The sequence below is a fragment of the Lactuca saligna genome, chromosome 1, assembly GCF_052625555.1.
Source record: "Lactuca saligna cultivar CGN05327 chromosome 1, ASM5262555v1, whole genome shotgun sequence".
Lineage (NCBI taxonomy): Eukaryota > Viridiplantae > Streptophyta > Magnoliopsida > Asterales > Asteraceae > Lactuca > Lactuca saligna.
Genome location: NC_136417.1, coordinates 81,533,992 through 81,606,080, shown reverse-complemented (window position 1 = coordinate 81,606,080; position 72,089 = coordinate 81,533,992). Strand labels below are relative to the sequence as shown.

At 38.5% G+C, this 72,089-nt stretch overlaps 1 protein-coding gene and 1 long non-coding RNA gene across 2 annotated transcripts; both read right to left on the bottom strand.

Annotated features, from left to right (window-relative positions):
* Nucleotides 1–45,819: 45,819 nt before the first annotated feature.
* LOC144999788 (uncharacterized) lies at nucleotides 45,820–47,701 on the bottom strand. Its single transcript, XR_013661005.1, has 3 exons — nucleotides 47,547–47,701; nucleotides 46,346–46,637; nucleotides 45,820–46,071 (listed from the first exon to the last, which is right to left on the bottom strand). It is a non-coding gene; the product is annotated as an uncharacterized LOC144999788 (long non-coding RNA).
* A 933-nt stretch (nucleotides 47,702–48,634) lies between these two features.
* Nucleotides 48,635–56,590, bottom strand: LOC145040500 (protein DETOXIFICATION 24-like). Its single transcript, XM_078988416.1, has 9 exons — nucleotides 56,377–56,590; nucleotides 53,048–53,307; nucleotides 51,499–52,040; nucleotides 50,630–50,716; nucleotides 50,482–50,538; nucleotides 49,930–50,168; nucleotides 49,186–49,304; nucleotides 49,008–49,094; nucleotides 48,635–48,892 (listed from the first exon to the last, which is right to left on the bottom strand). Exons 2-9 carry the CDS (start codon nucleotides 53,294–53,296, stop codon nucleotides 48,818–48,820), a joined length of 1,455 nt encoding a protein of 484 aa, XP_078844542.1. The 5' UTR covers nucleotides 53,297–53,307; nucleotides 56,377–56,590; the 3' UTR covers nucleotides 48,635–48,817.
* Nucleotides 56,591–72,089: the final 15,499 nt, after the last annotated feature.

Here is a 72,089-nt window from a genome sequence, read left to right as displayed (position 1 = left end):
TTGACAGTCAGCTAACTTTTGTGTCATTCTTTATTCAAATACTTTCATCATGCTATCATGGGAGTCTATTTGAAACCCTCTCTAGTTGAGTTATTGAACTAGGGTATTCTAGCTCAGGGATAATTCCCAATTCTTCTTCAAGGGTTGGATCATGTTATTTACCAACCAATGGTACCCTGTTTCAGACGTTAAGCGTCATAAGACCATACTACGAAACTTACTTCTATTCTACTCTAGGACTGCATCATAGGGATGTAGGTCAAACCTTCACAAACATACTTCCAATCCGTACTAGGACTACATCATAGGGATGTAGGTGAAACTTTCGAGAACATACTCTTACTATTTACTTGATCAATCGAAGTACATCTAGGGTCAACCAGAATCGCTCACAAAATCCTTATTGTTCGTGTTATAGAATCATGTCGTCATCCGGAAATAGTCAGCCGGACAACGAAACCCCTGCTTTTCCTATGGTCGTCGCTACTTTTCAAACCACAGTTACAACTGCCGTGATGACTGTCGTGACAGCTGTCCTTGCGCACTGTAACGCTATCAACATAAGCAATGCTGACGATGGGGTTGAAAATCCCGATTGTAGTTTCAATCCAGGAAGCCAACAAACGATAACAGTTGCAGGCTCGCGAAGCCACAACTCAGAGTTCTATAAATGGAAACGTCAAGCCCAAAAGGGACACAAGCAATATGAGGGAACACTCCCAAAGTGTAGCAAGTGTAGCTATCATCATAATGGAGCCTGTCGAGTATTGCAATGTATCAATTGCAATAGACTAGGACACATTGCCCGTTTCTGTGGAACCACCATCACTAGAGCCAACCAGGGTTGCTATTATTGTGGTGAGACTGGGCACTATAAAAGAAATTGCCCGAAAAGGGAGAACAAGGAAAGAACCCGCGTCCCCATAACTCCTACTACACACTTCACTTCCACTACCGATGCTGGCACTAGCCAGATATTTCATTTATGTGGAGAGATGGGACATCTCAAGAAGGACTGTCCAATAACAAAGAACTCGGGCACAGACAGGAAGATTATCAAGATCACAGCTGCAGGAGAAACTACGTCGGACTCTCGTTAGAGTATCTAAGGCGTTCGTTGTAACAGACTTATAAATTGTTTAAAACTAGTGCAACTAGAGTCGTATCTTTTGCGAGATCCCATCAGTAAAGGGATGCTCGTGCTGTGTATACTTGTCTTTTGTAGTATACCTTATTCGCAACAATAGTCTTGTAGTAAGTCTAAAGTACTGTAACTCTGTTGATGATTGCACGATTTGCCTTTTGTCTGTAACGCCTTATGTTCAAATCTAATGTCTTTAGTTCCCATATGATTCTGACATTATCATACAAATAGATTCAATTCAATTCACAATACCATCTCCTTACGTACATCTCTTTCTCCGAGATCGCCTTTCCAGCGAAGCCGTCATACCAGGTCACTGAAGTACTCATGCATGGAGTACCTCATGTTTCTTAGCCCTTCCGAAGAAATCTCCACAAACCTCCCCGAATTACCACTCATACAATACGTCAAGTTCAATCCAAGGATCCATACAGTTGATCTATCGCTGAACAATGTATACATAGGGGTGATATCTAATCAAGGTTCTACAGGTTTAGAATTGATGATTCCACTTTAACTTCTTTTCCTCATTGAGATAAGAACGTAAAGAAGAATCATTTATTCTACTATCTTTTCAATATTAATTATATACGACTCGTATACATGAGATTGTGATCGTTGAACCATGTATGAATTATAATATGAACTTCAGGACGGAGAGTGCCCAAGACTACGAGTAACCGCATCGTCATGTGAACAAACTTAGAAACCCAGTACGACTCCTGTAACCAGATCGCCCTACAGTCTAATCACCCACTGAAATAGAAGAACGATCCGGACAACTTAGCGAACTACCCAACAGTAGAATTGGAGGACCAGACTTCTCACCCTGGAGGGCTCCGGTCTTATTCTTACAGAGGTAGACAGAGTGTATCTTATGTACCTCGACTATCGGGGACTCCGTCAAGATTTCCATTAGAAATTGTTATCTCTGCCTCGCATAGAGGAATTGGTTGAGCAAACACAAGGAACGAATTACCTTTCAGAAATGGACCTGAGATCCAATTATCACCAGTTTCGAGTGTTAGCAAAAGATGTCCCGAAGACTACCTTCCGAACTCGATGCGGATACTTCGAGTCCGTAGTGATACCCCTCGGATAGGACTGTAACGCCCGTAGATCCGGGCTAGTCAATTTAGAGGCAATAGGGTTCAAAAATGACTTTTCGACAAAAGATTATTTAGAATAAATAATCTTAACCAAGTTTTAGAATATGACACAAGCTTTCCGTACATATAAAGAACGCCGAAATCCGAGCTATAACGAAGAAGTTATGGCCCGCCGAAGTTTTACGCCAAAACCGGCATGGCACCGGGAGACGTAAATAGTGAATTTACGATAGAAGACTTTTTAGCCTTAGCAATCTAAACAAAAGTCATAGAATATGTTAAACTAAGAATATCAATAAAAAGAACGCCCAAATCTGACTTCGTATGAAGAAGTTATGATTTTTCTAAGATTCAGCTTAGCAGTGCACGGCCCGAAACTCGAATTTTAGTTCGAGCGGTTTTTTGGCTTACGTGACCTAAATGAGAGTTGAAGGTCTCATTAATAGGAACTCAACGGTAAAAAGACAGATGAAAACGGAGTCCAGATGAAGGAGTTATGAACTCTTCGCGGTCATTTAACAGTCTAAACGCCTCCTACTGTTAAATTTGAGATCGGTCGAGAATTAGCTGACAGAGTCTAAACGAAAGTTGTAGATCTTGATTTTACCCATGCGTGGATATAAAGAACGTCAAAAACGGAGCTCGTATGCGAAAGTTATGATTTTTCTAAGTTTGAAGGCTGATACGCGATAGGGGGTGACGTGGCACCACCAGAAGGCCACCACATGGACCAACTCGGCGAGTAGGTCCCCCCTACTCGGCGAGTAGGCCAGTCAGCACCCCTATAAATAGAGGTGCCGGGTTCCATTCATTCTCACACCTTCCAACTTCTCTTTCTCTCTCTAAACTCTCTCTCTAAGCCTCCCTAACCCCCTAAAGCCTAGGGTAACTCCCTAGCACGAGGCGGAAGCCCCGGAGCGCCCGACGGCTCCGAGAAAAGGGTCTTTTGGCTCGGAAACGCTGTTCCAGCGAAGCCCGGTTTTCGAGAAAACCCGCTGTGTAACAGCTCAAATTTTCAAATAAAATTTTCATTTAAAATAAAACATCATTATTCGACAAAAGAATTTATTTCAAGTTTATGGCAAAAATATAAATAACAAATCCCCAAGATCTTCAACAATGACAGTGTGTACGTGTCACGCCGGCGCCTTCCCACGGTCATCACTAGTACCTGAAAAACATAAACACAACTGGTAAGCATAATGCTTAGTGAGTTCCCCAGTATACGACTTACCCACATACGCCTTCCGGCCCAGACCTTTCGGTCCACATAACATTGCCTTCCGGCCCGTAACATAATCGCCTTCCGGCCCATAACATATCGCCTTCCGGCCCGTATTATATTGCCTTCCGGCCCATAGTATTTTGCCTTCCGGCCCATAATAGTATAAAACATAACACATATAACATATCACACATAACACATAAGTCATACATCATACCGTTCTTTCTATCACATAAAGTCTCGCCTTCCGACCCGTATAAGCATACTTCACATATCAGCATACATCACATATAAAGCATCTACCTCTCTAGACATAGCATAAATATAACACATACGACCTTCCGGTCACGCAGTCAAACCCTTCCGGGTGAAGTATAGTGAGAAGACTCACCTCGTAGTATGCAAGCTATAAACCCTTCGAGCTACTTGCACTCGATCCGCTAATCTGCAGGCTCCCTATAATACCACATACCTTTATTAATGATCTTATCAAACAAGACAACTGACCCTACTAAATTACATACAGGTCAACGGTCAACTTGACCGGACTCGTCGAGTGCAAAGGCAACTCGGCGAGTCTAGACACCCCGACTCCACTCGCCGAGTCTAAAGAACGACTCGACGAGTCCCAGTAAGTCTTCAAGCTACTCGCCGAGTCTGAAGAACAACTCGGCGAGTCCTAGTGAATCTTCAAGCTACTCGTCGAGTCTGATCATTGGACTCGGCGAGTCCTCGCCATGCAGTCAATCAACTGCCTCCTGTAATTCGCATGATTCCGTAATATATAAATATGGGGCTTCCTGGACCTTTACACATTCTATTACTGGGATTTAAACACTTATAACAACACTATAATTTATCAAATCCTTAAATGGGTTTCCTAAACCCTAGATTCGTGTACAACACCAACACTACAAAAATGATCCGAGGATTACCTGGAAAACGTGTTCCCTGTGTCCCCAACCTTCAGAGCTCGACCCCTTGATCCTCCTTTGATCACCACCTTGCCTCTCCTTGCCTAACAACCTCTTCAAGCTTCCACTAGCCTTCACCCTTGTTCCAGATGCCCACAGACTTTTTGGTTATCTTCAATCGGCCAAAAGACGAGACATGACGGCCCTAAAGGCATTATATACGATCCAGAATCAAAACGGCTAGGGTTTCAGCTGAACAGCGTCGACTCGCCGAGTCCCTAATGGACTCGTCGAGTCCAGTCGCGAATCTGTGACTAAGACCGTGGTCCTACTCGGCGAGTCAGGCATCAACTCGCCGAGTCCCCCCCCCTAAATATTCCCCAAAATAATTTAAAGTAATACCTGAAATTCCGGGCTGTTACAACTCTCCCCCACTAGAACTAGACTTCGCCCTCGAAGTCTCATTCTGCGAATAACTCCGGATGTTGCTCCCGCATTTCACTCTCCGGCTCCCAAGTCATCTCCGATCCCTTCCGATGTTGCCACTGAACCAACACCAGAGGTATCTCCTTGTTCCGTAGAACCTTGATCTTCCGATCCCTGATAGCTACTGGTCTCTCGGCGTAATTCAGGCTCGCATCCACCTGAATATCTTCTAACGGAACCACTGTCGCTTCATCGGCTATACACTTCCTCAACTGTGATACGTGAAAGGTATTGTGAATCTGACTCAGCTCCGCTGGCAACTCCAACCGACACGCTACCCGACCTACCCTTGCAATTACACGAAATGGTCCTATGAACCGAGGCCCCAATTTGCCCCTCTTTCTGAACCGAATCACTCCTTTCCAAGGAGAAACCTTTAGGAGAACGAAGTCGCCAACCTGGAATTCGAGCTCGGACCGGCGTCTGTCCGCGTAACTCTTCTGTCGGCTCTGGGCGGTCAATAACCTCTGCCTCACCTGTTGAATCTGTTCGGTCGTTTGAAGTACGATCTCTGTACTGCCCATCACTCTCTGTCCCACTTCTCCCCAGCAAATGGGAGTCCGACACCTCCTACCATACAACAACTCAAAAGGTGGCATACCAATGCTCGAATGATGGCTGTTGTTGTAGGAAAACTCAGCCAACGGCAGATGCGCATCCCAGCTACCCCCGAAGTCTAACACACACGCTCTAAGCATGTCTTCCAATGTCTGAATCGTCCGCTCGCTCTGACCGTCGGTCTGGGGATGGTATGCGGTACTAAAATGCAATTTAGTACCCAACTCCTCATGGAATTTCTTCCAGAACCTGGAAGTGAAATGTACATCGCGGTCCGAAACAATCGAAGTCGGCACTCCATGCCGAGATACTATCTCTCTCACGTATAACTCTGCCAACTTCTCTGCTGATGAACTTTCGCTAATGGCAAGGAAGTGTGAACTCTTTGTTAGCCTATCCACAATCACCCAAATCGCATCGACTCCCCTGGCAGTTTTCGGCAATTTGGTGATGAAATCCATCGTGATCTGTTCCCACTTCCACTCAGGAATCTCCAAGGGTTGCAACTTACCGTGCGGTCTCTGGTGCTCGGCCTTAACCCTGCGGCAGGTCAAACACCTCTCAACGAACCAGGCGACGTCTCTCTTCATGCAAGGCCACCAGTACTCCTTTCTCAAATCCAAATACATTTTCGTAGCACCGGGATGGATCGAGAATTTCGATCTGTGTGCCTCCTCCATCAAAGTAACACGCGTACCGCCCACGAATGGTACCCAGATCCGACCCTGAAACATCAGAAGTCTCTGTCCATCCATAACGAACTCTGAAATCAACCCGACGACCCGCTCCTGTTTCTGCATCCCAGATTTCACAACCTCGGCCTGTGCCCCACGAATAGCATCTAATACCGGAGTCATCACCGTCAATCTCAAACATACGTCCCGCAATGGAGTGCTCTCCGCCCTACGACTCAATGCATCGGCTACCACATTAGCCTTGCCTGGGTGGTATAGGATCTCACAGTCATAATCCTTAACCACGTCTAACCATCTCCTCTGACGCATATTTAGGTTGGGTTGATCCATCAAATACTTCAAACTCTTATGGTCCGTGTATATGGTACAACGAACTGCGTACAGGTAGTGACGCCAAATTTTGAGGCGAACACTACTGCCCCCAACTCTAAGTCATGCGTGGGATACCTCGCCTCGTGAGGCTTCAGCTGCCTCGATGCATAGGCTATCACATGGCCCCTCTGCATCAACACTGCACCCAGTCCCGAAATCGATGCGTCGCAATATACGACAAAGTCCTCCATCCCTTCTGGGAGAGCTAATACTGGGGCTTCGCACAGTCTCTGACGAAGTGTCTCGAAGGAAATCTGCTGCTCGGGTCCCCATGAAAATGTAACACCCTTACGGGTCAATCTGGTGAGCGGCACCGCGATCTTGGAGAAGTCCCTAATGAACCTACGATAGTACCCCACCAACCCAAGGAAACTCCTAATCTCAGAAGGTGACTTCGGTGCCTCCCAACTCATCACTGCTTTCACCTTGGCCGGATCAACCAATATCCCTGCCTGATTTACAACGTGCCCCAGAAATTGGACCTCCCGTAACCAGAAGTCACATTTGGAGAATTTTGCATATAGCTTCTCCGACCTCAGTACCTCAAGAACCTCCCTCAAATGCCCCTCATGCTGCTCTCTAGACCGCGAATACACCAGAATATCGTCGATAAATACAATTACAGACCGATCCAGCATCGGCCTGCATACCCTGTTCATGAGGTCCATGAACACTGCTGGAGCATTGGTGAGCCAAAAAGGCATCACCACGAACTCGTAATGCCCATACCGCGTCCTAAATGCTGTCTTCTGGACGTCCTCATCCCGCACTCTTACCTGATGGTACCCTGATCTCAAATCAATCTTGGAAAACCAAGATGCCCCTTACAACTGATCGAATAGATCATCGATCCTCGGTAACGGATATCGGTTCTTGACCGTCACCTTGTTCAGTTCCCGGTAATCGATACACATCCGGTGTGAACCATCCTTCTTCTTGACGAACAGAATCGGTGCTCCCCACGGCGAGCTACTCGGCCGAATAAATCCCTTTCCCAACAACTCCTGAAGTTGCGAGGAAAACTCTTGCATCTTTGGAGGTGCAAGACGATAAGGCACCTTCGCAATAGGCGCAGCCCCTGGAACTAGATCGATACCAAACTCTACCTGCCTCGCAGGAGGTACTCCCGGCAAATCCTCGGGAAAAACATCTGGAAACTCGCGCACCACTGGAACCTCCTCCACTGTCTTCGGCCTCTCGGAAGTCTCCCGCGTATCCATCACATACGCCACAAAACCGTTACATCCCCGCTGTATGCATTGCCTCGCCCTAGCGGCCGAACAAAAAGCTGATCCCGAACGGGTACCCTCGCCGTATACCGTAAGAACTCCCCCACTAGGGTCTCGTATAGTCACCAGCTGACGCTCGCAGTCGATGACAGCGCTGAATCGGCTCAACCAGTCCATGCCTACGATGACACAGACGTCCCCCATCGCAATAGGAACTAGGTCAATCGGGAACGCGACCCCGAAGATCTCTAACACACATCCCCGAAGAACCTCCGTAGCACAAACCACCCTCTCGGCCGCAATAGAAACACTCAAAGGTCGACTTAACGGCTCACGACTAGTGCCGATATGCTGACTAAAGGTTAACGATACAAACGATCTACTCGCACCCGAATCAAATAACACTAGAGCAAGCATAGAGTTCACAAGAAAAGTACCTACACATACATTAACATAAGCATAACATTTCGACCTTTAAGTAAATACGTGAATGATAACATACCTGCCACAACATCGGGTGCAGCGCGGACCTCCTCCGCAGTCAGCTGAAAGGCTCTTCCGCGAGCCCTCGGGGCCTCGACCTTCGCCGGTCGGGTCTCAGTAGTCCTGGTAGTAGGTGTAGCTCCCTGACGAAGCTGCGGACACTCGGCCTTCCGATGGCCTGTCTGGTTGCAGTGAAAGCAAACCATAAACCCCTTAGGGCAATCCCTGGCAATATGTCCCTCCTTGCCACACTTGTAGCAACCACCAGCTCGACACACCCCCTCGTGACTCTTGCCGCACTTCGCGCAAGTGCGACCCTTCGGACCTCCCATCCTCGAATCAGCGAACTTAGTCCGCTTGGCTGCCGGCTGAGACTGAGCCGGCCGCCGATCCACCTGCCGAGACTCAGCCTCCTCCCTCGCCTGAGTCTCCAACTCGATCTTGCGCTTCCTGGCGTTCGCCTGAAGCTCAGTGAAAGTACGATAGGTGGAGTTTGACACAAACTCCCGGATCTCCCTCTTCAAAACGCCCAAATACCGGCTCATCCGCGACTGCTCCGTAGATACCAGCTCGGGGCAGAACATTGCCCTCTCATGAAACTTCCGCGTGATCACCGCCACGGAATCAGTACCCTGCTTAAGGGTCAAGAACTCTTGAATCAATCGCTCCCTCTCCACCGGGGGAACGTACTCGTCCCTGAACATCTCCGTAAACCTCTCCCATGTTACCGCTGAAATCTCTGCCTGAGTGAAGTTCGCCGTCACGAACTTCCACCAATCCTTCGCTCCCAGACGGAGCTGGTTCAAGGCGAACCGTACCCTCAAGTGCTCCGGGCATGAGCAAGTATAGAAGCACCCCTCAATGTCGGCGATCCACCTCATAGCCGCAATCGGATCCTGCGTCCCATCAAATTCAGGGGGTTTCGTGTTGCTGAATTCCCTGAATAGCAATGAATCACCCCCTTACGGCCTAGCAGCAGCCACAGCTGCGGTAGCGGCAGCGACTGCAGCTTCAGTAAGTGCAGCGTACCGCTCCTCAAACTCCTCCATCAGAGTGGTCTTAATAGACCCAAACATCTCCGGGATCTCAGCCCGAACCGCCGCAGCTACCTCTTCCTGAATAATCTGACGAATCTCCTCGTCACTCGCACCGCTCGAACTCGCCCCATTGCGTGTGATGACCATGATGTCTCTGAAATATAACATAAAATCATCAGAGACTCCACCAAGTACAATTGTACTCGATACGTGCCCTACTCAGTCTCCGATTTCCAGGGATTCTTACTTGGGTCTTCCACTGATCCGGTGCCTTCGGTAGTACGCGCCCAATACTACCGACCACACCGTATCAGTATTCGTCCCAAATCTTCCTCCCCAAATCCCGAATAATGAGTACTCTACCTCTAGTATGCACTATCTACTTGCACGCTACCAAATATCTCATATAAACAATCTCCCTAGACTAAGGCATCACAAAACAGGCAATTCTAGTCCTATCATGTATACCTAGTCTTCTAGCATGCATAACAATTCATAAATCAGTGCATAACATAACATTGTAAGGTATTCTGGGGATCTTTACCGTTCGGGCGCTGGCTGATCGTACACACTGCTCCATTCTTGCTTTACCGCCTTACCATTTATGAAATGTTGTATCCTTATTATTTAAAAAAAAAAGTTTTTCCTCAAATCCTCGGTCTGAGTTCAGTTGCACCCGAAAGTACACCCGAATCCCTCAAACCAAGGCTCTGATACCAATTGTAACAGCTCAAATTTTCAAATAAATTTTTCATTTAAAATAAAACATCATTATTCGACAAAAGAATTTATTTCAAGTTTATGGCAAAAATATAAATAACGAATCCCCAAGATCTTCAACAATGACAGTGTGTACGTGTCACGCCGGCGCCTTCCCACGGTCATCACTAGTACCTGAAAAACATAAACACAACTGGTAAGCATAATGCTTAGTGAGTTCCCCAGTATACGACTTACCCACATACGCCTTCCGGCCCGAACCTTTCGGTCCACATAACATTGCCTTCCGGCCCGTAACATAATCGCCTTCCGGCCCATAACATATCGCCTTCCGGCCCGTATTATATTGCCTTCCGGCCCATAGTATTTTGCCTTCCGGCCCATAATAGTATAAAACATAACACATATAACATATCACACATAACACATAAGTCATACATCATACCGTTCTTTCTATCACATAAAGTCTCGCCTTCCGGCCCGTATAAGCATACTTCACATATCAGCATACATCACATATAAAGCATCTACCTCTCTAGACATAGCATAAATATAACACATACGACCTTCCGGTCACGCAGTCAAACCCTTCCGGGTGAAGTATAGTGAGAAGACTCACCTCGTAGTATGCAAGCTATAAACCCTTCGAGCTACTTGCACTCGATCCGCTAATCTGCAGGCTCCCTATAATACCACATACCTTTATTAATGATCTTATCAAACAAGACAACTGACCCTACTAAATTACATACAGGTCAACGGTCAACTTGACCGGACTCGTCGAGTGCAAAGGCAACTCGGCGAGTCTAGACACCCCGACTCCACTCGCCGAGTCTAAAGAACGACTCGACGAGTCCCAGTAAGTCTTCAAGCTACTCGCCGAGTCTGAAGAACAACTCGGCGAGTCCTAGTGAATCTTCAAGCTACTCGTCGAGTCTGATCATTGGACTCGGCGAGTCCTCGCCATGCAGTCAATCAACTGCCTCCTGTAATTCGCATGATTCCGTAATATATAAATATGGGGCTTCCTTGACCTTTACACATTCTATTACTGGGATTTAAACACTTATAACAACACTATAATTTATCAAATCCTTAAATGGGTTTCCTAAACCCTAGATTCGTGTACAACACCAACACTACAGAAATGATCCGAGGATTACCTGGAAAACGTGTTCCCTGTGTCCCCAACCTTCAGAGCTCGACCCCTTGATCCTCCTTTGATCACCACCTTGCCTCTCCTTGCCTAACAACCTCTTCAAGCTTCCACTAGCCTTCACCCTTGTTCCAGATGCCCACAGACTTTTTGGTTATCTTCAATCGGCCAAAAGACGAGACATGACGGCCCTAAAGGCATTATATACGATCCAGAATCAAAACGGCTAGGGTTTCAGCTGAACAGCGTCGACTCGCCGAGTCCCTAATGGACTCATCGAGTCCAGTCGCGAATCTGTGACTAAGACCGTGGTCCTACTCGGCGAGTCAGGCATCAACTCGCCGAGTCCCCCCCCTAAATATTCCCCAAAATAATTTAAAGTAATACCTGAAATTCCGGGCTGTTACACGCTGTAAGTGAGCTATGCCTACGCTATCTTTAGTATAGCTTATGTTTTAATATAGTAACATTATTAGGAACTTATAATTAGTATTTGGGCTATTATTATGAGTTATATTGAGTGTTATTTAACGCTTGTATAATAATAATAGTCAGACTATTAGTTTGTCGCGGTTATCGTTAGACTAAACCCTAGTGGTATTGATACTAGGTTTTATCGAAGGAATTTGCTTTGAGAGTATCGAAGCGCTGTCCGAGTGTTGAGTCACCACCTTTCAAGTGAGTGCATGGTCCCTTTCATCTTACACATAGATATGAAGTATTTTATATAAACTATGTGTTATGTGTGCATATTATCTGAATACTTGTTGTCTATGATGGATGAACGTTTTATACATGTTTTAAAGAACTTAAACTGTATACGTATTTTATATATACGAATATGTTGGGTATGAGATGGGTGGATGAATGATGAGAGATAGAAGAGTATGTGAGTATACATTGGCAGCTATAGACTTAGTGCCTATGGGACAAACACTGGTAGCTATGGACTTAGTACCTGTCAGACGTTGGTAGCTATGGATTTAGTACCTGTTAGGAGTTGGTAGCTATGGACTTAGTACCTATTAGTTAGACACCGGTAGCTATGGATTTAGTACCTGTAGGAATTGGTAGCTATGGACTTAGTACCTGTTGAGCACTGGTAGCTATGGATTTAGTACCCGATGAGTAAGATATAGCAGCTATGGAATTAGTGCTTTACGAACGAACATTGGCAGCTATGGATTTAGTGTCAGTCCTATAACCCTGGAAGTAAGGGACTTCGGAATAAACGAATGAAGGATAGATGACTCTTAGGTTAAAACCTTAAAGAGTAAAGAAGATAATGGGGATGGGTAATTGGGTTGATTGTTTGATTAAACATAATAATTATATTATTGTAGGTTGAAAACCCTATGTACTCACCAGGTTTCCCAACCTGACCCACTCAATTTATTTACATCACAGGTGGCGATATGAAGTGACATTACACTGAGAGATTTAAAGAGATGTAGATCACTAGTGTAAATAATTGTAAGTTTTGTTTATGCTTATGTTTCTGTATTAACGATGACATCCCAAACGTTTTAAGATGAATAAAAATATGTTTCTTCGAAAACGTTTTAATAACGTATTTATCGTGTTTTTCTGGGAACAAATTCCGCAACCTTTTTATAAAATGAAGTACTCTGATTTTTATAAAGCATAAACAAAATCGGTCTTTTCTGGCCGTGATTTTGGGGATGTCACAGTTGGTATCAGAGCATTAGTTTAAGCGAACTAGGAATATGGATTTATTTCTAGACTTAAACTTAGAATGCTAAGCGATGATTGTGAGGTGTGAGCACTAGATTATTTTAGGAATTGTGCCTAAAATGCTTTTATGTGCTAAATACTTGTGCCTGATATGGTGTTAGTTGTTCGGATCTATGGTCTGTTGCCGACCAGATCTGGAAACCTTATGTGTTTAGGATTCTAAACGTACGACTACGATATTAGAACTAGCATATAAACGTTTCGGAGTGATAAGGATGATTTAACCATCAATCCTAAGTAAAGATCTAGATTCACCTTATTCGGTGTATAGATCAAGATGGCAAGAACCCGTAGTGGAAACGTAAACGCAAATGGGAACAGGAACCAACCCCCAGTGGTTCAGCAAATACCTGTTGTTGAAGAAGTTGCGCCTGAGCCAGTCACCATGGCTGGAGTTCAAGCCATGATTCGGGCTATGTTAGCTGAACAAAGGGAAGAAATGAGACAGATGTTGAATAGGGACGAACCTACCGTACATGTTGAACCGACGGAGCCAACTCCCGAGCAATCTGAGGAAGGGAACTACAGCCGCCAAGTGAGTCGAGTAGGGACTCAAGGTGAGCAAAGGGATGGCCAAGAAGGGAGAAACAACAAGGATGGGCGGATGTACAAGAATTTCTTGGGTGCGAAACCACCAAGCCTCTTAGGAAGCCCGAAGCCGGTTGAGATTATGGATTGGATCTCTGAGATGGAGATGGTGTTTGAGAGCTGCAGCTGTAACGAGAAACAGAAGACTGTCTTCGCAGTAAGACAGCTTACAACTGGAGTCTTGAGCTGGTGGAAGCTATTGGCAGATACGATGCCACGAGGAGAAGCCTTAAGGATGTCGTGGGAAAAGTTTTTGGAACAGTTGAAAATGCAATACTGCTCGGAGATAGATCTGATAGACCTAAACAATGAGTTTCAAAACCTGAAGAAAGGGAAGATGAGTGTTGATGAGTATGCCACCGCGTTCACCGAAAGGATGAAGCTATTCCCCTACTTGGTGCCTACTGAACTCTCCAAGATTGATAGGTTTGCTAACGGACTACCCACTGACTTTGGCCCAATGGTCAAAATGGCAACTACTTTGAAAGCAGCTGTTAGGGCAGCTAAGAACGTAGAGGCCCAGATAATAGAAAAGGGTCTAGAAAAAGATAAGGCAGGAGAGAAGCGGAAGTTTGAAGGATCTTCGAGGACGAACAAGGAAAGCAAATTCTCAAAGATTGGAGGAGCAGATGGAGGTGAAGCAAGATGGTGTGATAGATGCAAGAAGAAGCATGGTGGAAAGTGCAACGAAGAAGTGACTTGTTACAAGTGTGGGAGGACTGGTCACTATTCCAAAGACTGCACGCATAATGACAAAGTATGCTACGGATGTGGAGGCAAGGGGCACATGTCCAGAGACTGCCCAAGGAAAAATAAAGCAGCAAGACCAAAAACGCCACCAAGGCCGAGGGCATTTCACATGATCCTTGACGAGGCAGAGAACCATGCAAGGAATCAAGAATGAGGACTTCTTACCCGAAGATCGGATTATGCAGTAGCCATAGTTTCATATGATGTAGCCTAGTAGAGGAATAGTCTAGGGTAAACTTGAACACCTATGTAATAGTTTCGAGAAATAATAAAATCTTCGTTTTGTTATCTGATGTGTGAAATTGTTGTGTGATTTGCTGCATGGTGACTTGGGAAACTGTGAGACAATACTTGGAACGAGTATGAGTAGGTGTGAAAGGTAGTAGAGGCCTATACTACCGGAAGCACAGGACTCACACTTGGATCAGGGAAAGTCACAAGGTTACCAAGAAGCCAGTAATTGATTTCGTTTTATTCAAGTATGTCGTTACCATTGTTTCGGTAATGACTAAGAAGATTGTTGTTATCCCGACCCTAGTGGTCATATCACATTGAGTCCAACTACGATGAGTAGGTTACGTGATTTAGAGAACCAAGTTTGATATAGCGTCCGACTTAAACCGAACGATTAAAATCAAAGCGATCAATAGAAGTATCGCGCTCGTTGGTAGCTAGAAATGCTACATGTTAAAGTATGATTATATCACATTAGAACATGAAGGAAGGCTTAGTCTATTTTAGAATTTAAGAGACCTGAGTCTAAATGTGCATCACATGATGATAGGTCATAATTTGGAGTCTAACCTTAGGTACAGAGCAGGTGCACGATTGAGTACTGCTTGCAGTCAACGAGTCTAGGAGATAGACTTGAAGGAATGTAGAAGTTATAATCATTACCTAGGATGAAGAGATAACGTATGGAGTCATTATACGACCCTGTTTCATTGATGATTCCGGGACGTAATCATCCTAAGGGGGAGATAATTGTAACGCCCGCAGATCCGGGCTAGTCAATTTAGAGGCAATAGGGTTCAAAAATGACTTTTCGACAAAATATTATTTAGAATAAATAATCTTAACCAAGTTGTAGAATATGACACAAGCTTTCCGTACATATAAAGAACGCCGAAATCCGAGCTATAACGAAGAAGTTATGGCCCGCCGAAGTTTTACGCCAAAACCGGCACAGCACCGGGAGACGTAAATAGTGAATTTACGATAGAAGACTTTTTAGCCTTAGCAATCTAAACAAAAGTAGTAGAATATGTTAAACTAAGAACATCAATAAAAAGAACGCCCAAATCTGACTTCGTATGAAGAAGTTATGATTTTTCTAAGATTCGGCTTAGCAGTGCACGGCCCGAAACTCGAATTTTAGTTCGAGCGGTTTTTGGCTTACGACCTAAATGAGAGTTGAAGGTCTCATTAATAGGAACTCAACGGTAAAAAGACAGACGAAAACGGAGTCCGGATGAAGGAGTTATGAACTCTTCGCGGTCATTTAACAGTCTAAACGCCTCCTACTGTTAAATTTGAGATTGGTCGAGAATTAGCTGACGGAGTCTAAACGAAAGTTGTAGATCTTGATTTTACCTACGCGTGGATATAAAGAACGTCAAAAATGGAGCTCGTATGCGAAAGTTATGATTTTTCTAAGTTTGAAGGCTGATACGCGATAGGGGTGACGTGGCACCACCAGAATTGGACACGTGGCACCACCAGAAGGCCACCACATGGACCAACTCGGCGAGTAGGTCCCCCCTACTCGGCGAGTAGGCCAGTCAGCACCCCTATACATAGAGGTGCCGGGTTCCATTCATTTTCACACCTTCCAACTTCTCTTTCTCTCTCTAAACTCTCTCTAAGCCTCCCTAACCCCCTAAAGCCTAGGGTAACTCCCTAGCACGAGGCGGAAGCCCTGGAGCGCCCGACGGCTTCGAGAAAAGGGTCTTTCAGCTCAGAAACGCTGCTCCAGCGAAGCCCGATTTTCGAGAAAACCCGCTGTAAGTGAGCTATGCCTACGCTATCTTTAGTATAGCTTATGTTTTAATATAGTAACATTATTAGGAACTTATAATTAGTATTTGGGCTATTATTATGAGTTATATTGAGTGTTATTTAATGCTTGTATAATAATAATAATAGTCAGACTATTAGTTTGTCGCGGTTATCGTTAGACTAAACCCTAGTGGTATTGATACTAGGTTTTATCGAAGGAATTTGCTTCGAGAGTATCTAAGCGCTGTCCGAGTGTTGAGTCACCACCTTTCAAGTGAGTGCATGGTCCCTTTCATCTTACACATAGATATGAAGTATTTTATATAAACTACGTGTTATGTGTGCATATTATCTGAATACTTGTTGTCTATGATGGATGAACGTTTTATACATGTTTTAAAGAACTTAAACTGTATACGTATTTTATATATACGAATATGTTGGGTATGAGATGGGTAGATGAATGATGAGAGATAGAAGATGATGTGAGTATACATTGGCAGCTATAGACTTAGTGCCTATGGGACAAACACTGGTAGCTATGGACTTAGTACCTGTTAGACGTTGGTAGCTATGGATTTAGTACCTGTTAGGAGTTGGTAGCTATGGACTTAGTACCTATTAGTTAGACACCGGTAGCTATGGATTTAGTACCTGTAGGAATTGGTAGCTATGGACTTAGTACCTGTTGAGCACTGGTAGCTATGGATTTAGTACCCGATGAGTAAGATATAGCAGCTATGGAATTAGTGCTTTACGAACGAACATTGGCAGCTATGGATTTAGTGTCAGTCCTATAACCCTGGAAGTAAGGGACTTCGGAATAAACGAATGAAGGATAGATGACTCTTAGGTTAAAACCTTAAAGAGTAAAGAAGATAATGGGGATGGGTAATTGGGTTGATTGTTTGATTAAACATAATAATTATATTATTGTGGGTTGAAAACCCTATGTACTCACCAGGTTTCCCAACCTGACCCACTCAGTTTATTTACATCACAGGTGGCGATATGAAGTGACATTACACTGAGAGATTTAAAGAGATGTAGATCACTAGTGTAAATAATTGTAAGTTCTGTTTATGCTTATGTTTCTGTATTAACGATGACATCCCAAACGTTTTAAGATGAATAAAAATACGTTTCTTCGAAAACGTTTTAATAACGTATTTATCGTGTTTTTCTGGGAACAAATTCCGCAACCTTTTTATAAAATGAAGTACTCTGATTTTTATAAAGCATAAACAAAATCGGTCTTTTCTGGCCGTGATTTTGGGGATGTCACAAGGACCAATACGCCCGTAGTATTCATGAGCTTAATGAATAGGGTACGCCATTCTTACTAGGATCAGTTTGTCATTCTCTTTGTAAATGACTTACTTATCTACTCTCGTAGTAAGAAGGAAACCATGGAAACATTACCCTTAGAGAAACTCTTCGCGAAGTTCTCTAAACACGAGTTTTGGAATTTAAGAGTCCAATTCCTAAGACACACTATTAGTGATGTGGAAATTCTTGAGTACTCTGTCAATTTATCAAAAACGTTGAGAATTTGTCGGCACTGAAGACACCGACGGAAATTCGCCAAATTCGAGGTCTCACAGACCTACCGTCATAGTCCATTCAGAACTCCTCTCGAATTACAGAAACCCTTATGACTTTGACCCAGCAGGGGGTGGCCCTTGACTGGGAAGATAAGCAAGGAAAAGAAACCTTGGAATTCCAAGTGAGAGACCAAATTCTTTAGGAAGTATCACTTTGAGAATGGCTTGATACGCTTTGGAAAAGCGTGGAGAGCTAAATCCAAGATGGTTAGGACCTCCGAGATTCTTACCTAAATCGGCCATGTAACTCATAAACCCAACCTTCATTGCGAACACAGTGACGTACATTCTACCCTTCACGTCTCGAACTTGTAAAAAGTATCGATCCGACGAGACTCTTGTAATCCCACTCGGAGAAATCGAGTCCCACAAGAGCCTCAACGGCGTGGAAGAACCGTAGTGACCATGGACCGAGAGGTCATGCAAACGATTCATAGTCATTTCCATTAAATTAAAGGTTCGCTGAGATGCCAACCAGGGACCCGAATTCACTTGGGAGCACGAGAATCAATCGATTAGGAAGTATCCCCATTTCTTGGCTCGATTATTCATGCCTACTTCCTTACCTAAATTCTAATTTCGGGATGAAATTCCTTCTAACGGGGGGATGATGTGACAACTCGAAATTTCTATTGTGTACAACCCTTCAATACAATAGAAGTCAGAAAAGTTGCGGCTAAGTTTCAAACTTTTTGGAACAAGTTTGAGTATTTTAGGATTTACACTTCGGGTGATATCAAAAGAGGGGATGCCCTAGGGATATTGTGCAGCACTGTTATTAAAATACTCTAAGAAATTAGTGTTTACTGCCTGAATAAAATATTTTCTGCCAAAAACCCTAAATTTGGGAGTATATATATGAGTTAGTCATTATTTACACTTTTTCCAAATCTCAAGATCCAAACCCATTTCTCTCTCAAGTATCATCCAAAATTTTTTCGACATCTTCGATCTAGTAATTGTTTCTATCCTTGTTAAGTAATTATATGACTTAATCTAGTTTTTTAACACACTTCTAACCATGAAATCATTCCAAAAGGGTCAATCTTCAATTTACACCAAGAACACACACTTGTGTTCTTGGCCTTTTAGACCTTTTCGAGCTTCTAACTTGTAAGTGCTTCTACCCTAGAGTCTTACAAGCTTTGTTACACTTCTATACCTCAAGAAATCATCCAAGAACACCAAGATCAAAGGTGTTTACAGTCTAAGAACACCTTGGACTGTAAACCCTATTTAGGGTGCCAATGTGTGCCCTAGCTTATCCTAAGCCTTGGTAACTAGTTTAGACCCCTTCCTTGATATGTTTAGGACTTGAAAATGTCAAAGGACCTTAGATTATATGTGTTTACGACCGTAAACACATGAAATAGTGGTCCATGGGGCGTAAACTACATATAGGGGTGATTTGGTACCACAAACACTTCCATAGGCTTATACTTCAATGTATAAGTGCTTCTAAGGCTTCAAATAACAAAATGGTCAAAGAAGTATGAGTTTACGGTCATAAAATCAAGAGTTTATGACCGTAAACCCAATGATTTATGGTCTCCAAACCGTAAACCCACAAAGAGGGTTCCCTTGAACCCTAAGCTTAATAGCTTTGTCCTATAACACCTAGATGCACTCTTTCGGACCTATAACACTTATATAAGGTGTTTAACATGTCCTACGGTGTCTTAGCTTTGTTTATTAGTTTTTTAGAGACTAAATGGATACATATATGTGATATTATATGTTATCTAGTATCATAAAGTGTGTGCAAGTCTTCACTTGACACCTAGCATCCTATATAGTCCGTTCATCCCAACCACTTGCTACAAGTGAGTTCATACCCCTTAATCAATGGTTTAAATGTTTTTAAATGCTTTTATGGGGTGGGGGGATACAAGTTGAATCACACTAGTTATTATATCAATCACATGTGATTAATAAGTAGCATACAAAAGGATTTACTACTCTTTTAGCTGTTTTACCAAACAGATTACTTCAAATGGTTTTCCAAAACATGTTTAATCATTTAAAACTCTTTGTTAGCCTGTCTTACATACTGAATGTTTCTTTTCAAACCCTATTACAGTTGTGTTTCAAAACAAAGGTTCTCCTTATACTTTAAACTGTTCTCATCAAACAAACTGTTTTCAAATCGTTTTACAAACTGACATCAAGTCATCTTATCCTGGTTATCAAACTTTTCAAAGGTTTTACAAAACTTCTTTTATACTTTTATATTGTCAATTGCATGCCTAGATATGTATAGTTATATAAGTAATGTTTGAAGGATTTAGGAAGGCTGACCCGCTTTATTTCCTTTTCCCCGTTGGGATGTGGTCTGGTAGGGTATCAGGTATCCATCCGAAGGTCGTTTAAATATTAGTTATATATCATGTGTACATATATAGTCATAAAAGTTCTTCCAGACAATTCAATACCCTTGGGTAGCAAGGGTATACTTCCATGTTCATACGTACCAGTTACATTACTAGTAACCTACCATAAGGGTAGTTTAGGAAGATACTAATACGATTACTAGAATGCGGAATCATACCACGAGTCAGTTCTTTCATGAGTCAATACTTTCTAGATAGAGAGAGAACACTCATTACAACTAGTACACACAGTACATACTATACATGCTAGATAGAGAGAGAACACACATTACAGCTAGCACACACAGAACATTACAGTACATTACTATACTACTACATGAGTACGTTTACATTGATACGCTTACATGAGTACGTTTACATTGATATGCTTACATGAGACATTTAGATTGATACGCTTACATGAGTATGTTATATAAATACGCTTACATGAGTGCGTTTACATATACGATAATAGGACAGACTTCACTAGGCGCTATAGCATGGAACGTACCAATGAATCACAACGCCTTGTGATAGTTATAATAGGTATACATTATCGTAGTAATGTGGATGTTTGCGGCTTGCAAACATGCAGGGGTCGTGTGTAGGTCCCAAAATCTCTTTGACAGGGGAGCGTCTAGCCTAGGATCTAGCCATCACATTATGCCGTCTCCCTCAAATAAGGCAAAATAGTACGAAAGTAGTCACTTATTACAAATACTACATTACTTACAAAATTACAATAGATTTAAGGTAGTTAGTACGGTTGTAATTATTTGATACTACGCCATAGTACTATTTCATTTTCCCATTACGTTCACTTCGTGAACATTCATACGATGCACGGTAATGTAGAAACTATATTTTTGGTTAATGATAGTCAGATTTGGGAAAATACACACTCTTACATTAGACACACACAGATACTAGATGCCTTGGTGGAAGGCTACTTTCAGTAGGAAGCATAGGGATTTCTAGGATGTTCAAAGTGTTTTCATACCTACATTTCATATACGTACAAATACATTCTTACAAATTAAGACACTAAAATACTTATGTTCTCACCAACTTTAAAGCTGATACTCTCTTTCAAAATAACTTGTATCCTCAGGTCAACAGTAGACAGGTACAGATGCAAGGTTTAGAGAAGATGGAGTTCGTTCAAGACTCATCTTACATTATGATTTATACTTTAGTGTCTATTAGACATATCAGAACACTTGTATTGAAATTATATTATTAATGCAATGGATGATGTTGTTGCTTGTTTACTACTATTCATTGTTGTGATACTATACATGACGTCCTCTGCCCCAGAACGTTTCCGCCGTTCATGGTTTTGGGGTGCGACACTCAGCCAATGTGTGCTATGACGAGTTCGCCACGAACTCCTGTATATCCCTCCTCAATATGCTCAGGTATCGGCTCACACATGCCTACTCAGTAGAAACATGCTCAGGGAAAAATAGCTCCCTCTCATGGAACATCCTTGTGATCCGGCCAAAGTTTTTATCTTCTGCTTAAGAGACAGAAACTCCTGGGCTAACCGTTCCCTCTTGTAACACCCGTAAATCTGGGCTAGTCAATTTAGAGGCAATGAGTGTCGAAAACGACTTTTCGAAAAAATATTATTTAGAATAAATAATCTTAACCAAGTTGTGGAATATGTCTTAAGGGTTTCGTACATATAAAGAACACTGAAATTCGAGTTATAACAAAGAAGTTATGACCAGTCGAAGTTTTACGGCAAAACTGACACGACACAGGGAATCGTAAAAAGTGAATTTATAATAAAACACTTTCTAGCCTTAGAGATCTAAACAAAAATATACCATATGTTAAACCGAGAGTGTGCATAAAAAGAACGTCCAAATCTGACTTCGTACGAGGAAGTAATGATTTTTCTAAGATTTAGCATAGCAGTGCACAACCCGAAATTTGAATTTTGGATCGGTCGATTTTTAACTAAAAAAGTCTAAACAAGAATTGAATATCCCATTCATAGGATCTCAACGATAAAAAGACTATCAAAAATGGAGCTCGTATGTGAAACATATGGACGAAACTTTAGTCCCTACTCTTCGAGCGCGGCAAATTCGATATAGTTTTGTAAATCTAAGATAGAATGTGAACTAGCCAATGGGATCTAAATGAAAGTTGTAGTACTCGTAAATGCCAATGCGTGGATATAAAGAACTTCAATAATAGAGCTCATATGTTAAAGATATGGACGAAACTTAGTCCATACTCCTCAAGCGCGATAAATTCGATACAGTTTTGCAAATCGGAGATAGAATGAGAATTAGCCGACGAGGTCTAAATGAAAGTTATCGTACTCATAAATACCAACGTGTGGATATAAAGAATGTAGAAAATGGAGCTTGTATGCAGAAGATACATACAAAACTTAGGGCCTACTCTACGATAAAACCCTTATAAATAAATGGTGAATCCTTCATATTTTCTTCACACCATAAGCCTTTCTCTCTCTCTCTCTCTCTCTCTCTCTCTCTCTCTCTAACTTCTCACTAGACTCCCAAAATCCCTCTAAATCCCTAGTAACCTCAAGTTGCTAGAGGAAAGTCCCGGAGCGCCTAAAGGCTCCGAGAAAAAGAGCTTTTCGGCTAGAAGCTCTGCTCTAGCAGAGCCCGGTTTGTAATAAAACCAGTTGTAAGTGAAATAAGCCTACCATACTTTAAATATAACTTATATTTAAATATAATATCATTATTATGAACCTATAAATAAGGTTTATCACTGATTTAAAGTCGTTATACTGATTGATCTACTTATGGGAATGATGTCTAAGCTGTGATTTAGTGAGGTGTTTAAAGTGGGATTTCCAAACAGTATGCTTCGTAAACCAAATAGACCCTACCTCCGATATGATCCTACCTGGTTGTTCCTTACTTGATAGATCATGAAAGTAGACTTTTAGTTAATGATGAATCTAGACTAATAATTAGTCGTCATAAAGATTAGACTAAAACTTAGCGATAATAATGCTATGTTTCGTCGAAGGAAAATAGAATCATCAAAAGCGAATGTTGCTCGAGTTTGAAATAATCACTTTAACAAGGGAGTGCATAGTTACTTTCATCATACACAATGATATGAAGTATTTATATAAATTACATGTTAAGTGTGCACATTGTTTGAATACTTGTTGTCTATGATGGATGAACAATTTTATACATCTTTAGAATGATTTAAACAGTATATGTATTTTATATCTACAAAATATGTTAGCTAAAACATGGGTAGATGAAATATGAGTTGGATGATGAGATGAGAGGTGATATAGACAATGAGATAAGGGTGAGAGGTGAACAATGAGAGAAGCATGTTACCCAAGCATTGTCCCTGTCATCTAGCAGAGTATAGGTGACAACCACAGACTGTTCTAGACAGTCCAGTGGAACACTAGCAGGCTAGAAACATGTAGGTGTTATGAATGATGTGTTCACCCGGTGTACTCGAAAAACCCATTGACAAGTATTGCGAGTGGGCTCTCGAAAATAGTATTGTTAATAAACAAGGTAAACCCTGGCGACTATGCAGACTTAATGCCTAAACCCTGGGACTATGCAGACTTAGTGCCTAAACCCTGGCGACTATGCAGACTTAGTGCCTAAACCCTGGAGACTATGCAGACTTAGTGCCTAAACCCTGGCAACTATGGACTTAGTGCCTGTTGTATAAACCTTGGCAACTATGCAAAGTTAGTGCCTAAACTCTGGTACCTATGGACTTAGTGCATGTTGGATAAACCGCGGTGACGATGGACTTAGTGTTGATTCCTTAGAAAAATCCTTAGGAAAGAATGAACGAGGAATAGTTGATTCTTAGGGTAAATCCTTAAGAGTAAAGAAGATAATGGGGATGGTTAATTGGGTTAATTATTTGATGATTAAAGTTAATAATTATATTATTGTGGGTTCAAAACCCTATGTACTCACTAGGTTTCCCAACCTGACCGACTCAGTTTATTTATATCATAGGTGTTGATATGAAGTCACATTACACCGAGAGATTAAGGAAATATAACTCACTAGTGATAGTGAATGTAAGTTCTATTTATGCTTTTTTTTTTGTATTGACGATCACATCCCAAATGTTTTAAAATGAATAAAAATAATTTTCTTTGGAAATGCTTTGATAACGTATTTATCATGTTTTACTGGGAACAAATGTCACACCCCAAAATAGGAACGGCGGAAACGCTCGGGGGTAAATGACGTCTTGCTTAGTATCACAAGACATGCATCACAGTAATCAAAGTAATAAACAACCATTTTATTAGAAAGAAAGTGTATACAAAGTATGTGATTCACATAACATGGACTAGAAAGTAAATAACCAAAAAGACATGAAGCTATTATGCTCCATCTTCTGAATTCCAGCACGCATACCTGTTTACTGGTTTCCTGAGAATACAAGTTCTTTTGAAAGAAAGGATCAACATTTAAGCTGGTAAGTTCATAAGATTTTAGTGATGTAAGTAAGTTGTAAGAATGTTGTAAGTTCTATTTAGAAAAGTTCGCCTGTTCCTCCAGAAAATCCTATATTTCATGCTTTGAGGACAGATAAGTAAAATGACTCTACAATCCTTTCTATGGGTACTAAGTGGATACAAGTTATATAAATCCCAGTGTAAACAAACAATCGATTGTGTGTATCTACCCTAAGCCCACAACCAAACAAGGAACAGGGAATGAGGTGGAAGACACGCCTCCCATTGCTTTTTAGATCATCATTGTATATAACCCTGGTGTATTCACTCGGTACTCATGGAGTTGATTGCAATAGTTCCTTTATATTTGATGAAAACATTCTTTAAGAAAACCCTTATTTCTTTTAGTAAAAATGGTAACCACAATGGTTCCTTCTATAATCACTTACTCATTGTTCCAAACAAAAGGTGATAGTAAATTGGGTATACATGATCAATAACTTTAATGTGAATTTACACGGCCTAGAAATTTGTTTGATGAAGTCGCGTTTGGTCCCCAGAATCTCTTATAGGGAGAGCATATAGTATCGGTACTATCCATCACATTATGAACTTAATAAAACATACACGTTTTAAGGTAATCAGTACATCAGGATATCAATTCAAAAGACAACTGGGTACTAATATTTTCCCACTAATTTCATATTGTGACAGTTCCACTTGAAAGTTAATGCAAACTATTTTCGAGTTAAGATAGTTATAAACTAGGGAAAACTTACATCTTTTCAAACGACAAATAAAACATTTGAGTCTAGTACATTCAGTAGAAAAAAGGACCTATAATGCTAACTTTATGATTCCTTAGAGCATACATTAGGGATATATATTAATCGGGTCTGATACTAATAGACAGTAGAGTGCATGTTTTCTGCCTTACTTCTAGTTCCTTGTTTGGTTGTAGGCTTAGAGTAGATGCACCCAGTCTACTATCTATTCGATCTTATATATATATATATATATATATATATATATATATATATATATATATATATATATATATATATATATATATATATATAATCGTATACACCAACTAATCATAAGGGGTACCAGGTATGGGTCAGGACATAGGACATTAATTCAATGCACATTTTTCTAGTACAAAACATACTTTTCAAATAGAACATTTGGTATACAAAACCAGAAACTTACCAGTAAAGGGTTTAATCCATTTTATATAACTTGTATCCACTTAGTACCCATAGAAAGGATTGTAGAGTCATTTTACTTATCTTTCATTAAAGCAGGAAATATAGGATTTTCTGGAGGAACAGGCGGACTTTTCTAAATAGAACTTATAACTTACTACGACTTTCTTACAACTTATTTACATGACTAAAATCTTATGAACTCACCAGCTTAAATGTTGATCCTCTCTTTCAAAATAACTTGTATTCTCAGGAAACTAGTAGACAGGTATGCATGCTGGAATTCAAACAGGGAGGTATATACAATACATCAGAGAGACATACTATACACTATACATGATAAAAAAAAGAACATACTAAGATACTATAATAGAACGAACATACTAAATGCTATAGCAGGAGAACACTACAGGATTTAACTATACCAAAAATTACTAACTCATTGTTGTTGAGTTTGGTGATGTTTCAAGGCTAGGACTTAGTGATTGACATGCCTAACTAGATGATGGATGGAGTACTCACACTTTCGAGGGCCTTTGAGGAGCTTTCGGCCACCAAGAACAAGTGTGTGTTCTTGGTGTTCTTTCTGAAAGATGAAGATCTAGCCAAAAGATGTTTTCATGGATGGAATCAAAGGGTGATTGATGAGTAGGAAGGGTAATCAACAACTATAGGGAAGAATCACTTACTTTTAGAAGATTGGGAATGAAAATCTCGATGATACTTGAGAGAGAAGTCAAGTGTTCTTGAGGTGAAAGTGTAAAAATGAAGGAAAAGTGAAGGGAAAGAGACTTGTGGGGGAGTTTACGGCTAGCCTTGAATTTACGACCGTAAACTCATGTGCCATGGCCGTGAACTCCTTTTTGGTGGTGCTTAGGCTTGAATGTTGCACATCGACCCTAGAAGGTACTTCCTAAAACTCATTCCTTCAATGTACTAGGCTTAGAACACTCAAACAGACTCTAAACTGTGCTAAAAGACAGCAAGAGCGAGTCTCACTTAGGGTTGATTGGCCTGTCTTTACAAGGCAAAAATCACAACATTTTTATTAAAAGAGATACTCTGATTTTATAAAGCATAAACAAAATCGGTCTTTTCTGGCCATGAAAATTGGGATGTCACACCTCTAAACCTAGGGAATAATACTTATCTCGGAACAACTATGTAAACCTCTCCCATGTCACTACATCATGGTCTGTAGGAGTAAAACTGGTAGTCATGAACTTCCACCAGTCCTTTGCTCCTAGGCAAAGCTGGTTCACTGCAAACTGAACTCTAAGGTGCTCTGGACATGAACACATGTAGAAGCACCCCTCAGTTTCAGAGATTCATCTCATAGCAGTAATCGAATTGTATGTCACATAAAACTCTGGTGGCTTTGTCTTGCTGAACTCCCGTAGTAACAACGAGTCACCTCCCTATGGCCTTGCAACAGCCACGACTACTAGGGTTGCAAGTGTTGCCTGTCACCAAGATTAGAGTTTATACTATTCAATCTAATAACTCATCACATGCTCCTTCTTGGGTTCTTAATACACTATGTGGTTTTCACATCTATTCTGATTTGCAGGGTCTAAGAAGAAGTAGGGATGTGGAGCATGGGAAGATGAACTTGGTCATGGGGAATAGGAAAGTGTTGGCTGTCACCAAGATTGGAGTTTATTCTTTAGTGCTTGGTAGTGGATTAGGTTTAGAGTTGAATAATTGTTTCTACTCATCAAAAATAACACGAAACATTATTTCTTTTCATGGTATGTATAAAGAAGGTTTTATATTTTCGTTTAATAATGAAATTGGTTCTATTAATGCTTTCCTAAATGGTAAATTTTACTTTGAAGCATTGCCTTGTAATGGTATATATGAAACTGTGATGGTTGTAGACAACTTAGGAAATATTGTGTTGCATATTGATTCGTCCAATGGCTTGGACAAAGCTTGCTTGTGGCATTGTCATCTTGGACATGTCAACAAGAAACACATAGCCAACTCCAAAATGATGGAGTCTTGGAGTCATTTGACCTTAGGTCTTATGACATTTGCAAACCTTGTTTTCTTAGAAAGATGACCACGTCACCCTTCACTGGTACTTGTGAAAGGGGTAAGGTTTTACTGGATTTCCTACATACGGATGTACGTAGGCCATTTAGATCCACCACAAGGGATGCGAACCACTTCTATGTGACTTTTACCGATGATTATAGCAGATATATATATATATATATATATATATATATATATATATATATACATATATATATATATATATATACTTAATCAAGCACAAGTCAGAAATCTTTGAAAAGTTCAAATAGTTTAAGCAAGAAGTGGAGAATCAGCTGGGGAGGATGATAAAGATGCTTTAATCCGATTGAGGTGGTGAGTATCTTAGTATCGAGTTCCACAACTATCTTAAGGAATGTGGAATTGTTTCACAATTGAAGTCACCTAGGACACCGCAGTTGAATGGTATAGCTGAGAGGGACAATCAAACCTTGTTGGACATGGTTCGTTCCATAATGAGTCGAGCTTCATTACCTATATCATTCTAGGGGTATGCCTTAGAGAATGTCGCCCATATCCTTAATCTAGTCCCAACTAAGAAGGTTGCCAAAACACTTCACGAAATGTAGACAGGGAAGGTTTCCTCGTTAGCACATATCAAGATTTGGGGTTGTGAGTCTTTCGTAAGATGAAAGACTCATGACAAGCATGAACGTCATAGTGAGCAACGTATTTTCATCGGCTACCCGCAGAAGTCCTTTGGATATCTCTTCTATAGACTGAGTGACAATGTTGTCTTCGTTGCAAGGAGAGGGGTTTTGAGAGAGAGAGAGAGAGAGAGAGAGAGAACTCATATGCCAAAAGGACAGTGGGAGGTAAATTGATCTTGAAAAGCTTCAAGAATCAAGCGATGAAGAAACCTCTAACACTGGCACTCAACTCGAAGAGGAAACTCCTGTTGAACTGATTGATGAGTCCTTACTTCTTAGATGTTCCCATAGAGTTAGTGTTCCACTCATATTATATGGTTTCCATATAACTGTAGAGGGTGATATGTTTATTAGCGATAGTACACTAATAAATATGGATGAACCTAACAACTACAAGGAAGCCATGGTGGGCTTGGAGTCTGAAAATTGGAAAGAGGCTATGGACAACAAGATTTAGTCCATGTATGACAATCAAGTTTTGAAATTGGTTGACAATGTACCAGGTCATAAGATGGTTGGGTGCAAATGGATCTCAAGAAGAAGACCGACATGGATGGGAAAGTACATACATATAAGGCGTGATTGGTTTCGAAGGGCTTTACTCAAACTCATGGAGTTGAATATGATCAGACCTTCTCACCAATAGCGAAGATTAAATCTATAAGGGTTATGCTAGCCATAGCTGCGTTTCATGATTATGAAATATGGCAGATGGATGTCAAAACCGCTTTCCTAAATGGGAAGTTGGTTGAAGATGTTTACATGAGGTAGCTAGAGGGTTTTATCTATGTGAAGCATCCTAATAGAGTGTGTAAGCTTGACAAATCCATCTATGAGTTAAAACGAGCATCTCGTAGATGGAATCTTTGTTTCGATGAGAAAGTCAAAGAGTTTGGTTTTTCAAGAAGTGAGGATGAGTCATGTGTGTATGTCAAAGCTAGTGGGAGTATAGTTAGCTTTCTTTTATTGTGTGTAAATGACATACTACTCATAGGAAATGACATCCCACCCTTGCAGGAGGTTATGTCTGGATTGGGAAGTGCTTCGCATGAAGGACCTCGAAGATGTTGCTTATATTCTAGGGATAAGAATATTGAGAAATAGGAGTAAAAGACTAGCAGGAATTAGTCAAAGTACTTACTTGGATAAATTGTTGAATCATTTTAGCATTGAGAGTTCCAAGAAAAGGGAGTTACCAATCCAAAGCAATACCAAACTGAGTAAGACTTAGAGTCCGATTACCAATGTTGAGATAGCAGAAATGAGTTGAGTACCTTATGCTTCTACCGTCGGCTCAATCAAGTATGCTATGACGTGTACTCACCCTGATGTGGCTTTCGCCTTGAGCATGGTTAGTTGATATCAACGGAACCGTGGTAGAGCTCATTGGACTGCGGTAAAGAACATTCTTAAGTACCTGCAGAGGACTAGGGACTAGTTTCTTATCCTCGGTGGGAGTGATGACTTGAGAGTGTGAGGGTATAATGATGCCAGTTTTCAGATCGACCGAGATAATTTCCGCTCTCATTTGGGTTGGGTGTTAACTCTAAATGGAGAATCAGTAACTTGGAAAAGTTCCAAACAGGAGACTGTAGCTGATTCAACGTGAGAATCAGAGTACATAGCAGCGAGTGAAGCGTTGAAGGAGACAATATGGCTAAAGAACTTCATCGGAGACTTTGGAGTTGTGCCGACCATAAAGGATCCTATGGAAATTTTCTGTGATAATGAGTGTATGGTCGCCTTAACCAAGGAACCAATGGATCATTGCAGATCCAAGCGCATCGAAAGAAAATATCATTTCATCAGACATTGAGTAGAAGATGGACTCCTCATAGTAAAGAGGGTATCGTCTGAAGAGAACCCATCAGATCCCCTTACGAAGGGACTGAGTAGGGTTAAGCACTTGCAACATGCTAGGAGTATTGGGCTGAAGGACGATATTAGTTTTAGTGATTAGATAGCTGTTTGGAAACATGTAATAGCTAAAATGTAATTGACATTTAATGATTAAATAAATGAGTTTTATTTATGAGTAAAGTTACTATCCTGTGTCAATTGTTTACTATTGTTTTACTTTTGCATGTTTTGACTTCCTGAATAATAGGATTATTCAAACTATCCACAGTCGATCATACTTTGGATGTAGGTATTTAGCCAAGACTATTATGAATTGGCTTGTAGATTGTCTAAGCATTTAGACATAGCAAAATTTTGCTGCAACGTTTATGAGTGCTCTTGAAATAAGATTTGAGTATTGGATTAAACCCGCGCTCACATGAATCACTTCATGGAATTCATCACGAGTGATTGTGAGACGATAATATCGTTTAGTCTTTAAACCGAGATATATGAGTAGTTGTTTACAAGTTGGTTGTGCATTGATAATGCGTAAATGCATCAGTAACTTGATGTTATAAAATGTATTGTTGTGTACGATTTAATGAGTAAATAGTGCAAGCATATAAGTCAAATTTTATATGTTCATTTTATCCTAGGAGGATTAAATACGATATCTTGGGCCCCTCGATGATTTTGTGTTGACTTATGTGTCAGGCCCGATCAGGATTGAGTTGATGTGTTCAATTAAGTTCTATGTCAAACAAATCAGAAATCGGGAAACAAACTGCTGGACAATAAGTATGACTATGTTCCATGTATTTGTCCACATGATATCTTGAGAATGGAGGACTACATGATCCCTTATCTATAGGACGTGTTAGGGTTCGACAACGGCTTTTGAGAGCTATGATTGCTAATCGGATTTTGAAGTCGTACTTGCATTTATAGTTATTAGAGTTATCCAAGTGGGAGACTGTTGGATCAGGTGTCTAAGCCCATAACTATATTTGGTATGTACTTGACCCGATAGTAGCATGGTCCTTTTGTGTTGCCTTCACAATAACAACGTGACTGGATAAATTATGGAGAAAGAGGTTAATTGTGATTTATTAATATATTATAAGAATAAAATGTTAATTGAGAAATCGTATTATTTAATTAATATTGGTCAAGAATTAATTTGGAATTAATTTAGTGATCAAAAGAGATTAATTAAATTAAGGGGACTGATATTGCAATTATATGATAATTGAAAGTTGGGCTTGTGGACCCTCAAGAAGAGGTGGATGAATTTCTATGTGTAGCCCACATAGAAATCCTCCAAAGGGATCTTCTGGAAGGATCTACTGGACTGCTTAAGGCCTAAGCAATCAGATTAGGGTTTTGACTGAAACCCTAGGAGCTCAGCTATATAAAGACCACATGGGACTCCTAAAATTTGCACTTGAACCCTAAGAAGGATCCCAACCGATTATTGTGATCCCTAGCCTCTTTCTCATATTCCTCCCACTTGATCTTGGTGTTTTTGATCTATTAGAGGTATCACATTTGAGGTGCTAAGTTCTCAAAGATTGAAGATCAATCAAGCTACAAATAAAGGTAATCATCTAACTTTCAATTAGGTGTTAATTCCGAAAATAGCATGCTAGTTTAGGGTTATGGGTTTGGATAATTTTATTGCATGTACAACTAGAGAAAAGCTTGATCCAAAGCTTTAGGGTTGCATGTGCACCATAGGAGTGATGTAATGCGTAAAACCCATCATAGATGTATTGTTAGAGTAGAAGTATGCTAGTGGCTAGGAGAACTCCGTGATATGCATGTTGTAGATTAGGATACTTGGTGTCTTGGTATACTAAATTAGTAGGGTCTTTCTTCTTGATCATATCGGACTGTCAGGAGTTATATTTAGTTAGAGTAACTAAGGTAGACCAGTTATCAGGATAATATATGAATTACTAGCGAAGGACTTAATTGAGAAGTGGTAAATAGCAGGGTAACTAGTGAAGGATAGTTGCTAAGGGTATGGATACGTTAGTATTTGTTATATGTTCATGTTACATGATTATGTTATAGTGATAGTTTGGGTTCTATGTTGTTTAAGTTGGATATCATGAGAGCTCTTGGTCTAATACCTGATTGTGATGTTCTTGTCTGACTGTTCACTCTTAGGTGGCTCATCTGTTCGACTGTATATCTAATCCCGGACTAAATATGAATTCATGAATTATATGAAAGACCAAGATCTAACCCCTGAAAACTGATGTGAAAGACTGTGGTTAGATAGTAACACTGATATGAAAGTCTGTGGTTGGATCACAACAATGATATGGAAGACTTTGGTTGGATCACAACACCAATTTGAAAGACTGTGGTTGGATCACAACACTAATAAGATATATTCTGGTTGGATCACAACAATTATACGTAAAACTAGGGTTTGGCCCTAGAAATGGAGTCGGGGTTGGGCTCATATATTCCCTAGGGTTGGGCCCTTCATGTATGTATATAGGAGACTTAATTGTTAAACTATATGGTTGAGGCTTTCTTGGATGCATTATATGTATGGTGTAATATCTGGTATATAGGGAAACTCACTAAGCTTTATGTCTGCAATTGTGGATAAACTATTTTATTGGTTGTACGCAAGGTTGTAGAACTCGTTACTCGGTACCTGTTCGGCCGACTACCGAGTAGCGAGTAGTCGGATTTGGAAATTTGTGTAGAAATATTTTTAGGGAAATTATATATGTCAAAATCATAAGATAAAATCATAAGTTGATTGAAATATATAGCAAAATTGGATACATGTGAATACACAAAAAAAATGAAAAACACATAATGGTCTCACTTTATGAATAGTTACTGAAAATTTATGATATATATGTTGTAATAATCACAAGTGTGTGTGTGTGTGTGTTAAATAATAAATTATTAAGTATATTATACATATTAATCACCAAGATGACCGAATTTCACAACACTACTCAGTTCGTAAGGGGCCGATCAGGGAGTACTCGGGATTATGTAACTCGCCTCGGCAAGGGCGGAGTAGTGAGTACTCGGAGGAGTAATCGGCCAACTTGGTGAGTTTTACAACACTATTTGTACATGACAAGAGCTCAGTGAAATTATTCACATGCATCAAAGATATTAGTTTAAGTTATTTTATAAAAGAACTATGTTAACTATCGGTTTTCAACAAATGAATACCGTTTAATAATTTTAAGTTATAAGGTTTTAATTAATTTATTTATTTTAAATCGAAAAATCTCTTTGTAATTTTTGGGACGTTACAAGTTGGTATCAGAGTCTTGGGTTCAGGAATTCGGATGTGCCTTACGATGTTACAAGATGGCATCGTGACCAAGGTTTGATCACGACATGAGACTTGTTGTTGGGTTTATTGATTGATCTTGCGGAATCACTCGTTGTCCATGTAACACCGTAAATTTCCAAAACAATTTTTCGCATTTATAAAAACATAATTCATTTGTAAATCATAAAAACATCATTGTTTGAAACTCAATTTATAACATATAACAATCCCAAGATCTCATAGAATAAAAATCCCGCGTGTGTACTGATCAAGCCGGTACCTTCCCGCGATCCTCACTAGTACCTGAAACACATAACACAAAACACTGTAAGCACAAAGCTTAGTGAGTTCCCCAAAATACCACATATAACACATATTAGCCACTCGAGGCTATAACTTTGTGGGTTCGTGCCCCCAAACTCTGTGAACCCTCAGGTTCTAACTCTGCAAGCATGCACAGCATAAATCACATAGAAGAATGCAGTACAACAACAATATATATAAAACACTATATCACATAACTCTATTTACCTACTCAAGGTAAAGTATAGTGAGAAGACTCACCTCGCGTATCTCGGTAAATATCTGTCTCGGAATAAATGTGATCTAGCCTCCGCCTAATCACACAAAGTAATACACTCATAAATACATCTGAACTCAACCCTAAAGGTCAACAAGGTCAATGGTCAACTTTGACCGGACTCAATGAGTGCACTAGGGCGACTCGGCGAGTCTATACGTGTCCACTGACTCCCTTGGATCCTCTTTTGACACGCCGGGTGGTTCTCTGACTCGACGAGTTTCACCTGGCATAAATCGCGGGGCCACCACGACTCAACTCGCTGAGTCTCAAGAACAAATCGGCGACTTTTAGCTTGACTCAGTCCCCCCCCCCTTGACTCTCCCTGGCTCACTGAGTCGACCCCTTAACTCGACAAGACCACTCGCTAAGTGGTTACGGGCAAACTTCATGCTACTTGTCGAGTCTATTCTTCAAACTCGGCGAGTCCATGCCATACATAAACTCAAACTCGCTTCTGAGGTCAGATCTGTTCCATACAATCATAGATATGGCCTCCCCAAGCATGATAATCACGTAAAGTCCAAACCTTGGTGCTCAAACAACAACTATTTGCTCCTAAATGATGTTTTAGCCCCATATCTCATAACTCTAGGTCAAAACTCCCATGAATCCTCATAAAGCTTAAGGAATAAAGCTTCTCTGGACCTCTATGGATCCCATCTCAAGCTTCATCATAAATAGGGATGAAATGGACATCAAATCTAACCAACAAAGGGGTCAAGAAACCCTAAACCCCCATGTTTATCTTAACAACAGAAAAGGAAACCAAAATATACCTCCAAAATGATGCTCTGATCTCCAAAACCGAAGGATGTCCACCTCGCTTGCCTGCTCTTAGCTAGAATCTCCTTTGCCTTGCCAAACCAAGCTTCAAAAGTCAACAATGGCCTCTTATCTCTCCCAAAACGCTCAAAATCCGTTTAGGGTTTTTCTCTAAGGTTGGTGGCCGCAAATGACGGTCATAAGCCCCTTTAAATAGGTCTCAAACCCTGGAAATTAGGGGTTCATTAAACAGCGTGGACTCGCCGAGTCCAGACGCGAACTCGAGCACAAAACCACGATCCTACTCGGCGAGTTTAGACTCCAACTTGCCGAGTCCCTCACAATCACCCAAAAAAATAAAAGAACAAAAATAATACTTGGGAATCCGGGGTGTTATAATTCTCCCCCACTAGAATTAGAATTCGCCCTCGCAGTCTCACTCCGCAAATAACTCTGGATGCTGCTCACGCATCTCACGCTCCGACTCCCAAGTTAACTCTGACCCTTTCCGATGCTGCCACTGGACTTGCACCAGTGGCACCTCTTTATTCCTCAGGACCTTAATCTTTCGATCTCTGATCGCGACTGGTCTCTCAGCATAATGCAGGCTCGCATCCACCTGAATATCTTCTAGTGGCACTACTGCTGATTCGTCGGCTACGCACTTCTACAATTGCGACACGTGGAAAGTGTCGTGAATCTGACCCAAATCTGCTGGCAACTCCAAACGATAGGCTACCCTGCCTACCCTCGCGACCACCCTGAAGGGACCAATATATCGGGGGCCCAACTTGCCCCTCTTCCTGAATCGAATCACTCCTTTCCAAGGAGAGACCTTTAGGAGCACAAAGCCGCCGACCTGAAACTCAAGCTCGGACCGACGTCTGTCCGCATAACTCTTTTGACGACTCTGAGCGGTCAACAACCTCTATCTGACCTGCTGGATCTGCTCTATCGTCTGAAGCACGATCTCGGTACTACCCATCACACGCTCCCCTACTTCTCCCCAGCAGATAGGGGTCTGACACCTCCTCCCATACAACAGCTCAAAGGGTGGCATGCCAATGCTCGAATGATGGTTGTTGTTGTAAGAAAACTCTGCCAAGGGAAAATACGTGTCCCAACTCCCACCGAAATCCAACATACATGCCCGGAGCATATCCTCGAGCGTCTAAATCATCCGCTCGCTCTCACCGTCAGTCTGGGGGTGGTATGCGGTACTAGAATGCAGCCTAGTACCCAATTCCTCATGAAATTTCTTCCAGAATCTGGAAGTGAAACGCACATCTCGGTCTGAGACAATCGAGATCGGCACCCTATGCCGCGATACCACCTCCCTCACGTACACCTCGGCCAACTTCTCTGCGGAAGAGTTTTCGATGATAGCAAGGAAGTGGGCGCTCTTTGTCAACCTGTCCACAATCACCCAAATTGCATCGACTCCCCTAGCAGTCCTTGGCAATTTGGTGATAAAATCCATGGTAATCTGTTCCCACTTCCATTCGGGAACCTCCAATGGCTGCAACTTACCATGCGGTCTCTGATGCTCGGCCTTAACCCTACGACAGGTCAAGCACCTCTTAACGAACCACACGACATCTCTCTTCATACAGGGCCACCAATACTCTCTCCTCAGATCCAAATACATCTTAGTGGCTCCAGGATGGATCGAGAATCTCAATTTATGTGCCTCCTCCATCAATATGATATGCGTTCCTCCAACAAACGGTACCCAAATTCAACCCTGGAAGGTCATAATCCCTCTGCTATCGGTCACGAACTATAACTCATTCTCTCTTGCGGTTCTCCGGTCTCACTGCCTCAGCCTGAGCCCCTCTGACGGTGTCCAATACCGGAGTCATCACTGTCAATCTCATACAAATATCCCGAATCGGGGCGCTCTCTGCTCTACGACTCAGGGCATCGGCCACCACATTAGCCTTGCCCGGGTGGTACAGGATCTCGCAATCATAATCATTTACCACTTCCAACCATCTCCTCTGACGCATGTTCAGATTCTGCTGATCCATCAAATACTTCAAACTCTTGTGATCCGTGTATATCGTATACTGAACCCCATACAGGTAATGGCACCAAATCTTAAGGGCGAACACCACAACCCCTAACTCTAGATCGTGGGTGGGATATCTTGCCTTATGGGGCTTCAGCTGCCTCGATGCGTATGCGATCACATGCCCCCTCTACATCAACACTGTGCCCAACCCAGATATCGATGCATCACAATACACCACGAAGTCCTCCAACCCCTCTGGAAGAGTCAACACCGGGCTTCGCGTAATCTCTGGCGAAGAGTCTCAAATGAGGCCTGATGCTCTGGGCCCCAGCTGAACACCACACCCTTCCGGGTCAATCTGGTGAGAGGAACAACAATCTTGGAGAAATCCCTGATGAACCTCCGATAATAGCCGTCCAACCCTAGAAAACTCCTGATCTCAGAAGGAGATTTCGGCACTTCCCAACTCATTACCGCCTCGATCTTGGCCGGATCGACCAAAATCCCCTCTTGGTTAACGAGATGACCAAGGAACTGCACCTCCCGTAACCAAAAATCGCACTTGGAGAATTTGGCGTAAAGCCTCACCGATCTCAGCACGCTGAGGATCTCCCGCAAATGCTCCTTATGCTGCTCCCTGGACTTTGAATACACCAAAATTTCATCAATGAACACAATCACTGATCGATCCAAACTCGTAATGCCCATAACGAGTCCTGAATGCAGTCTTCTTGATATCCTCCTCGTGCACCCTCATATGATGATATCCAGATCTCAGATCAATCTTGGAAAACCAAGATGCTCCCAGCAGCTGATCGAACAAATCATCGATCCTCGGCAAAGGATAACGGTTCTTGACCGTTAACTTATTCAGATCTCGATAATCTATGCACATTCGGTGCGAATCATCCTTTTTCTTCACAAACAGAATCGATGCTCCCCACGGCGAGCTGCTCGGCCGTATAAACCCCTTCCCCAGCAGCTCCTGAAGCTGCGAGGATAACTCTTGCATCTCTGGAGGTGCAAGGCGATAGGGCGCCTTGGCGATAGGTGCTGCCCCCATAATCAAATCAATGCGAAACTCCACCTGCCTCTCGGGAGGTACACCCAGTAACTCCTCAGGGAAAACATCTGGGAATTCACACACTATCGGGACCTCCTCAACTGCACTTGGTCTCCCTGCACCAACCCTCGTATCCGTCACATATGCTACAAAACCACTACAGCCCTGCTGTAGACTTTGCCTCACTCTAGCAGCCGAACAAAATGTTGAATCGGGACGGGTACCCTCGCCGTACACAGTAAGAACTCCCCCACTTGGGTCTCGTATAGTCACCAGTTGTCGCTCGCAGTCGATAACTGCTCCAAATCTGCTCAACCAATCCATGCCTACGATGACACAGACGTCCCCCACCGCAATTGGGACCAAATCAATAGGAAACTCTACACCAAAAATCTCAAGTACACATCCTCGAATCACCTCCGTGGCATATATTGCTCTCTCGTCGGTGATGGAAACTCTCAGAGGTCGACTTAACGCCTCTCGACTAATGCTGATGTGCAGACTGAAAGCCAACGGTATAAAAGATCGACTCGCACCCGAGTCAAATAACACCAAAGCAGTTACAGAATTCACAAGAAAAGTACCTACGCATATCATAATATAAACATAAAATCTTAAACATTAAATAATTACATGAAAGAATACATACCAGCCACGACATCGGGCGCTGCGCGGACCTCCTCCGCAGTCAACTGGAAGGCTCTCCCTCGCGCCTTCGGTACCTCGACCTTCACTGGCCGGCTCTCAGTAGCTCTGATAGCAACAGGGGTAGATCCCTATGGTGCTCCCTGGGTAGTCCCTCGCAACAGCAGACACTCTTCCTTCTGGTGTTCGGTCTGGTTATAGTGAAAACACACTGCAAACCCCTTTGGGCAGTCCTTGGCCATATGCCCCTCCTTGCCGCACTTATAGCAAGATCCCACTCTACAGACTCCATCATGACCCTTTCCGCACTTCCCACAAGTGCGGCCCTTCTGGATCCCTGCTCTGGGATCAGCGGGCTTGGCCCACTTGGCTGCCGGCTGAGACTGTGCCGGTCGCCGATCCCTCCCCTGAGACTCTGCATCCTCCCTCGCCTGAGTCTCTAGCTCGAGCTCCCTCTTCCGAGCATTTTTCTGAAGCTTGGCAAATGTTCGGTATGAGGAGTTCGCCACGAACTCCCGAATGTCTCTCCTCAAAATACTCAAATAACAGCTCATTCGTGCCTGCTCAGTAGACACATGTTCAGGGCAGAACATTTCCCTCTCATGAAACATCCTGGTAATAGCCGTAACAGACTTCGTACCCTGCTTGAGGGTCAAAAACTCCTGTTCCAACCGATCTCGTTCCACCGAGGGAACGTACTCATCACAAAACATGGTGGTGAACCTCTCCCAGGTCACCGCAGCAAACTCTGCTGGAGAATAGTGTGCTGTTGTGAACTTCCACCAGTCCTTCGCCCCTAGGCGAAGCTGGTTCAGCGCAAACCGAACCCTCAAGTGCTCCGGACACGAGCAAGTATAGAAACATCCCTCAATGTCAGATACCCATCTCATCGCTGCAATCGGATCCTGTGTCCCATCAAATTCTGGTGGCTTCGTGTTGTTGAACTCCCTGAACAACAACGAGTCACCCCCTTGCGGCCTAGCAGCAATGATGGTTGCAGTGGCCGCTACGACAGCAGCCTCAGAAACAGCGGCATAACGCTCGTCAAAAGTCTCAATCATCGTGGTCTTAATAGACCCAAACATCTCTAGTATCTCTGCCCTGATAGCCGCAGCCACCTCCTCATGGATGATCCGGCGGATCTCCTCATCACTAGTCTCGCTGCTCCCTGGCATAAGTCGTGTCCTCACCATGATCTACCTCTGAAATACACATACGATATATTATAAATTCATTCAAGCATACTCGCACTCGATAACACATCCCTCCTTGATCTCTGGCATCCCGAAGATTCTTACTTGAATTGTACACCGCCCAGGCGTTTTTAGTGGTACGAGCCCAATACTACTATCTGCACCGTATCAGTATACACCCCAAGTCCTCCTCTTAGGATCCCATGTCCCAAGTACTCTATTATGCATAATCCACTCTCTATAGATCTCTCATAACTCCTCATTGCTACCTACTCACTCTCAAGCATCTCATAGCAGCTCACCTTCCCCTAGGCTAAGGCATCACAAATCAGGCCACCCTAGTCCTAATAGGAATACCTAGCCTACTCTAGCAAGGGAATACATCATATCAATCTCATTAACATATAACATAAGGGTATTTTGGGAAATCACCGTTCGGGCGCTGACTGATCGTACACATGTCTCTGCTCTGTGTTTCTCTAAAAATCTTTTACTTCTTTTAGAAAACTTGATGCTCTTTTGAAAATATTTTCCAAATCCTCAGTTTGAGTTCAAAGACTCCCGAAGGTGTACCCGAATCCCTCAAACCAAGGCTCTGATACCAACTTGTAACACCGTAAATTTCCAAAACAATTTTTCGCATTTATAAAAACATAATTCATTTCTAAATCATAAAAACATCATTGTTTGAAACTCAATTTATAACATATAACAATCCCAAGATCTCATAGCATAAAAATCCCGTGTGTGTACTGATCAAGCCGGCGTCTTCCCGCGATCCTCACTAGTACCTGAAACACATAACACAAAACACTATAAGCACAAAGCTTAGTGAGTTCCCCAAAATATCACATATAACACATATTAGCCACTCGAGGCTATAACTCTGTGGGTCCGTGCACCCAAACTCTGTGAACCCTCAGGTTCTAACTCTGCAAGCATGCACAACATAAATCACATAGAAGAATGCAGTACAACAACAATATATATAAAACACTGTATCACATAACTCTATTTACCTACTCAAGGTAAAGTATAGTGAGAAGACTCACCTCGCGTATCTCGGTAAATATTTATCTCAGAATAAATGTGATCTAGCCTCCGCCTAATCACACAAAGTAATACACTCATAAATACATCTGAACTCAACCCTAAAGGACAACAAGGTCAACGATCAACTTTGACCAGACTCGGCGAGTGCACTAGGGCGACTCGGCGAGTCTATACGTGTCCACTGACTCACTTGGATCCTCTTTTGACACGCCGAGTGCTTCTCTGACTCGATGAGTTTCACCTGGCATAAATGGTGGGGCCACCACGACTCAACTCGCCAAGTCTCAAGAACAACTCGGCGAGTTCCGGCTTGACTCAGTCCCCCCCCCCCTTTGACTCTCCCTGACTCACTGAGTCGACCCCTCAACTCGACAAGACCACTCGCTGAGTGGTTACGGGCAAACTTCATGCTACTCACCGAGTCTATTCTTCAGAATCGGCGAGTCCATGCCATGCATAAACTCAAACTCACATCTGAGGTTAGATCTGTTCCATACAATCATTAATCTGGCCTCCCCAAGCATGATAATCACGTAAAGTCCAAACCTTGGTGCTCAAACAACAACTATTTGCTCCTAAATGATGTTTTAGCCCCATATCTCATAACTCTAGGTCAAAACTCCCATGAATCCTCAAAAAGCTTAAGGAATAAAGCTTCTCTGGACCTCTATGGATCCCATCTCAAGCTTCATCATAAATAGGGACGAAATGGACATCAAATCTAACCAACAACGGGTCAAGAAACCATAAACCTCCATGTTCATCTTAACAACAAAAATGGACACCCAAAAAATACCTCCAAAATGATGCTCTGAGCTCCAAAACCGAAGGATGTCCACCTCCCTTGCCAAACCAAGCTTCAAAAGTCAACAATGGCCTCTTATCTCTCCCAAAACTCTCAAAAGCTCTTTAGGGTTTCTCTCTGGGGTTGGTGGCCGCAAATGACGGCCATAAGCCCCTTTAAATAGGTCTCAAACCCTGGAAATTAGGGTTTCATTAAACAGCGTGGACTCGCTGAGTCCAGACGCGAACCCAAGCACAAAACCGCGATCCTACTCGGCGAGTTTAGACTCCAACTCGCCGAGTCCCTCACAATCACCCAAAAAATAAAAGAATAAAATTAATACCTGGGAATCCGGGGTGTTACAGTCCAGGATTAATTTTATTCATTTTTGGGCTATAGGTCATGTTTTGTAAGGTCTAGACTTGAAAGGGGAAAATAGTATTTTACCCTAAGAGAGAGAGAAAGATGATTATTAAGGCCCTTGATATTGATTAGATGCTTTAATTGCTAATTAAGGTAATTTGTATGTATTTAATGTGAGGACCCTTTTGTATCAGCTACTCAAGTATTATGTTTTCATCAGTGGACTGATGCGAGTCTTCTCATAGTACTTGCAGGTCGAAGGCACAAATTCCGGCTTATTAGATTATGTTATAGTATGTTAGCTCTCTTTGTGAGTTATGCATGTATTGTATGTGTTTTTATATCGGGAGGGGCCCATTGGATGTATGGTATGTGGTATTTTGGGGAACTCACTAAGCTTTGTGCTTACGGTTTTCGGTTCATGCTTCGGGTACCTCTAGTTCGAAGGGGAAGAGTTTGGGATGATCGCATCGTGTACACCATGATTTCTCCGCTTTATTGACTTACATGTATTTTGGATGTCTACTGATACATATGATTCATTTATGGTTTTGATTAAATTGTTTGGTTGATGTTTTATGTAATATGAAAACAAAAAATTTTGGTTTTGAGTTTCGAGACGTTACAATAAGTAAAGATCTCAAACCCTAAGTCTTTAGAGGCAACTCAACACATGCAAACACCCATTAAAAATCATAGCTTTATGTACGTGCATGGACAATGCATTTCCCTTCCATTTTAGGTAAAAAACATGACAATTATGAACTCAAGGCTTGAGCATAGGATCAAAACTCCAAAGATCCTTAGATCTAGAACATATAACACTAAGAGGACCATAACGATCCATAAAGTTGCTAACTTTATGAAATCCAACCTTTCAAACTCTCACACCATGAAGATTAAGGGACAAAAAGTGTAGATCTAGAAGCAAGTAACATCAAAATCGGATCTTGAGGACTTACAAAAGTCTAGAAAACATGCAGAAGGGGAATGGAGAGAGTTCCTTGATGAAACAAAGCTCAAGGGCACCGTCTTCTTCTTCTTCTTTGAAACACCAGAAAAGCTCAAGCTCAAAAGGTGGAAACCCTAGCCATGACTTCTCTTAAATAGATGCACAAACCCCGGAATTAGGGTTTGTCATTAAATAGCGGCCACGCCCTGGCACTTACTTAGTCACCACGAGTTTACTGGCCGTGGCCACATCGTGAGATTCATTCACCACATCGTGGTTACCAGACATCCAAAACTTGAAACATTAATACTTTTAAGAAATAGACATACCCGAAACTTGGCATTACATGCGACCCGCTTGACCCTCATCATTTTGTCGTATCAGCTTATAATTTGATATTATATATATGTACACTCCATACACATGAAACATATAATGTAGAGTACACATCATACGCCTATTAGCTGACATATCAGTTCTAATTACCCAAAATGTCTAGTGGATCTAAAATCACCAACACTACCCATGATGTTTGACACGTTTAATGAATAATGTTGTATTTTCTTGTTCGTTTCCGTTTGAGAAAACGTTCTTAGTGGTATACAAACGTTCCTTTGTAAGCTTTTAGAATGGGTTTTATGCAAAAAGGTCCCATTATTTTGGGAAATTTTTTGATAAAGTCTAAAATCTTTTTTCCTTAATAGAAAAGTCTTGATTATTTAATATTTTGCCCAAATAAATGAAAAAAATTCCTTTTTTATTTAAAAAAAAACTGACAGATTATGTGAGTTTTCCAAAATAATGGAACTTTTCTGTTCAATTTTTTTGGGGGGATTTTATCAAAATTTTCCCAAAATAATGAGACATTTCTAAATAAAACCTATTTCAGAAGTGTACGAAACCAAAATCTCAAAATTTGGGAGTATGATAGAGCAACTACTATGATTCATATACCAATTGTTGAGAATAAAAACAAGAGCCATTTAATTTCAAACAAAAATATTATGTGTGAAATAACAAATAACATTATATGATCACCACAAATATTAAAGAATAAGATTATTTCTATGAAAACTTGCAAGCAAAATGATAATTAATAAGAACAACATAAGTTTGACTAAACAATTGACTTGTATATTTCCAATGGTTAAATATAGGGCTAACAAATATATATCATAGAAAACCAATCAACATGTTACCAACCGAACCAATAATGTTGATAACCAATATGTTTGGTAGCCAACATATTTTGTTGGTAGGACCATACCAATTGAGTAAACATGATAGGATAATGATACAAAGTTTTCAATACTATGGTACTACCATACCAACCAATTTAATATATATATATATATATATATATATATATATATATATATATATATATATATATATAGAGAGAGAGAGAGAGAGAGAGAGAGAGAGAAACATACACACTATCACAAATCTAAATTTTAAGTGTTTTTGGTGTTTAAGATTTGAGTAAATTATTGAAATCGTCCCTATGGTTTGGTCAAAATTGCACGTTTGGTCTCTAACTTTCTTTTTGCACTCGGATCGTCCCTGTGGTTTGCTTTTGTTGTGTTTTTCGTCCCTTACATACATAACCTTAGGGATCAAACGTGTAAATTGAACCAAACCATAGGGACAAAAAATGCAACAAAATCAAATCACAGAGGTGATCCAAATGCAAAAAAAGTTAGGGACCAAACGTGCAATTTTGACCAAACCATAAAGACGATTTCAGTAATTTTGTCTTAAGATTTTAAGACCTCTAATATTACCATCCACCTTATTAGGAAACCTTAAAGTTTAAACTTATGGTGGCATGTACCATTTTACGCCATGTACTTCTGAGTATGGCTTACCATATTGTAATCAGGTCACATTAACACATTGATTACAAAAGATATGTATAATAAACAAATACAAGTAAAGTACAACTTTGGTGCGGAGAACAACAAAGGATAGTCTTTTCTCATCTTTGGGTAAAGGCATTCTTCACCTCTCTTTAGTTTCGCTACACCAAAACACGTAGACTTTCATCATCAACAAAACACATTCGTTTGTTTTTATGCTTTCACTTATCTTCGGTGGTCATTTTTTTGTATTAACTCCCACCCCTCCTCCTCTAGGCCCAACAAAGTTGCCCCACCCCCATGGCAATTATGTTGTTGTTAACGGACACCACAAGGAAAAAGGCCATTACTGGCGACAAAAGTCGCCGGTAAAAGTCCCAAATGTCGCCGGTACTGATAATAGCGGCGACGCGTCGCCGGTAATGAGTCGCTGGTACTGCCTCGTCGCTATTGATCAGTTTGTCGCCGCTAAAGATAATAGTCGCCGCTATTAGTATGTCGCCGCTACTGACAATTGTCGCCGCTAATAATGTTGTCGCCGGGAATGACATTTGTCGCCGGTAATAGTGTCGCCGGCAAAAGTGTCGCCGGTAATGATAACTGTCGCCGGTAAAAGTGTCGCCGGTAATTTGTTTTCAATTTTTTTTTTAAATAACGATTTTCGTTGCCGGTGATAATATCGCAGGTAAAAGTGTTGCCGGTGATAATATCGCAGGTAAAAGTGTCGCCGGTAATAACAATATTCGATTAAATATCAAAACCAATAGTGTCGACGCTAATTACAAAACAAACATCCTATTAAATATCAAACATAATAGTGTCAAACAAACATCCTATTACAAACAAACATCCAAAATACAATTAAATATCAAAAGTCATACTATCCGAGTAGCAAAACAACAAAATTTTTACATTCTACTAAGTAGCAAAACGAGACAACATATGCAAATAAAACTCATTCTTACATACCCTCATCACCGTTCCCATCGTTTCCTTGATTGTTTTGGGATTGAAAAAACGAATAAAGCTCATCCCTACATGCCGGGTCGGCGAGCATTGCACGAAGATTTTCCAACTACATAATTAATAACAATATATATAAAATTATAAGTTAGATCGTCAAACATAAACAAAGTACATTGCTATATTTTCCAACTACATAATTAATAACAAAAACTATCAAAATACATTGTTATTTTTAAAGTAAGATAGAAAACCAAAGTACATTGCTATATTTTGCACTTGGGACAAAAACTAAATTACCAAACTTTTTAGCAAATAACCACCACAAAACCAAAACTACCAAATCAACATGCATTTTACGATGCTAAAGTAGATTGCTATTTTACCTGTGATGGTTGTGATGGTGGTTGTGATGGTTGCGAAGGCTGTGGAATCGTCGGGAGACCAGAAGGTTTGCGGCCAATGCCTCTAATGTGGCCACGTCGCTCTCCTAATACTTTCTCGAACGTAGCTCTTTCTTGAGTTGGCGTAAACTCACTTTCACACGCACATCTGATTTTACCATTACTATCAACGTGCAACTTCGACTTCTCAATAAAAGCTTTGAGTCCTGCTTGGAACTCGGGATGGTTTCGATATGGATTAGTAGTCCAGCTTTTATCAATAGACATGATGTTGCTGAAACATAATTTTGGGTTTAGAGTTTAGTATACAGAATTAGCATTGTTTTTTTTCAATCCACATTTTTTTACATCTAAAATAATACAAAAATTAAGTAATAAAGAAATGAAAAAAATAAATTAAAAATTTTTATTTATGCATTTTTTTAATTAATTTTAATTAAAATTACTTGTAAGTTAGCTTGGGTAAAAACTAGAAGCTTTCTAGTTTTTGTATATAAGTTTTTAAACAATTTTATAGTTTTTTTTTGTGTTTTTTTTTTTTTCAATTTATAAAAATAATGTATTTTTTTTCAATTATAGCATCCTACTTATAAGAAAACCACATACTTTTACATACGTATTATGTTGTTGTGTTGTTTTTTTTACCGTCGAGATTAAAATGTATATAAGTTTTTAAAGATTTTTATAATTTTTTTTTGTTTTTTTTTTCCAATTATAAGTTAACTATATAACTTATTGGTTAATTAATTTGGAGTTAGCTTGGGTAAAAACTAGAAGCTTTCTAGTTTTTGTATATAAGTTTTTAAACAATTTTATAGTTTTTTTTTGTGTTTTTTTTTCAATTTATAAAAATAATGTATTTTTTTTTATTTCAATTATAGCATCCTACTTATACCAAAACCACATAGTTTTACATAATACATAAGAAGGTGAAATTCACATACTTTTACATACATACACCACATATACATCAAATACAAATACACACAAAATAACATCCTATTTAAACAAAATACACATAATTTCACATACATACAAACAAAAAATTGAATAACTTGCTTCTAATTCAAAACAATACCACCAAAAACAAAAATATGAACAATTTATTATCATTCAATCACTACATAAAGCTACAAATCAAAATTCATACAAAATAAAAAAGAAATCATAAAAAAAAACTTACCTTTCTTCAACAAATGGAGGCACCTACAAATTGATCCCAAAGCTTTAACCACTTGCTTGGAACAATGCTTCTAATCCAAAACAACACCACCAAAAATAAAGAACATGAGCAATTTATTATCATTCATACAACACAAAAATGAAATCATCAAAATAAAACTTACCTTTCTTCAAGAAATGGAGGTAGAAATTGATTCCAAAGCTTTAACCACACCTAGGGACACTTGCTTGGAACAATGAGGGGAGAAATTTGCTTGAAAGAAGCAGATTGAAGAAGAAATCGGAAAAATGGTGAAGGAACTCGAAGCAAACAGAAAGGGAAATGAAGAAGGAATTGTAATCTGCGTGCGTTTTTTTTTTTTATCTGCGATCATCAATAGCGGCGACACCTTTAGCGGCGACGCGAGGGTCAATACCGGCGACAATTGTTAATAGCGGCGACAAACTGGAGGGAAGGGTACCGCGTCATTTTTAGCAGACAATTAACGGCGACTTTTTTAGAGTTTTAGCGGCGACATGCGTGTCGCCGGTATTAGGTTAGACCGGATAAGGCACCCCACCCGTTGGATTGGATATCTCATCGAACGGTTGAGATGCAATGTAGGGGGAAAGTGCGGATTCGGGTGACAACCCTTTAGCGGCGACACTATTAGCGGCGACTATTGGCTTTACCGGCGACTCTAGCTAGAGTCGCCGGTAAAGCCAATAGTCGCCGCTAATAGTGTCGCCGCTAAAGGATATATTTCTTGTAGTGGGAAGTTTGTGCTGGTTTTCCGATGACTTTTTTAGTTAGTTTATTTGGTCCTTTTCCCAGAAAAAAAAAAAAAATCCAAAAATCCTTTAGTCCATCTTTTGAAATTGTTGACCAGTTTTCGCAACATATAGTTTTTATTTATATTAAAATGTTTTTTGTTGTATTCTTTTAATATAAAATGCTTAATTTTGTAAAACATGATAAAAAAATGTTTGTAGGACAAGCCCACAAGCCAAAACACGTCAGCATCTAGTTTGGCCTATTGATCCGAGCACCATAGACCTTGTGTAGAGAGTACCATAGATATAACTTTGTATAAACATTGTAGATAGAAATAATCAATAGGTCAAGGACTAAACTAGTAAAATTTTTATTTTCCTTACATAAAATGTAAAGAACATCTATCAAACAAAAAAGAATCAAACCCCTCAATCATCAGCAATAGCTGCAAAATCCAAAAAATAATAATACTAATAACTAGAACATATCGTAACATACAATCTTTCGATCTGAGAACATTAGTTAGAAAGCTGCTCAGATTCGTCTGAAGATTTCACGTAAAACCGATTCAAGCGTTCACCAGCTTTCTTAACCTGTAAAACCAGAAAGATTCAGTTTCTAATTTTAGAAATATATCAAATAAGAATGCCAAAAAAGCCTAAAAGTATTAATGTTTAAAAAAACTCCATTCATCGTTCCGAAGTTTACCTGATCATCCCAATCTGTTCTCCATGTCAAGTAAATAAGTGCAATTGTTTGAGTTATAACGCCACCAATCATTCCAAGCCATATACCCTAAAAATTGATATAAAAAATTTTATTCAAAAAAACGAGGAAAAATGAATAACTTAATGTAACATTGGTTTAATTGTGATATATTATATACCTTTACTTGAAGATCAGTTAAATATCCTAGCAAAGCTCCCACTGGAATACCAATCACGTAATAACACACGAGGTTGATGATTGCTACAGTACCCTGCATTCCAGCTCCAACAGCCACGCCTAACGATAACAAAAAAAAAAAAAAAAAAAAAAATTACTTATAATTTTACAGGTTTGAACTTTGAATCTCGATAAAAAGATCTGGCTTATATATATTATTATATAATCTAGCGTAAAAAAAAAAGTTCATAATTTAAACCATAGGAAACAAATTTAGAAAGATCATATATTTTACAGAGTCTGACAAAACCCATGATGACAACAAGATTTTACTAGTCAAAATCTTGTAGAATCCAAGGCAATCAACACTAAAAACGTATACTTTCCCAGAATAGAAAGTTTACAATTTACGATGTCTTTTAGGTTTTAGCAGATTCCGCAATCAAAGTTCCTGGAAAAACTATCCAGCAAGTAACCATAATCTTTCCAAGAATAGTAAGTTCATAGCTTAACAAAATAATCCTAGAGGGTTCAAATTATGGCAAAAGGATCAACCCTAATCTTTCCCAAAATAGAAAGTTGTTAGTTTAACTGACATTTAGTTTTTACCAAACTCCTCACGACTACACACGTCTACAATATTTCTTTAATTAACAGTTTTAAAACGTTAAAGAATTATTTAACATTATATATACTTCAAAACTATAGGACATATAATTTTGAATTCAAATGGTTGTAGAATTACCTGAAAGAACTGGATAAATGCTGTTCAGCAACACGGAAAACGAAAGTAATAAAGAAAGATCCTCAACAGTGTCTGCAACTCTTTCATCATCTGTAAAGAAGTAGGCGATTTTTTTGCCAAAAATTAAGCAAAGAACAAAAAAGAATGTTCCAATCGCGATAGAAGTTCCCAACAACACTTTAATCGAGAACTTTGTAGCTTTAGCATTTCCTCTTCCAAGTTCATTTGCAACCCGCACACTATATAAAAATACAAAGATTTTTTTAGTGTAAATTACAAATTTGGTCCCTATGCTTTTCATAAAATTACAAGATCAGTATAAATTTTGTGGTTAAGTTTTATTTCATTGCAGATATAGTCCCTGTGGTTTACTCAAAATTGCAAGTTTAGTCCAGAATTTGAAGTCGTTTTATTGGGAAGATCTGAAAATTTGGACTGAACTTGTGATTTCTTGTAAAGCACAGGGATCAAAGTTGTAATTTACTCCATTTTTTTCGTATAACATGCTGAAATAAGTTTGTTTATAAATTATTTAATTGATTGGTTGCGTACACTGCAGATCCTAAGAAGCCGAGACTTATCATAAACTCCCATGCATTGATGTTCAAGCTGCAAAATTCCAAATAAAAAATATTTCAATTTCTTCAGATATTAAATAAATGTATAATATGATTAAATTTATAAAATGTATGTATTATACCATATGGAAAAGGCAGAAATGGCAACTTCTGCATTTGCCATGTATCCCGCAAGTAAGACTAGCACAGCATTGTACCATAGCTCCAAGCTAGCATAAGAAATAACACAAAAAATATTCGTTAAGTTACAATTTAAAAAATAAATAAATAAATAAATGAAATAGACTTTTGAGGTCAAACTCTTTTATTATGTATAAAAAATGAGCTTAGTTACTTATTTTTTAACAAACTTTCATTGTTTAAATTGAACTATGTTAACACACTAGGTGTGAGACCCATATATTACATGGGTTAACTAAAAAACATTAAATATCAAAATATAAATATTAAGTATTTTTTAAAATTAAATTTTAAAAGAAGGAAGTAAAAAACATATTTATTGCAATTTAAAATCATATTAATTACATTTAACATTTTACTTATATAGTTATATGTATTACCAGGCTTTCTAATTTTAAAAATTAAAAAAACCTAGAAATTGAAATGTGGATACTATTTAATTAAAAAATACTAGACAAATGTCAAAACTTATAAGAAATTGATGTGTTAAAATGCATTTTAATATGGACAAAACTCAAAAATAATATAAAAATTTTGACTTTTGAACTACTAAATCAAAGACTTGACTTTTACTTGAAACATACTACATAGATTGCCTTTGACTTTGACTTTTCCCACATTGAAATTTTGCTATCAATAAAGAATTTTAAGAAAAATTCGGTTATTACCAACAGTTTAACAAAAAAAAAATCTATGCTTGATTGTGTAACAAAATCCGTAGCAAGAACTAATCTTGAAATGTAAGAAGTTTGACTTTAAAAGTCAAAATTCAATAATCGTTTACGTTTTTTGAAAAGATGATCATACTTACCACACCATAACACCAGAAGCAATCGAAAGCTTCACAACAGGGACCAAATCTTTAAAAGCAGCAACTGTAAACCCTTTCCATGAAAGCGGGCACCACCCACCAAAAATGTAGATAAATTCTCCGATGACAAGAAACCAAGAAGAAGTCGACAAAGCAATCATGGCTCCAGGAAGTCCATACCCTAATTTATACACCAGAAGCCATGATAATGGAATATGAATCCCGAATTGGAAAATTGAAAGCCATGCGATCACCATGTTCTTTAATTGAGCTTGTAGAAACATTTGAATCGTTAAGCTGAAGACGAAGTTGTAGACGAAGGGGATGAACCAGAGAGATACGTAACCACCGGCTACAGCTATGTCTTCGTCTTCTCCGATGAGTCTGTATAATTGTGTTGCGAAGATGAAAATTGGGAGTAAAACTGTTAAAGTGAAGAAGTCGACGATCCATGATCTTTGCAAGTAAATGCCCATCATGTGGTGTTGACCCGCTCCGAATGCTTGACCACAAAGTGTTTCGGTTGCACTTGACATTCCCAACTATTGATTGAAAGATGTGATTAAAATAATGATATATTAGCGATGTATTTTGGTTTTCAATTTGTGGTTAAGAGGTTGTTAGGTAATATCTCAATAGAATGTCACCTCTAAATGGTTAGTATTTAACGTTTTTGATATAGCATATGAACGATTGGAAGACTCTAAATAACCTCTTAACCTCTTAATGGGTAAAGAACCACATATTCTTTTAACCATAAAGATAGGGAAATACTTGAGCACTATAAATGGCTCGGTTTTATTAAACAATCTCTTAATGTGTTAAAAGGTAGGTTGAAAAATTTTCTCATTATTTGAAGAGTATAATGAATAGCATTTAGAGCATCCAAGCGGCATTGTAGTGATTTAGAAGTTAATAGCAAAATTAACATGCACATTTGAAAAGTAAAGGGCTTAGTTTTATCAAACATCTTTAATGTGCAAAATTTGAAAATTTATTATTATTTAAAGAATAAAATGTGGCGTTTTTTAGAGCATCAACGGTATTGTAGTGATATAGAAGTTAATTGCAAAACTAACATACCACCATTGAAAGGACTTGGAAGACTAATTAACATTAAGGTATTTTAAAGTGTGGAAAGTCTCCTTAAAATAAGGTATTTTAAAAGTTACTGTGATAGTTTAAAAGCTCTAAATAATTCTAGAATAGAGATTTAAATTACGATTTGCCTCTCTTTGCTCTAATAAAATCTATTTTTTTTTTCTTTTAGTTGTATTAAAATATTTAATATTTTTTATTTGTTAAATTCTTAATTTATTTTATTAAATACATAAAATGAAAATAAATACTATTCATACCTATGCTAAATACAACAAATTAGATAGTTTAATATAAACTTTTGAAAATGTTAACCAAAAGGATTATGACACTATATTTGTGTTAAATAAATATTAATGGAAAGTTTAAGCATTTAGCAATGTATTTTATCATTTGTGGGCCCCATTATAAATAAAGACAGAACAAAAAGGACAAAAAAATGTTTACTTACAAGTATTCCATTGACAAACCGAACACTTAGGGTTTGGACAAGTGCATAGGCAGCAAGATCCATGTCACTTATATGGCCAATGAATGATTGAGTCACAACAATAGTTCCAAATGCACAAACCCTCGATATTACACCGGGTAATGCAACCCTCCAAATCTTTTTCGATTCAGCCCATACCCTCTCTTTTAAGTCACCTTCGTTCTCCTCTTCATCGTGTCTAAGTAGCTTTGTTTGAATTCCATTATCCATTGTTTACTAATCTATAAAAGGAAAATTTATTCAAAAGGTTAGACCAAATTCGTAACAAAAATTACAAGTAAAACTGAAATGAAAACTTCGAAAAATTTGTAAAAGAAATAATAATAAATAAAATATAGACCATCATTTTTATAATTCGGTTAAGAAATTAGGAGGTTCCAACCAAATAGCATATTAAAATTTCAAACCCATTTAGACATTCATACTTCTTAAAATTTCGGATCTTAAAAATTCAGATCTTGCTAAACAACTTCCAGATCAGAATACGATGTATGATACTGGGTTTACCCCGACCCAAGTTTTATGACCCGCGTAAAAAATCGAGGGCTATACATCTTTATCTTAAAAAACAGAACACAATTATTCTAATTATTGTGTAAATTTATTAAGAGAGTATACAATTCAATTTATTATAAATATAAATCTTAGTAGCAAGGAAGCCCAAAAAAATTGAAAGTGTACCATTTAATCTTGTTAAAACATGTGTATAATGATAAAGATACATTTAATATGATGATGGAGATGCTCTTATTCTAATAATTTTGTCGATTGCTAAACTTTTTCAACAATAGGTGACATAAATAGAAAAGGACAGATATGTAAAATTGCAACTCTATCAGACAACTATTATGACAAATCTGAGTGCGCTTATTTCTATGTGCCAGTGGAAGTAGGTAGCAAATTAAATAAATAACAGATGGATTTATTATTTTAATCATCGATGATCTAATCTAACAATATAATAGAAAAACACCTCAGGTTTCTTGAACTTTCATGATTTTGTCTATTAAAAGAATTCAGACCAGATCCATGAGCCACGTAAATTAAAGTATTACAGCCGACAAATAAAATACGTCGGTTGTACAAAGAAAATAAAAATATTTAAATAAGATGAGCATGTGATTTTCAATTTGAAGTTAATATAAGTAAAATAATGATTTAATTTACGTTGCTTCTAGTACATATATTTAAACAAAAACAGCTACCAATTAAATTATTTATTTTATAACAAAATTTGTATTTTAAAATAATATGCTATGTATTTTGATTTATATTTTATGTGATGCGTTTCTTTAAAAAAAAGCTTCATGTTCCGATTTCTGCTAATTTTAAGAGCAAATTTCGTTTGTTTTGTCTAAAAACTATTATCTTTCAATAAGATGTAGCCATCAAATATTTAGCCAACACATATCTGACTTAAGTGGCTAAATAAGAAACATGGCTTAAGAAAAGAACTTTTCTGCCTATTTGTCATTTTTAGTTATTTTCCTATCAAACTGCCCAACATTATAAATTAACAAATATTATTAAAATTAATGGATATTGTGAAGACTATTTGTTGGAATATAAGATAAACTAGTGATTGAATTGATTCAAACGATAGATATTACATATACAATATTTTATCTAAACATACGTCATTACTCATTCCACTATTTCAGTTATACATGACCTAACCAAAAGAATAAAATACTCTGAGACATAACCCTTATAACTTATGTTACTATCAAAAAAGCAAAAACAAAAAATGATAATATTTAAAATCCAACATTATAAAATTAAAAGAATATACATGTACTCACATAGCAATTATAAACATCAACCCTCTGATAATAAACAAGTAATAATACTAAATTTTGTATCAATAAGTTAACGTAAAGTTATACACTTTTAGTCATTTAATATATATATATATATATATATATATATATATATATATATATATATATATATATATATATATATATATATATATATATATATATATATATATATATATATATATATATATATATATATATAAAACATGAATATATTATAGTGTTTGGGATATTAATGTGTTAGGTGGGAAAATGGGTGGCAAGAGTCATGTTTATGTTCTATACCTAACCATATCTCATGTGTTTGGATCTACACCATCCATTACAACCTACCCTCTTTATATTATATAGTACTCAAAACACTTTCTTAAAATAAAATAAATGTAATCAAACATATTTTGATTATATTACTCGTTTAGATATACATATATTTCCTTATTTTAGGTAAAAGTTTTCGTTATATCGGATAGGAAGTCAAACACTGTTTATTATAGGACAATAGGAGTATGCTCGTCATTGAAAAAGATCAAATAACATCTATAACTGATAATATCACTTTGATTCCACAAAACTTGGGTATTCGCGTTTATTGAAAAGCGTTGTATTTATGTACTCATAAACACATATATAGTTAAAAAATTTAAGGCTGATTCATCGGTCCAATTAGCAAATTAAGAAAGCTTGACTTGATTTATTAAAATTATGAAATATTAGACCATTTCCAAAGGTGTTTTATTTTTAGAGTGTAAATTAGAGTTTAAAGTGATATCCAGTCTCATTTTAAAATTTATTTTAGACTCAAAATAAAATATATCGGAGATGGTATAAGTTACTCTAAATTTTGAATGTTACCATTTATTTTTCTATTTATAGACTGTAAAATATAGCTAGGAGCTTTTAATCTATTTTATACTCTATATAATTGTAAAAATGGAGTTGAAGATGATCTTACACATTTGAATTATATATAAAAATTGGACCAATAAAATTTGGATTTATAATAACTTCTTATATTTTTGTATATATTGGAAATTTAACAATTGGTTGTAAGTATATGATACCCACCATAATAATTTAAAATACTTCAACCAAGACTTTATAAATTTACAAGCTTCAATAAGAAAAACACTAACAAAAGGCAGAAACCTTTTTTTTTATTGTTTTTTAAGCCTAAAAGACATTGAAAAGCTACTTTATTAGAAGTAAATAACTTGAAATTTTTTTTTCTCAAAATACGTTTATCATAATGGTTAGATGTTAAATTTGAACTTTTAAACATCTTTAATAGTTTCGTTTGTCATTTAAAACATCAACCCTTTAAATAAATATATCTTATACACTTTCTATTCTAACTTTAATCGAGTTTCCATTCAAACTCAATAAGATCAGTAAGCAAAAAGTATAGAAACCTCTCTACAAAAAGCATAGAAACCCACATGAAATCTGACAAAAGAGAGAAAAGATACTTACTGTTTATGGTATCAGGCACGGAGCAACGTCGCCAGACGCCGGAGAGCACCGCCGGCAACTCTTTCCACTTCGGAGGTGTGCGGTGGCCGGTGTCTGTGGGTAGGGGAGGGAGGCGGAGGGGAGACGTGGGTTTGGAAGTTGGATACATAGAGCAAAAAGGATTGGTATATATATGACTCGTGAAGAATTAGTGTACCTACCCCTTCAAAAATCAAAAGTAAACGAGGATTATTGTTTAGGGATTTGGATTTGTCCGAAAAATATGGTTGTGTTCTCATTGGTCCACTTTATTCATCGACGTTGGTGGGTGGGATTGTTAAAATTGTTCTTTTAGATTTTTCTTTTACAAAATTTTACAAATGGTCCCCTATAGTTTAAAAGAAAGATAAAACTGCAAATTTGGTCCTTCTAGTTTGTAAAAATCTTTAGATATAGTTCAAAAAAAATTCGGTTTGCACAGAAGGTGTTAAACTTAACAAACTTTTGTATTTTTGGTCCATGGAGCACTTGAATTGACTGTTTTGCCCACAATTTTTTTTTTTTTGTATTTTTTTTAAATTTTGTATTATAAATATTAATGAAAAAAAGGAATTAAGTTGGCTCATCCTATCTCTCTCTCTCTAACCACCCCACCGGAGCCCCCCACCCTTTCTCTCTCTTCCTCCTCCTCCTCCTCTTCCTCGTCCTCCTCCTCCTCCTCCTCCTCTGTGTGTGTGTGTGTGGAAATGGAGGTGCTAGATGTCTTTAATGGCTCAAACTTAGGTGGATTAGGGCTTCTCGTGCATTTTGTTATTTCTTGATCGGGCAAAGGAATAAAAAACGATCGAACGACCGCATCAAGAAGGAAACGTGGAAGCAAATGTGATCTGGATCTGGTAGGCTGCTAATCTTTCGTCAAGACCTCTAGTGGTTCTCTCAGTGGTGCTGGTCAAATGTGGCACCGACAATGGAGAGGAAATAAGTGGTGGTGGTCAGAATAACAATAGCAGCAGCATGTGGTGGCAACGAGTGATAGTGGATGGCTTATGATGGCAGCTCCGCTGCCTTTTCTTTCTATCGTCCAGAAGCACATGACGAGGAAAGGAAATGGGGAAGTGACAACTGTTTAACGAGAGAGGAAGGTTTTGGGTGGAGGGTTGATCGATGAAAACCGTGGGTGCTTAGCTGATTCAGTCAACGAAAAAAGGGACGTGGTCTGATCGTCAGTCACTTGTTTTCTTCTTATTCTTATTCTTCTTTTTTCGTTTTGTAAGAACCCAATGAATGGGAAAAGGGTTTTTGGTTTAATGTTTGACAACCTTGTTGTCTCGCCGGATGCTGCTCCATCTCCAGAGAAGCTCCTTGACAAAAATCAAGAAGAAAACAAAGGGAGTAGTTGAAGATGTTGGTCAATTGCAAAGAGGAAGAAAGCATCGCTTCTTCTCGTCTTCATTTGATTTGGAATGAAAGGAGCATGAGTGAAATAAGGGAAGAACGAATGGAAGGAAACAATCGGGGTGGATCAATCGTTATTCACAGGAAGAGGGGGATGTTATGGCAGTCTGCTAGTCAGAGTGGAAACAAAAACTTTAGCTGTTTGCAGCTGCTGTTTCTTTCTTTTTCTTTTTTTATTCTCGGATAAGAAATGAGAGTGAATGAGAGAGAGAGAGAGAGAGTGTGTGTGTGTGTGTGAGTGGGGGGTATCGGTAAGGGTGTAGTGGATGTCTATCCTTTTTGTTTTTTATTTTTATTTCACAAAGTATTAAAATAAATAAGAAAAGCAAATACAAAACTGAAATTAAAAGGGTAAAGAGGTCATTTTAATTTTTTTTTGGACCAATAACCAAGAAAAACCTTGATTTTGGATCTTCTGTGCAAGCTGAAAACTTTTTGGACTCCATCCAAAGATTTTTACAAACCATAAGGACCAAATTTACAGTTTTGTCTTAAAAGAACAATAACATTTTCAGAATATCTTTACGAAATTTGTGGTTTCAAAATCAAATGCATTTATTATTTGGCTAACTTCATTAGGCTAAAGGGTAAAGGTGTTGTAAATCATATACTGCCGGTATCTGAGGTGGATTGATTCACCGTTGGTAAACACCGGCCCTCGATTTCAGATTTACCGTCGATATAATACCGCCAGTGGCTTTGTACCGGCTGCATAATTGTAAATTGTCGAACGTCGGTATGCCATATTTTCTTTTCTTTTTGTTTTTTTAACAAATCTAATATATATATATATATATATATATATATATATATATATATATATATATATATATATATATATATATATATATATATATATATATATATATACACAATTCATTCTTCTAAAATATAACCACACTACATACTCTTTACAAAAATTTTCATTGAAAATGTCTTCCAAAAATCCAAATTCTTCCAAACAAAATGCTACAAAACAAAATATTAACAACCCTTTCGCATATTTCGGCTACGATCCATTATCACCACCATCTTACCGGTCACAAATGGATGGTGTTCCTAGCTATTGTTTACAATTTCAAATGACACAACAATTCCACTTCCAATCTCAACCCCAAACCCAATTCCCATCCCAACCGCCTTTCACACCTTCAACCAAAATTGTTTCTGATTCCGAACTCGAAGAACAATAACAACAAAATAAAGGGAATGTTGATCTGAGAAGATAAACACAAAAAGAAGATGTTGAGTTAGCAAAGGCATGGGTCGACATATCTGAAGACGGTGGCACGGGAAACGGTCAAAACTGTGATCAATTTTGGTTACGTATCATGGAGCAGATTTGTAAGGGAATGGGTTGAGATCCAGATTATCGGACCTCCGACCAATGTAACTCGAAATGGAATCTGATGAACAAACTCGTGACACATTGGAATGAAATTTACACAAGCTATGAAAAGCAATAGCAGAGAAAGTGAAGCAAGTTTGTGTCACATAGGCGTTAATCTTAATGATGATAACGAAGGCATTTAAGAAATATGCCCACCTCCTCCTCCAATGGGAAGGGACAAAACAAAAGCTCGTGCAAGAGAAAAAAGGAAAGTGAAATCTTCAAATTCGTCGATTGGAATCGAGCGGTGAACTACATCGAAGGAAATGATGACACAAATGGCACAATTGAATTCAACTTTGGATATGCATATGACTGAAACCATCTCACTCACATAATATTTGTTGTTAATGCAAGATGTGAGTCACCTCGACCTCGAAGATCAAGAGGCAACTAAAGTGATGAAGGAGTCGATTCGGTAAAAAAAATAAGCTCAACCGCAAATGAAATTTCGATGTTATGTTTTTTTTTCTAAGTTTATTTTTATTTTTTTACTTCATTTTTTTAGGTTTTTAATGTAATTTTGAATTTCATGTTATTTTTAGTTTTTAGGATTTCTAAAATGTAACTTTTAATTCTATGTTATTTTCAATTTAAGTACGGTTTTTAAAATCTTATTATTTTTTATTGAAGTAAAAAAAAAACACTCCTCGTAGGTAAACCGTTTACCACATTCTAGTTTATTTGTAAAAGTTGTAAAAATTGTAAAAATTGATGTGACGTTTACATGACACTTTTTTACTATTGGCAAAAATTACACCACACTTTTTAGCTTAAAAAATAAAAGTTAAATACTTGGTAACGACATATTTACCATTATTTTATTATTTTCTATATTGTTTCATATAATAAGGACTAGTAATGTAACTTATTTATACTCTCTCATTTGTCATCTCTCCTTACTCATCTAAGTTTCTTCCCCAAACATCACCACACACCCTTTCTCACTCCTTACTCATCTAATTTTCTTCCGGAAACATCACCACACACCCTTTCTCATATTATTTGAAACAGGACAACAAACTCAAATACAATACTTAATCATTTTAATGAAATTATAAACTATCAAGTATGAGAAAGAAATATATAAAGAATTGAATATTTTATTGAAGCATCCATCTTATTTGAGTTTTTTGCAGTTAATCATGGACTTCCATCCTCATGTAGATTTTTTAGTTGTTTGTTTAATTTACCTCGTTCTTGTTTGAGATGGTTATTTTTAGATCCGTTATTTTACCAATGCTAAACAACATTAATGTTCAGATACGATAACCCCGTAAAAACACAAATATGTACATCCATTGACCATTTTTTTTATAAATATGTATATTCATTTGCACAATACGAATTTAATCATATGATTTTGGGGAAATCTACAGAAAATTCCCAAACTTTTAGGAAAAAGGTTTCAAAAAAGTCGTATTTTTTGTTTTAACAAAAAAGTCTCATTATTTTGAGAAAATTATATAATATGTGATTTACTGTTAAAATATAAAAAAAATGTCTTTTTCGTTAATTTGGGCAAAATATTAAATAATCGGGATTTTTGTGTTCAAAAAGAAACTTTTAGTACTTAATTAAAACTTTTTTCAAAAGTTTGAGACTTTTCTATAGATTTCCTTATGCTTTTGATACCATGAAAACTCTAATATTGAAATGTGGAACATATTGTGTGTAGGAAACAAGATATAAGAACTTAAAGAAGCAATGTGATTGTATAAATGCAAGAAATTTTTATGAGGAACTTATAGAACTTCATTCATAGACAAGCTTCTGCAACAATTTATAAGGTAAGATTGGATTAAGAACAAAGAAACCCATGCTTCGGAAGTAAGGATGAATTTGGAACAAGAGCATATAATGGCTCAATGACAATTTCAACATCTCTCAATACAATGTTAATCCTACCGTCTACATTCCTTTCTTCATGACATCATTTGAATGAACATCAAGAAGTGACCATAATATCATCTTTCAATTCAGTAAACCATGGTATGTGGATGAAAATCAATTGTAGGAGGAACAAGACTGTGAGGTGCATGATGTAAGGGTGGATTTGTTTGATCAATCCATTGGCACTTGGATATAGGTTCAAAATAGTATATAGGATAAACAGTTTAGGGGTTAGATTATACTTGGCTATAGGTAGACTATGTGGGTGTTGATTGGAGATGCAACTCCATAGAAAATTGAAGGGGGTGATGATAAGAAAGGTGGTTGACAATACATCACGAAAGGAAAGAGAGAGGGGCAGACACAATGTTGGTGGTCCTTGATATGCAACACTGGAAAAAGGTGATAGAGCAAGAGTTGTAGCACCGAAGAAGAGAGAGGTTTTAGTGGTGGCAGATATACCATATTAATTCCATTGATGAGGTTGGTACGAACATTATGGTGAGTGGATTTGATTTGGATCTAGCTCGATGATGTTATCGAGACAAGATACAGTAGGTTTTAAGATTCAGGAGAGTAATGGAATTGAATAAAGTGGTAGGATTTTTTTTGGCAAGTGTAAATAATAAAAAAGGGGTAAATAGGTAATATCAAATATATTCAAGCCCTACTTTTAATAGAGTTAGCCAAAATGACTAGGTGTGCTTGGTTTTCAAACGAGGACTATAGATATTACACTTTACAATGATATACTTAAAGTCTGACTTCTGGAAACATATAGAGGCCATTTGTGGATTTTTTTTTTATTTCTTATCATCATTCATGGTTTTAATTTTTTTTTTGTTTGTTTTCTTTAATTTAAGAGGAAATTAGAAAAATGACAAAAATGGTCCATATGTTTGTCATCTATTTTTGTGGTTTTGGTCTAAAAAAATTTGGACTTGCATGGTTCAAAATCGGATACATTTTGCAGTTTTGGTTATTAGCACATTTGAAAGAATATTATATGTTTTCGTTTATCTTTGTTATTTATAATACTTATTTAAATATTTTAAAACAATTAAAAAAATGCATTCTCTCTCAACTTTAAGGGTCTTACCCACCTCTGTACGACACCATAAAGAACCTTTACGATACCTGATTAGATGGAGAAACTAATAACACAAAAGAAACGTTAAATTGAAAATCCTTGTATTCCTAAAGAACATCCAATAGAAAAACTATGGATCATCACAACATAGGTATTGCACTATATACCACAAACTTTCCTAGATGATAAAAAGTAGAATGATGTAACATAAAGTGGACTTCAAAATTGAAAGAATTAATAAATACTCACACATTTTCAATTGAAATTCAAATAATAAACCATAGATATATAAAATCATAGAAGAATTTGATATGGTGAAATGAAGAACAAGATGACTTGGAGCTTATTTAAGATTTAGCCAATAATATATTGATCGAGACATTTAATCGAACATATGACCAACAAAATATGACATTTATGCCTGAGTGTCTAATTTCGGTTGATTTAAAAGAATTGGTTCCAAAAACATATCTAGTAATGTTTGTTTTTAAAAGGTAAAATGTATGTAGTCTGTAAACCAGATCTGTAAGGCAGCGTTTGGTACTTGAACTGGATGGAACACAACGGGACTGGATAGGATGGAGTTGGACAAAACAAAACTAAAATAATTATCTGTATAGCCTTTGGTATGACTAGAACATGATGGAAAAAGATATTAAAATTTACAAGTTTGCCCTAGATTCAAATTAATATAATATATCTAACACAACCACAATTCCTTCAAAGCTAACTAAGAATTTAAGAATCCTAAATATTCATCTCCTTCATGTGAAATTCCCAATAATGATGAAACCAAAAACTAAATCTAAAATCCAAGAACACCTAAAATAGTTTCGTAAAATTTGTTCATCATTTTCCTATCTCTAGTTTTTTGAATAAGTGTAAACACATAAAATGTCTTCCAAATCACCGAGAGATGATGACAATATTAAAAAAAATACAAACCTTTTTACTGATTGAAGGATAAACATTTAACAAAAGTATTAACCTCTTGAAAATAATAAAGTATCTATGAAGGATCTGGAAAGAACTTGAAAGCGTCTTTTAATTTAGATATAAGAAAACATCAACTTAACATTATTTGCAGCCATAAAGAAAAATCAAAATCAAATCAAGATAACTAATCAACAACTCTATTTTAATAAAATCATTAAGAATATTCATGAATAAATATTTTTTTTAAATCGCTGATTGAGAAAGTAGAAACCCAATAATTTAGCCCTGGAATTTAGATCGTTGAACTCGATGTTAATTTAAGCATACGAAATCGAAACCCTAGAAGACGTGTTGATTAGATGAAGAATGATTATTTGGTAGAGTATACAAAACTAAATGAAATATGTATCACCATAGTGGATAATTTCTACTGGTGGTCTAAACTTGGAAGAAATGGTAGATAATCAAGTGTTCGTCGGAGTAATTGTTGGTGGTGGTCGAGAGGAATTGTAGACACGTTCATTCTATTTTGGAGAGAGAGCGAGCAGAGAGGGGTGGACGTGAAGGTTGCTTTTGTCATTGTGGTTTGTGTTCCATCTAGTTCCACCATTTTGGGTGGGACTATAATTATAAAATTTGGTCCCATAGAATCTGTTTTTTGTTCCATCGAGTCCTGTCCCAAACATGCATACACTACATAGTTTTTTTTGTTATGTTCTGTCCTATCATGTACCTCACACCAAACGGTACCTAAAAAGAATAGATAAAACAAACGTTTACAATCTGCAAGAAAAATGGTTATTTGTTTTTTAAAGTCTCCATGTTGTTAAAGTAAATATAAAATTATAAAGTGATAATGACTTAAAAAGGTAATAGATTTTTTAATTTGTATACATTTGGTCAGTGAGTTTTTTTTTCGTTCACAATTACCCCTTCAACTTGTTAAATTATACACATTCAGTCCTTATAACCGATTACTCCAGGTTAGCTATATTTCTCATTTTGTACACATTTAGTCCTTAATATTTTTGTACACATTTAGTCCTTAATATTTTTATTTCAAAAAAAGTTTTTTTGTTTTTGTACTCATTCAGTACTTATAAATAATTTCTTTAGGTTTTTCTCATGATTGTGAGTTAATCATTGATGAGGTGTTTAGGTTTTTTTCTTGCTTATGTCTGATAGGATTTAGGTAAACAAACAAAAATAAAACTATTAGGTTTACATGCAACATGAATAGGATTTATGCTTTCTCTATTGAATCTATAACTAAGAGCATCAAAAAGTACCCTAGAAACCTTAGGATATTTTCGAAAAAATAGAGGAGAGGGTTTTAGGGTTACATACCTTTTAGTTGTTATAGCAAGCAACTAGAATTCCTCTTTGTAGATCTATTGGAAACAAGCACCATAAGTATCGTGTCTCTAATGGAATCACACCCAAGCTAACAAGAAGATCACTTAAGAGAGAGAGAGAGAGAGGAAAGGGGAGAAGAAATTTTTCGTCTAAGGCTTGTGGAGGGAAGGAATGAATGAAAAACAATGGCCAGGAGATTCCTTATATAGTTGAAGAAACTTGGTGCCAAAGCTAGGGTTTAAGAGATAAGGCCTAGATTCCTTTGGTTGGTGACCAAGCAGTCCAATCTCCTTATCCAAGGGGCCTTGGATGGAATCTCTTAGTCTTTCCCTAGAGATTTTCATCCACCTCATTCCATAAGGTTCTAGAGCCTTCCTTTCTCAGATATCAATAAATAACCAAATAGTCCCTGTACTTTTAATTAATCCAATTAATCCTAAAATTTATTTCAGTTAATTACTGATCAATTATTAATCAAATGTTATAATTTGTAATTAATATATTATTTTCATAACACATTAATAAATCATTTACTTAATTTATTATTCTCATAATAAATTAATTTGTCTCCCTCTAAAAATCATCCTGTCTAATTGCTAGGTTTGAGGGAAACTCAAAAGGACTGTGCTACTATCAATTTAAATATATACCAATTTTAGTTATGGTCTAAGAGACCTAATCCAAGAATCTCCCACTTGGATAAGTCTATAACTATAATTGCCATTATAACTTCTGAATCGATTAGGAAATTGTAGCTTCCAAAACTCGTTGTCGAACTCTGACCCAGACAGTTATGTGTCCTAAGATAAGTAATCATATAATCCTTTATTCTACCACATATCATTCGAACACGAGACATGGAATAGAATCAATATTATTTTCCAATACTTTCTTTCTCGATTTTCGATTTGTAATGACATAGAACTTCTAATTGAACACATCAATTTAGTCCTGGATGGGCCAAGCACTTTAAGTTAACACTAAATCACCGAGGGTCCCAAAGATACTGCTTTTCCTGTTAGGGCAAAAGGAACGGAATTATACCAGACAGATAAATGAGAAGACATTAAGGAAACCCTAGTGAACTCTACCCTTCGGGAATTATACCAGACTAGCACACAGTGCATGGGAGCACTATTGACCGTATACACGCTCTAGAGGAAGAAATAGCCAACCTAAAGCAATGACTCTTTGTGGCTGAAGCGAGGGTAGTCCGAGCGGAGAAAAAGGAAGATGTGATCACTTGTGAGATTAGTGAATTAGCCGAGCTTCTGGTGCATCACTTCGACATCTGAGTATCACCACCCCTATCGATAGGACCCTCTCTCTTTTCATGTACTATTATATGTAGGACCAACTCAATGATTTAGTGACTACACTACTCATAGAGTCGTTATGTTGAAGGGTTTTTTTTTCTTTATGTAGCGTGCGCCTCAAAAAGGCGAATTTTCATGCATTGTACTACAAAGTTTATCGTTAATGAAATAGTTCCATGTTTTATTTGTAAAGTGGTTATCTGCTATGTGGTTTATTTTCCTTATTTCATGATATTGTATGAATTCACTTATATGCACAACCAAACTACCAAAACCGCTATATGCCAAAGAAACTCGAAACCATGAACTGCTATGTACTCACCATCTTTCTATTCCATGATAGAAGATGCCTCAAAGACCAATATGCAAAAAAAAAAAAAAAAAAAAAAACACAACACCACCACCACCTTCGCCTCCGTCGGAGGTAAACTTTGTTGCATTCCAGACAGCAATATCGGGGCTTATATTCATAATGGAAATAATTGCGACATAAATGGTCAAGGAACTAGAAGCTCAAACCAAGGAATGAACCAAGGGGCTGCAAAAGTTTGCACCTACAAGGATTTCTCAAATGCCAAACATCAAATATTCAATGGAACCGGTGGCATGATAGCCTTGAAGCGCTGGATTGAAAAGACCCAATCTGTCTGTGAAATATGTGAATGTACGGAGCAAAGCAAAGTGAAGTTCGCAGCCTGCACATTTGTTGACCAAGCCCTATCCTGGTGGAATGTTCATTTGAAGGCCATGACCTTGCCGGTTGCAAACGCTATGCGTTGGGAGAACTTAAAGAGATGTTGATGGTAGAATACTATCTCCGTGGGGAAGTACAGAAACTAGAACAAGAATTATACAACCTCACATTGCAAAACTCGGACATCGAGGCTTATATCTCAAGGTTCAGTGAATTAGCCCTTTTGTGTCCAGGTATGATCACTTTAGAGGGACAGAAAATTGAGTGGTTCATTTGGGGATTAACTTCCCTAATCCAAGGAAACGTGATTGCAGCAAGCCTTGAGACTTTTAACAGTGTGAAAAGGCTAGCTCAAAAGGTTAATGATCACGACAACAAGAAAGGTGCCAAAACTACTGAGACCGAGTCTAAGAAGAAAGGGAATAACAAGAACAATGAGGACACTAAACGAAAGGAGTGATAGAACCAGGGATCCTCTTAAAAGCAGCAAATTGTAGCAGTCCACGCTACTACTGCCCAAGTTGCAGCAGCACTAGCTGCTCCAACCTTATCTGCGCAAACTACTACGAAGCCATACTAGACCTGGAAATCCATGTCTGCGTGTCGTGTATTCGTGTTAGACATGAATTTACACGACACGAATTTGGTAAACAGGAACACGAAACAAATTATAAAACGTGTTTAGGGTATCAAACATGAACATGACATGTAAAAAATTCTTGTGACACATGACACGAAACGAATATACACGTTTTTAATCGTGTTACACGAAAGCATGAATAAACACGATTTTGATGCTTTTTTTAAGCTAGGATCAAAGCAAACAAAAAAAAATAAATATGAAAATCGCAGGACACGCTGTGATCAAAGATTCAAAGGAAATAAAAAATAAACAGAAAATCACAAAGGAAAAGATTATATACAATGTTTGTGTTAGAAGCCATAAACTCAGAAGAAGCTAGGGCTAGTTGGTTAAATTGTATTGTTGTGTAACAGAATTGAGAGACCATGAAGAGAAGTCAAGAATCAGTGAGTGGTGAGCGACAAAGTATAAGATTGTGCTTTATACAGCTTCAACTTCCCTTCAGAAAGAGAGACTGGTGAGAGGCTGAAGGACTGGAGATTGGAGAAGCACCGATGATGTGGGACGATTCGGCCGATGATAAGCGATGAATGTATATGTCCGATTGGCGATTGTCTGATGAATCGATGATCGTGATTAACTGATTCGTGAATACTGAATTGTGAGATGAGAGTAGATTTGAGATGTAAGATGTCGGTGATTTTGGACAATTCAATTTAGGCCTTTAGGGTTATAAATTAATTATTAACTTTTATGCAATCGGTCCTTAGTATTTTATAGATATAAAATTTAACCCTAAAATATATATATATATATATATATATATATATATATATATATATATATATATATATATATATATATGTATATATCTGTTTATACGTGTCACATGTCAACATGGATTTGTATTATGCCTTATACGTGTTTAAACAGGTAAAATCATGTTTGACATGTGTAAGACACGAAACACGAATTTAAAATCCATGCCAGGTACGAATAAAGATGAAACACGAATTTCTAAAACGCATACACAGAAAACTCATATCGTCTTCGTGTCATGTTAATCGTGCCGTGTATCAAATTGCCAGGTCTAGGCCATACTCAGGAATCTTACCAAAATGTAACAAATGCAACCATCACCAAAATGGCAAGTGTAGAGAAATTCAATGTACCAACTGCAACCGCATAGGGCACACCGATCGATACTGCAGATCTCTACCCCAACAGATCCAACAGCCCAACAACAACAACAACAACAGTAGCCCCTAGGCCAATTATACTTGTTATGGATGTGGAGGAACTGTCCATTTTAAGTAAAACTACCCCAAAGCCAACACTTAAGGTGCAGGAGGATCAGGCAGGATCCTAACTTTGGGACAAGGGGCCGCAGTTCAAGACCCAACGCTTCTTACTGGTACGTTTCCCCTTAACAACACTTACACATGAATTTTACTCGATAGTGTGGCTGAGCGGAGTTTCGTGAGTAATAAATTTAAACACATACTAAACCAACAACCCCAAAAGCTAAGCGAAGCCTTCACGGTGGAGATGGCTAATGGGAAAACTAGAACAACCAAAGATATATTCATAGGGTGAAATCTAATGCTAAATAATCACTCGTTTCAAATAAATTTGATGCCAATTGATATTAGAAGTTTTGATGTGAATATAGGCATGGATTGGTTAAGCCCCTATCATGCTGACATTATGTGCCACTAGAATGCCATTTTCCTTCACCTCCCTAACCACGAAACCCTAATAATATACGATGAAAAACTTGGTGCAAATCTCCATCTTATCGCGTGCATCAATGCACAAAAAGCCTGCACATGAAAAACTTATTCCTTCCTCGCCCGTGATGTAGATAAAACAAAAGAGGAAATAAACATTAAAGATATCCTAGTGGCATGTGACTTTCCGGACGTATTTCCCAAAGACCTTCCGGGAATCTCCCCAGAAAGATAGGTCAAATTTCGAATTGACCTAATACTGGGAGCCACATCAATTGCCAAATCACCCTACAAGTTACCTCCCACCAAAATGCAACAATTATCTAGTCAATTGAGCGAACTCTTAGACAAAGGATTCATTAGACTGAGCTTTTCACCTTGGGTAGCTCCGATCTTGTTTGTTAAGAAGAAAGATGGATCCTTCAGAATGTGCATCAACTATCGGGAGTTGAACGAGCTCACTATCAAGAACCGATATCCACTCCCTCAGATTGATGATCTATTCGACCAGCTCTAAGGAGCCAGTTATTTTTCTAAAATAAATCTAAGGTCTGGTTGTCATCAAATACGAGTTCGGGAAGAAGATATTACCAAAACTTCTTTCCAAACTCGATACTGCCACCATGAATTTGTTGTTATGCCCTTCGGTCTAACGAATGCCCTGACAGCATTTATGGACCTCATAAACCGAGTTTGCTGCCCATTCCTGGACAACTTTTTAATTGTTTTCATCGATATCATACTCATATACTCTCGAAGTAAGGAGGAGCACGGTCATCATTTACGTTAGATTTTGGAAACTCTTAGAATTGAAAAGCTATATGTGAAACTCTCCAAATGCGATTTCTGGATTCGCAGTGTGAACTTATTGGATCATGTAGTCAGTGAGGAAGGAATTCATGTGAATCCTTCCAAGATCAAAGCTATTGAAGGCTGGAGGATTCCGAAAACGCCAGCAGAAATCAAGCAATTCTTGGGCCTTGCAAGATACTACCGAAGGTTTATTCAGAACTTCTCCAAGATTGCCAAGCCCCTCACCACTCTAACCCAAAAATGCATACCCTTCAATTGGACTGACAAACAAGAAGCTGCTATTCAAACCCTGAAGCAAGCCCTGTGTAGTGCTCCAGTACTATCCTTGCCAGAGGGAACTAAAGATTTCATAGTGTATTACGACGCTTCAAATTAAGGGTTAGGTTGTTTTCTTATGCAGCATCGAAAAGTAATAGCTTACATGTCCAGACAATTGAAAACCCACGAAGTAAACTATACTACCCATGATCTCAAGTTGGGAGTGGTGGTCTTTGCCCTAAAAATTTAGAGGCACTACCTTTATGGTACTAAGTGCACCATCTTCATAGAACACAAAAGCCTCCATCATATTTTGAATCAAAAAGAGTTGAACATGAGGCAGCGCCGATGGGTTGAGCTGCTGAATGACTATGAATGCGAGATCAAGTACCATCCAGGCAAGGGTAAAATGGTGGCCGATGCCTTAAGCAGGAAGGAATACACGAGTTGAAGAATGAAAACCCTAACATTCACCATCTAATCCCACTTGTCCACGCAAATCAGGGATGCTCAATTGGAGGCCCTGAAGCCAAAAAAATTTGCGACCAAAGCATTACGTGGGATGGACAAAAATCTCGAAATAAAGGAAGACGGAGCTTATTACTCCATGAACTGAAATCTGGATCCCAAAGTTTGGAGGGTTCAGAGACGTTGTCATGAACGAAGTGCACAAAACAAGATATTCAGTCCATCCCGATGCTGATAAAATGTACTTGGATCTAAAGCAACAGTATTGGTGCCAAAACATGAAAGCGGAAATTTCCACTTACATGAGTAAGTGCCTTACTTACGCCAATGTTAAAATGAAATATCAGAAACCCTCGGGATTGTTACAACAACCAGTAATACCCAAGTGGAAATGGGAAAGGATTACCATGGATTTCATAAACAAATTACCCAAGACAGCAGGCAGATTGGACACTATGTGGGTGATTGTCGATCGGTTAACCAAATCCGCCCATTTCCTACCAATAAGAGAGTCATTCAAGATGGAAAGGTTAACATGAATCCACATAAAAGAAGTGGTAAGGCTGCATGGGGTTCCCATATCCATTATCTCTGATCGAGATAGTAGATTCACCTCTCGATTTTGGTTGTCGCTCCAGAAAGCATTGGGAATGCAACTAAATATTAGTACTGCCTACCACCCCCAGATTGACAGCCAAAGCAAGCAAACCATTTAAATGTTAGAACATATGCTTTGAGATTATGTAATATATTTTGGGAAGGCTGGGATACCTACTTGTCCCTAATCGAGTTCTCGAATAACAAAAACTATCACACGAGTATTAACATGGCTCTTTTCAAAGCTTTTTATGGATGGAAATGCAGATCACCTCTTTGATGGGCTGATGTGGGAGACACTCAGCTGGAAAGAGGACAAACACCGAACAACACTCTTACAGGACCTGAGATCATTCGGGAAACAACAAAGGAAACATTTCAAATTAGGGCATGAATCCAAGCATCGCGAGACCGACAAAAGAGATATTTTGATAAATAGCGAAAGCCTCTTGAACTTCAAGTTAGAGATCGCGTGTTATTAAAGGTCTCTCCCTGGAAAGGGATGATCCGATTTGGGTAGCAGGGAAAAATAAACCCATGATACATCGGGCCATTCGAGGACCTCGCCAGGATCGGTCCGGAAGCCTACAGACTACATATACCCTCAGAACTTAACAACGTACACCAAGTATTCCACGTGTCAAATATGAAAAAGTGCTTATCAGATGAAACCCTCATTGTTCCCCTAGATGAGATCAAGGTGAATGCAAATCTCCTATTCATCGAAGAGTCAGTGGAAATCATGGACGGAGAGGTAAAGCATACGAAACAAAGCCGCATTCCTATTGTGAAGGTTTGATGGAAAGCTAAGCGCGGACCAAAATTCACATGGGAACGTGAAGATCAAATGATGCAAAAGTACCCTCACCTTTTCTTTAGCTCTTAAGATCAACTTTCAAAAGAATTTATGGACGAACTTCCCTCTAACAGGGGGATGATGTCACAACTAGTATTTTAAGGCTAGGAAATTTTGTCCACGTGTAATTACTTTTGATGTATCTTGTAACCTTAAGTATGATGTTATACATGGTATTCAATCAACAACAACAATTCGAATCAAAACTCACACGTAAAGCCCTAAACCTAATTCAATGCACTACATTCACTCAATTTAGGGCATGTAACCCTAACTTCCCGGTTCAAACTCTTATTGGA

Coding starts and splice junctions, on each gene's coding strand:
- LOC145040500 (XM_078988416.1), bottom strand. CDS start 53,296: ATGGATAATGGAATTCAAACAAAGCTACTTAGACACGATGAAGAGGAG. Junction 50,169..50,481: donor GGCTTCTTAGGATCTGCAGT/GTACGCAACCAA, acceptor ATTTTTATATAG/TGTGCGGGTTGCAAATGAAC. Junction 48,893..49,007: donor GAACAGATTGGGATGATCAG/GTAAACTTCGGA, acceptor CTGGTTTTACAG/GTTAAGAAAGCTGGTGAACG.